The 69,293-nt window shown below is 37.0% G+C and overlaps 1 protein-coding gene and 1 long non-coding RNA gene across 4 annotated transcripts; both read left to right on the top strand.

Annotated features, from left to right (window-relative positions):
* The first annotated feature begins 17,831 nt into the window (after nt 1–17,831).
* LOC136373783 (uncharacterized) lies at nt 17,832–19,853 on the top strand. Its single transcript, XR_010745735.1, has 2 exons — nt 17,832–18,047; nt 18,593–19,853. It is a non-coding gene; the product is annotated as an uncharacterized lncRNA (long non-coding RNA).
* Nucleotides 19,854–33,654: 13,801 nt separating this feature from the next.
* On the top strand, nt 33,655–68,455 carry SPTLC1 (serine palmitoyltransferase long chain base subunit 1). 3 transcript variants are annotated; one of them, XM_066339683.1, is made up of 15 exons: nt 33,655–33,732; nt 35,382–35,489; nt 43,853–43,947; nt 48,542–48,635; nt 49,086–49,158; nt 53,520–53,652; nt 55,387–55,516; nt 57,310–57,399; nt 58,101–58,208; nt 59,589–59,684; nt 59,976–60,072; nt 61,531–61,585; nt 63,165–63,282; nt 64,132–64,205; nt 64,720–68,455. In XM_066339683.1, exons 1-15 carry the CDS (start codon nt 33,670–33,672, stop codon nt 64,811–64,813), a joined length of 1,428 nt encoding a protein of 475 aa, XP_066195780.1. In that variant the 5' UTR covers nt 33,655–33,669; the 3' UTR covers nt 64,814–68,455. The 3 variants fall into 3 exon arrangements, 2 of the variants coding, with proteins under 2 accessions (XP_066195780.1, XP_066195781.1); XR_010745890.1 differs by lacking the exons at nt 59,976–60,072; nt 64,720–68,455; XM_066339684.1 differs by lacking the exons at nt 53,520–53,652; nt 55,387–55,516; nt 57,310–57,399; ... (5 more) ...; nt 64,132–64,205; nt 64,720–68,455 and adding an exon at nt 50,522–50,690.
* Nucleotides 68,456–69,293: the final 838 nt, after the last annotated feature.

Here is a 69,293-nt window from a genome sequence, read left to right as displayed (position 1 = left end):
TCTAAGAACTAGCATAAACTGATGATTTAATGGACTATGAAGGAGGGGACAGGAAACAGCCCAAAGCTACAGAGCAAGTTCAGCAGGTAGCAAGAATTACCTCTTCTGTGTAGAGTTATTGAAAAATAAGGTTTGTGACAGCATGGAACATGCAGTGGAAACATTTTCCCATGTGGCTATTTCTCTGAAGCAGAGAAATTCTACAGACAGAAAATTGGGTAACGCTTTAAAGGAAGTGTAAAATGCAGATTTAAAAAGCATCTGACTTAAGGCATTGGTTTGTCTTTGGATGAACCACAAGGGTTCTGACCTCCTTTGTACTTCTTCATTAAAGAATCTGACCTAGTGTGAGGCAGGAAGCTTGGAAAAAAGAGGGGAACTTTGCATCTCAACATGAAAATATTTAGTTCCCTAACAAGTTATGGTATTGCCTCATGGTGTTAAAAACAACCAAAGTTGTCTATATAATGTTGTCCATATAATAATCCATAGAGAATGTGGAAGATTAAATTTAAAGAAAAAGGCTTAAACTATATTTTGCAGTTATGATAAAGAACATCCTGGAATCTTGTAACAGAAATTAAAATATAACTTTTAAATGAAAGAGATAAGAAATTTTGAAGGCATTACTCTGTTTCTGTGGTGTATACTAATACTAAGAGCACAAAATTTGGACTGGGAATTAGTCACTATTTTTTGCCCAAAGCTACCATCAAGGGGCTGCCTGGACCATCATTATATATGCCTTTTCAAAAGCATACACATTTCAAACATTCCACTAGACACTGAGACACTAACAGGGCGACAGGAAGGTTCTTGCCAAGCAACAGCTGGAAAAGATATGCCAGAAACAATGAATAACATGCTGAGAGAGCTACAGGAGCAGCAAATCACAGAAGCAGCCTGTTGGTTTGCATGGGAAAACAGTAGCAGTAGTAGGAGGAAAGCAACAGAATGAGATGTCTGCCCAAGCAAACCCCTTTACTTTCAGTTCTCTTTTTGATACAGATCACTCTCATCTCTGCTACCCAAATACCCTGTCCTAAATCATTCTGAGAACTGCAGTTTGTTGGCCTCAGGCACCTGAGTGATAAAAGCTACAAAATGGATTGTTACATTGTTTAGAATTATACAATCACAAGCCCCAGGGTTTTTTGCATTAGAGGTTTCCCGTTGGCAGTAAATCTCAAAATACTAAATAATAAGAGCGCACTGCTGATGCAGGAATTGAAAAAATTTGGGGTTGCTTCTCTAAGGCCTTTGACTTACTGACCTCAACATACTTATGTCTTACAGATACAAACCTGTGAGACATTACTCCAGTTTTCCTGGATTGTCAAACCAGTCACAAATTTCCAATTAACCTGCTGACCCAGCACTTGCAGATAGGTTTGAAATACTGATCAGATAGAGGCTTTGTCCAAGAAAACAAAGACTTATCTTGTGGGACCACATATAGTGTTAGTGCTAACACCGCATTCGTTATAGAGATAAATCAAAACTCTGGGCGGCACGGTGAGTTAGGAAGGCCTATTATCTAGCTATTGTATCTTAAACTGCACATCCTGGTTAATTTTTGTGGTACTTCCACATGACAAAATTGTTTCCTGCCAACAAATGTGGAGTAAGACTAGTCTATCCTAAATATTTAGCCACCAACAAAAGACAATATACTGACTTAGCCTGACAGTGGTTTGCTCAGCAGGTGTAAAATCCTCCTTTTTCCCTGACTCACCTGTAACTCATTTTTTTGATAATTTGATGGTTAACTGTTACCAGGTGATGCAGAAATGGGATTTTTTTTTTCCTCATAAGTACTTGCACATAACATGGCACCTTCATCCCCTATACAGTGTGAAGCAACAATTACAAAAAGGCCAGTATGTCTAGTTGACATATAGGAAAGTCATGAATTGCTTGTGTTTATCCTCAATTATATATAAGCACAATATAACACTATTCCCTGCTATGCAGGCCAGATAACAAGTCCCAGGAAAAGGGCATCTCTGTGTAAAACATCTCAGCTTTGACATAACAGACAAACCTCCCAGATACACAGCTTATAGGAATCTGTCAGAGGACCCTGTAGCAAAGCTTTTCTGTATTGACCAGGGCTCCAGGTCTCAGAAGTAAAGTCAACTTGCTTAAGAAAGTTAAAAGTCATTTACCATTACAGGGCAGAACTTCAGACACTTCTAAGAATGAAGTTGCTCTTTTTCTCTTCTTTTTTTTTTTTTTTTTTTTTTTTTTTTTTTTTTTTTTTTTTTTTTTCTTTTTTAATTAGCATTTAGTGATAGGATTTTTTCAGTGTGCTTTCAGTTTTTTCATCTATTTATGTACTGATATATGTACTGACGATAAGGAGTTTAACACTGAAATCCTAAAGATGATGCTCACACAGTTTCTGAGTTCAGTATTCTAGTTTAACACCTAGAAGGCACTTGTGAATGGGGCTAGGAAGATTACCAAGGTATTCTGCAAAACAGAATTCAGCTGACTAGTGACACAAATTGCTATGGACTCCTGGGACAGTTTATCCTTGAGAAAAATTATGGAGTTCACATGCTGTCTAGACAGACATTATTAAACTGTATTTGCAGTAGGCTCAGCTGCAGGCACAGAAACACCTCCTGTTCCTGATAGTCAACACTGTCCTCTGCCCTGCTGCTGGCTATGGTGACAGACACACTTCCTGGCAAAACCAAAGCCAGCATTTCCTGCCTCCCTGTCCCCTGGCATCTTCCTCCTGTCATTCTCCCCCAGTTTTGATGGTTGTGAAGTTTGTGAGACTGCTTCTAAAGCCACAACTGACAAAACCAAGGAACTGACTAAAGCTAATATTAGCTCTTAAATAAGCAAATAAAAACCAGTAGTTTTGCTCTGGGATCAGGTATCCATGGACCCATCACTTCTACAGTGAGGATGGCATATTCTTTACAGTCCTACCACTATTTCCAGCCTGACATGTATAAATTGCTGATGGCCTTAGCTTATTTTATGAACTAAGGAGAACAGGGAGAAGATACATATGTTTGCATTGCGTGGTCCTGCAGTGCTAGGATCAATAATCTTTGGGGAAGGCTTAAGGGAGGAAATCAACCACTGGAATTGAAGTTCCTTGTGATGGTGAGTCAGCATTCTTGAGCTTCGAGTAGCAGTGTGCATCTGGTTTGATTTCTTACATGTTTATTTTTCCTTTTCCGAACTAGTAATTCTGAAATACTGGAGTGTAGTTTTGTGGCAAGGGCTTGCCTAGAAGGCCAAGGAGACTTGCTAGGTAAATTGAATAGGAGTCTGTTGTTGGTTGTTTCTGCAAATACTTTATTTCCTATCATTTCAGAATAATTCCATCTTGGCACTGTGTAGATTTTGTCAGACTTTTCCATCCCTTTAGAATATGAGATCAAATTTTTCCTAAGCCACTTAGTTGTGGGTGTGTTCCAGTTTCAATACCTTCAATAACAGTTAAGTAATTATTCTTCCTCACTCTCATGGAATCCCTCATTCTCACCAGGAATCTTTTTTTCCTCATGATTAGTTTTACATTACAGACTTCAGTCACTTAAACATTTCTCAGGCATCTGTCCACCATAGGTAGGTCAGCAGAATTCCCATTTGGAGATATCATTACATTGTCTCTTGTTTCTGCAGGAGATGAACACTTGAGAGAGAAAAAAAGAAGGGAAAAAAGCCCGCCTTTTTTTCCCCCACTTGTTATAACATAACATTCTATTAATCATGAGAAGTGTATTCATGAAGTAATATATCCCTTGCTATAAAATCTGATCCTTTTAATATATTAAAGCATAATTTCTTTATTTTTTGTGAAGATCTGTCATCTACTTTTCGCACATGTAAAATATATAAAGAAGAAGGAAAAGAAATGCCAAATGCCAAAACACATGTCTATCAATAACAGAAGTTTGAGAAACTGTCTTGGTTTGAGAAGACAGGTATCTGCCAAGGAAAGCTGGAGTTTCTCTTGGAATGGAGAATGTAAACCACTACTACCACCTCCTTTTTTCTAACTATAATTTTTTTCAGTTAAAAGCTTTTAGGCAAAAGATTTTGGAAATAGAAATTTAAAATTAGTATATATAACAAAGCAAACAAACAAAAAATAAAAAAACAACAACTACAGTACTGATAACAAAAATAGTACCAAGAACTTCAAGGACTTTGTTTCACAAAAACCCAGGGCAGTTTGGTCTTGGTGCCTCTGCAGGATCCTCAGAGCACCAAGCTGGGAACAGTGGAAAAGTCCCGGGCTGGTAGCTGGGATGGCAGGGTGTCCCACAGGGCAGGGGGTGCAGGGTCATGCTGTAGCAGACGAGCAGCACTGATGGAACCATGATGGCAGGGCAGGGCTGGCCCAGCTCTCACAGGGCAGCAGAGAAGCTCAGAATTCCATAGCGAGCAGATGATGGCAGATTTTCCAGGACTGGACTCCTCCAGAGACAGTGAGGTCCCCCAGCAGGAGTACCAACCCAGCTGTGCTTTTTTTTCGAACACCAAAAACCAGAGTGCCCCACTGCCTGAAGCTCTGTCCTTTACCTGCCTCAAACCCCCACCCCCCTCTGAGCTTCAACCACCCCTTTGTTTTGTTAAATAGTCTTGAGTACGACATTTAGTCTCCTTGGTAACTTATGGGGAAAAAATTCTTTAGAGTAAAAAGGAACAAAACCTCCAACAGTAACTTACAAAAGCAGATGTAATTTTTATAGAAAGTCAAGTGACACCAGTAAGGAATTAAAGGCTCCAGATATTACCCTTAGGAGTGCACCTTAAAAACAAACATTTCCAAATGCATACTAAGCAATAACATCAGCTAATAATTTTCTGCAGGAAAAAAAATTTGAAAAGGAAAGTATTCACTAGCTAACCGTATTTTTATGATATCAAGCTGGTTACTTCTGTAAAACTCAATCTGCTTTGACAATGTCTCCAGATTTCCCTCTGCTGGGATAATGGGATCATTGCTCACCAGAAATAGAACACTGCAATCTGTTTGTGATACTTCTGTAGGAAGCACCCTTCGAAAGCTTATAAATGTGGAAAGTAGAGCTTCCCTTACGTATGTGCAGAGAACTGCAAATAATCAGACTGTTCAGGCATCAGAGTCCTGTCTCTGCAAACAGCTTAGATGGCATTAGTCACTTAAGTCATCCTGGGTGTACCTGGCTGTTTAGGAGTTGAGAGCAGATGTAACAGATGAGGTGCTGAGAGAGACACCTCAATGCTTCTACTTCGTCAAGAATTTTAGCTTTATGTATTTATGCAGGTTTAGCATCAGCCACATGCCCGGTAGAATGTTAAATCCTTGCTGTCATGACCTTAGCATCTAGTCTTCCCTGTCTCCTGACCTCACATTGGTAAATACTTGCTCTGAAGGCCTCTTATTCAAATCCATGCCACCAGAACTGGCATTAGTAGCTCTATCTTTCATTTCCATTAAAGCAATTCACTACTTGTACAAGAAGGTAACATTATGCATCAAAAGACTGATTGATCTTAAAAAAAATTAACAGGCTAGGTCCTGTTCTGCTTCTGGGGTTAAAGAAAGTAGAGTAAAAAGACATAGTGTACATCTTTGAAATATGCATTTGTTTGCTGTGCTGGCACACAGGGTAGTTGATGAATTGAGACCAGTGAGACTTCCAAAGTTTTTTGGCTCAGGATTGTAGAGGGTCTCATGCTTGAGGATATAACTGTGTGGGAGAAGGAGCAGCTAACAGAGTTTAGTACGGCTAGTTTGACAGCTCCCAGTGAGAACAAATCTCACTTAAAAATTCTTTATGCTGTCATGAGAGATCAAAATAAGTACACTTTAGACATAAGATGAGAAGTTGCTATGTTAAATAATAAATTAGGGTCTCTACATGTATTTTTCAAGTTACATAATATTTTGCTTCACTATAATTTGCAGTCTGTTACAGGCACATTTTTTTTACACCTAATCCAGCATTTTCTACAGAAAAAATATGTAGATCACTGACAATAGTCTTAATTCCAAAGAGATCAGCATTTTTAGCTTGACCTCACACATACACCAGCTAGAAGATTCCTTTACAGGTCTAGGTTCCCAATATGCATTGCTCTGCTGAATGCAAACTGCATTTGCATTGCTTGGAGACTATTTCAGTGTTCATGCATTTGGACAGTATCAAGCTTGTACAGCTAGATAGCAATTTGGTCCAGATATCACCTCATTACACAACATTTCTTTAGTTACTTACTGCAATAATTTTCCCATGTTTTTGGACTTACTTTCAGACAAATAACAGAGCTCACTTGGTTACAGTATTGTATATTTGTCTCTAGGATATGGATCTACTCATTCTTCCCTATATTGCAGCCTGTTACAAAACTATAAAACTCCAAATGACATATGTAGGAAACATTATTTACAGTTAATTTCTCTCTGCTTTAAGGATGCATTCATTTTTTGGCTTAGATTAATTTTTGGATTTTCTAGGAATCTAATTTGTCTGAACTGCCAGGGAGATTTCATCTTTCACGGAGCTAGGAGAGTGAAAACGAAACCAAAATTAGTTAAAAAACAGCTTCCCCCATTGACTGACTGTGGTATCCTTTCCAGCTTGTATATTAGATCTGTAGAGGGTGGACTTAATTTTTTCCATAGCAGTACTGATAATGCTGTACTTTGTATTTGGAGCTAGAAGGATGTTGATGACAGTGTTTTGGCCGCAAGGCTCCCGCAGCATCAAGGATGCTCTTGACTCAAAGCAAGAGTGAAGGCTGCCCTTCACTCAAGGATGTCCTTAAACAAGGACAAGGACCGCTGAGACAAACTGACCCAGAAATAATCCATAAACCATGTCATCTTTTCAGCAAGGAAAGATAAGAGACAGGAGTGGGAAGCATTTGTTCTTTGAATGTTTGTCCTCTGGACCAACTGCTATGTGTCCTGAGACCCTACTTTACTGGGCATAGCCTGCAGATGAGATGTAGACAATTTTTGTTCTCCTTTGCTACCATGCACAGCCTTCGATCAATCTTTATTAAACTGCCTTTGTCTTGATCCACAAGGCTTTTCCATCTGATTTTCTTCCCCACTATCCTGCTGAGGAGGAGGAGTGGTAGAGCAGCTTCCTAGGCACCTAACATCCAAGGTCAACCCACCACAGCTGGTCTAAAGGAAATTTATTCCAAGTGTTAAGGTTATATTAATTTATTGACTTACTCACTCTTTCATCATTCTTCTTGGGTCATTCAGAAGGTTTTGCATCTCAAGTGTCTTGCTCAGGAGAACTGAGTTTGCCCACCCTTTTAAATTCACACTAGTTACAGCGTTACCCAATATCGCTGGTTACACAACATCAACACCTACCCACCATAAACTCAGTTCATAGCAATCTTGGATAAAGGAACCAGACGCACCCACAAAATCCTCAGAACTGTGGTCTGTTCTGGATATAACCTGGTAATTTTACACTGATTTACAGTTCTGTGCTCAGACAGACTGAGAAATATATTCCCTGTTTCCCAAAAATTCATTCTCTACAGAAAAAGACTACATTTCAACAATACTTCTTTCAAATTGTGTTGCAGTGTTTATTGAAAAGAATTCATACCACACGTGTTAATCACACTAGGCAATTAATTTCTGGTTATAAGGCCTGATGTTTTACATTTTTGTAAATGCGGATGTTTTACATTTTTGTCATTGTAAACCATATATAGTGTGAGAAACAAAATCCCTGGTATGATTCCCACTTGCTTAAATGTCATTACAGGTCTAAGATGCACAGGATTTTTATGTATAGAAAACCTATTCTTCCCCATGTAAAACTATGTACAGAGAACTACCTCTACTCTTCCATCCTTTATCTGAGACTGCTTAATTTCAGAAGTATAGCTTACTAGAACTTGTAATAACAAATCACTCCTTGTAAAGAATCTTTTTGCTCCTGATCAGACTGGGGAAGGACAAAGAGCTATTTTTTCCCATGCAATGCTAAGAGATCTCCTGTAGCACAACATCAGTATGTGTGATCCTGAGAACTGCATCTGAAGAAAAAAACTCTTGGTCAAGGCTATAAAAATTCAGCATTGTGTAGTAATATTATATTTTTCTGAGTCATAATCTGAAAAAATCCAAAATGGAAGTCTAATTCAGTGGCATCAAAAGGAAAGATTATAACGATACTTAAAAAGTTACAACACACCATTGTAAATGTCCAGTTCTTCATGAAGATGCCCACACAGAAGAGTTGCCTGGTATTTGATGGAAAATGAGCATCTTGAGAGAGAATTAGAGTCTGCAGTTTGGGTTTTCTGGTTGGTTTTTTTTGCAAATGCATCTGAAATATACAATTTTTCCTACCTGTAGGACATGCATCAGGTTTAGCAAAAGATTGGTACTCCACATAACATGCAGCAGTACATAGAAAATCAGTGGTGCTGCACAAGCACTCTTTGAAGCTTTTGGACTGATAATTCTTATGATCAGCAGAGCTGTTATCTGAGCAACAATGGGAATGGCATGGCGCAGAGACAGAAGAGACCACCATTTCAGACAGGGATTCTCTTGCCACAAATAGATTCAGGAAAAGCATTTCTTACCTACTAGTTTCACTACTTAGTTACTTTAAAATGGTTTTCTTTCAAGGGCTTCCTATTTGCTCTTCCTATTTTCTATTCCTTAAGCTTCTTTCTAGTCTTCCTTCTGTGCACCTGTGAAACCACTAAAGAATGCAAGCATTAAAGTGCTTTCCAAACTGGGTAATGCCAGTTTTCAGAGCTTAGTGTCAAGTAAGGGAAAGATGGAGACAGTAAAGTACTCAGTAAAAACATACAGTATCAAAGAATATTCTGAGTTCGAAGGAACTCACAAGTCCCCCTGATATCCAGCCTAAATCTCCTCTGGCACAGCTTCAAGACATTTCCTCAAGCCCTGACATTGTTCTCCACAGAGGAAGAGATCAGTGCCTGCCCCTCCACCTACTCCCATGAGAATGTAGAAAACCACAATGAGGTCTCCCCTCAGTCTTCTCTTCTCCAGGCTGAACAAACCAAACGTGACCTCAGCCATTCCACATACAGCCTCCCCACTGAAGCCCTTCACCATCCTTGCAGCCCTCCTTTGCCCCTAAATACTTAATATTTCTTTATGTTTTGGCACCCAAAATTGCCAGAAAATAAAGCCCAACACTCAAGGTGAGGCAGCCCCAGTGCAGAGCAGAGTGGGACAATCCTCTCCCTTGCCTGGCTGGTCATGCTGTGCCTGATGCCCCCCAGGACAGGGTTGGCTCTCCTGGCTGCCAGGGCACTGCTGACACATGCTCAGCTTGCCCCTGACCAGGACTCCCAGGTCCCTTTCTGCAGCACTGCTCTCCATCATGTCATTCTCCTGTCTGCCAGTTCAACCAGGGTTGCCCCCTCCCAGCCCTCTGGTTTGTCAAGGTCTCTCTGCCTTCCATCTACAGACTTATCCCTCCAAGCCCACCTGTATTTTATGTATTAAGAAATATTACCTGAAAGCAAGGAGCACACAAAGTAACCCAACAGGTGCTACTGTCTTCATTCTCATTAAGAAAGTACGTTTGCAGATTTTAACAGACACCTGTTCCTGGATTATGTGACTAATGGGGAAAACCACCATGCGCTATGAATAATGAAGCAGGACAAATGCCACAAATGTGACAACTAAAATTGCTCTATGTAAAACACTGTGAGCTACAGAGCTTGGGAAGGCAGTAGAAATTGCCTGACTTTATTCTTGGAAAGCCAAAAGACACTTATAAAAAAGAGTAAGGTGCTGTAAAAAAATTCTAAATAAGTAAAATCAACCCACTTAGGTGTGCTGCAAAATAATGAAGACTGATGAGTGGAGGGTGACAAGTTGCAGGACACCCAGGCCTACACGTTGCAAAGTGGCCTTTGAGGGGAACAGCATGGTGGTTTGGAATGACTTGATGCTCCAAGGACAACAAATTTAGTGTATAATGCAGCTTCAAGATGTACATAAAATACTGGGAGTACAAGTTCTAAACTATGACAGACAGACACCCTGAAAGTCTATGTGAACTCGTGTGTGTTGAGATCTTTTTTGCAGGGAAAGGAAGAAATACGTAAATTTAAGGATCAATAATTTTTTTCTGACCAAATAAAGTCCTTAAGTAAAATCTCTTTTTAGAAGAAAGTAATTAGCATATTCTGTGATTAATTCTGTTGTTTTCCTTCATCAGGACATTGAGATGCTGCAGCTGAGGCAAAAAATAGGTCCTGTTACTTACCTCCTTTAAATATTTGTACTAGACAACTAAGGAAACTCTTCTCCTGGGACAAGAATTCTCTCACTTTCTCTTTCTTCTTTTCACAAATACCACAGTAAAAAGAATTAGTAAGAGACCAGATTCCAATCTATTAAAACATATTTTTTCTGGAATGGCTCCATTGTGGCTGACAAAATCCATCTGGGTTAACAGACTTATCACAAGATCACTAGCTGACTGCTGACCTCAGAGTTTTAGAGAAGATGGAGCCAGAAGCCAGTGGAGAGAGGTTTGTACACTGGCAACTAAGTAACTGGGGTTTAGCAGAACAGAAACATCTTGGGAGACTGCCAAAACTAACCAAACCAAAAACCAGGGAGAAATCTAGAGAAGAAAAATAGTTGCATCACATCTCTTACCTTCTGCCTTCCACTGTAATTTCTGGGCAATCTACATGACATTCTATAGCTCTGTTACAATTTAGGAAATTAGTTCACTGCTAAAATGCTGAGTCATCTTTGCTGAGACAAGACTGTAATATAATGGTGACATAATTTAGGAATATCTTGATTCAGCATTTTAATCCATCTTTTTATGTGGTTTGGCTAGAATAAATAAGGGATAGACAGGCAGCCTTGTTCCTTGCAGTATTTTATTACATGGATTATGCATTAAACGGTACTTACAGTACTGTGCCTGGTGGGAAAGGACATCTGTAGTTTAGCCAATAATCGTGACTTCATTCTATGTAGGAAAAGGGCTTGAGTCATCAGTAGAAGCTGAACACACAGTGTGAGATGGTTACATTTATTTTACCAGTTCCTGCCTCTACAGACTTACTAGTATTGAAGAGTTCTTACAGATTGCTACCAAAATTGACAGTATTCTGATGGAGTATTTTGTCAGTTCCGTTTAGCAATTACTTGTGAAAACTGAGATAGATAACAGACTTTCTGACAGTTTTAAGTCTTCATCTCAGAGAGACAAAGCTTAATTAAATGCTAATGGAAGACAAAATTAAATTTCAGCCAAATCTTCTTTCAGAACCAGCATAGGATGGAAGGCTGCCAAAAAAGCCCACATGTACTTGGAACTCTAGAAAGAAGAAGGGCCTCCAGGTCTGTAATGCAATAAAATCATACTTTTGATAGTTTCTCAAAGAAGTAGGCCAGAGAATACAAGCATGTTGTTTTTTGTATTTTTTTTTCCTGTAATAGCTGACAAACTACTAAAAAGCAGGATGTCAACTAAAAATCTACTCAGTTCTTAGTTCCTCTGGAACACATCAAGACTCTAGCATGTCTTCAAGCTTACTCTGTCCTTCAAAGAACAATTTCACATTAAAACCTGATTTTGGACAAAACACTTCTAAAAACAAACTTAAAAGCAAACAAATAAAAAACAAACATAAAATAACATTCCCTCCCTCCTCTAAAAAAGCCCAAATCAACAAACCAACAAAATCCCAATCAAAGCAACTAAAAACATCCCAGTGGTTGGAAACAGAATCATAATCCACGGCTTATCACAATCAGAACTAGACAATCACCTGTGATCTTTCTTGTGTTTTCTTATGTCAGTAGAACTTTCCCCATTGCTTAGTGGCAGCACCAGAACAGGTGGAAGAATGCTCTGAATTCAGTTTGTCATGATTATTTTGATCTTCCAATATCTACAGAAAAGGATTTGGTCCTATATCTCTTGCTACTTGATGATAATTTTCACCAGCAGCCATTACAATAAGAGGAAGCAGCACCAAAACCACATACCAGATTCACTGCTTTTGGGCTCAGATTCCTCTTCCCCACTGAGGCCTGCAATCTACATCCTGGCTTGGTGTGTACTTCAGGGTGTATTGCTGTGCTGCACTGCTGCACTTTTATCAGAGGAGGTAAATAGCATTAAGAAGATTTATTTTTTTCTTTGTCAATTCTAAACTTCAGGGCTAGGGAACAGTGAGCAGGAAGGTGGACCTCTTTATCAACAAGAGTTTCAGATGAACTGATCCTGTAGTTTGCCATAATTCCCAAATGCAACATTCAACCCTACCAGGCCAGTTTCCCAGTCTGTTTCAACATACCACTGAGTCACTGGCATTAGTGTGTTTCTCAAATGCACATTCTACTTTCACTTACTTGTGAAAGCATCCAGCTGAGGTGAGGTTTGGATTTTTTTCACTTACACAACATTCAGATAAAGAAGGCTCTGGATTTTCATGCTGATTACATATGTCTTATTTTAAATGCAATGAAAAGCTAAAGCATAGAGCCATGGATTCTCCAAAAAGCTAAAACATTTGAAATCTCTGGTTCAAGTGAGCTCAATGGTAAGAGATATTTCTTTTCTCCTTCCTGGGTTTGCATAAAGGAATTTCGACAATGAATCATCCACACTGCACAAATATAAACCATTTCATTAGGAAAGACATTAATGCCCATAAGGACTTTTTTTTTTTTTTTTTCATTTTCTTTTTTTCTTTTTTTTTTTTTAACCTTTATTTAGGGGTCTAAGCTCAAGTTTTTAGGCACTTTCCCAAAACTAACCTGTATAGACTTGCCCTTTCTCCAAGGTCTCTTCTGGAAGAAGTCAACTGGGTAAGACCAAGCAGAACTGACTCTGTGACACACAGACATCATAAGAGGTGTCTGAAACAAGACAGTTTTTTTCAACTTATGTTCTGGTTATGAATGAACCCCAAGAGACAGACTGCCTTTTATTTCATGCAATCACTTCCAGAAATCTAATGTATTTCTTCAAAAGCAGCGTTGCAAAATAATAAATATTGCAAATCACATGTCTTTAACAAGTGATAAAAAGAACAAAGAAGTTATATGGACAAATTAAACTGGAATCATTTGAAAGGAATTTCACAGTGCTTTTTAATCATCTTACTGGTTTAAAGATAACTCTTCCACTATCTTCAAAGGAAAAAGATCATGACATCTGAGGAGTTCATTAGCTCTGCAGAAAAGAACAAAATTACTTCAATACTATGCAATTGTTTAAGTCTAAGACACAGGGCAAAACAATGCCATAGATTCTATTTTCAGACAAAAATGTATAGAATTTAAACTCACATAAATAAGTGAATAAAAGTGAACAAACAATGAATTAAAAGAAGTGTGCTAGCAACATGATTGTTTGTAGTGTCAGAAAATGCTACTTATTTATTTCTTACTTACTTATTTACTTATTTCTGTCCTAGGACAGAAATATTTTAGAAACACTGTTGTTATTATTTGAAAAACATTGTGAAAATATACTGATACGTCACGTAAACGAAACTACAATTTTCTTTTCATAGGCTATGAATACTAAGAAAATTTGTAGGAAATACCTCATGTATGGGTATTTTTCTTCTCACATGATTATGGGAGGCTCATTTCAGCATTCTTGAACATCTACAAGGTAAAGAGAGAAAATTATCCTTATTCTGCTAGATTTTCTGTGCAAATATTAAAATTCTGCATTCAATATTAAATATTTATTCTGCTTCTTTAGCATGTGAGCACTTCTGAATCTTAAAATGTCTTATACCAGAGAAATAAAATTACATGCACTTCTCTGAAAGAGAAGTGAGTTTGAGACACTTAGAAGTATTCATTTGTGCTGAGAATCAAACTTCATTCTCCTGAGTTCCAGGCTAATGTGTTAATCACTGCACAGCAATGAAAAGCAGTATCACATACACAACGAACCTTCTTTTATAAAACATCAACATAAGGTTTAAAAAAAGTCATCAGTGCTGTAAGAAAGTACTGCACTAAATATACATATTTACTATGCTTGAAGTCTAAAGGCTGTTAGAGGAGAGCAAATATGGCTGGGATCCTTAAGTTCCTGCTGGACTCTTCCCTAGTTTAAAAAATGAACAGACATGACAATTTTCAACCAGCTTAAAAAAATTCTGCATAAATCATATTAACTAAAGTTTATCTATTTATCTATCTATTAATTTGAACATCTACAACATACTAGTTAATCTACTCCAATATTTATACATCATTATATCTCACTGCCGGTCTATCTTCTCAGTTTGGCACATTAACACTAGAAATACATCAAGATACCTTGGTTTGATTATTTAATATTAGCCACTGTCTGAAGGTACTCTTAAAGAGCACCCATGAAAAAAGGCAGAGTTATAATTTTTAAGTGCTGTTATTCAGAGGCTTAGAACATACCATTTCACATTGTGAAACCATATGTCCTAAGGCAGAAGCACAAAATCAAAAATACAACATATTCCTCGAAATTTCTGGCACACAGGAAAAGCAGGGGTTTATTAGAAAGAATCAGAAATACTTTGAGACTGTTTTCAGTTGGAACTAGGTCACTAGATGGTAGCTCTTGATTAACATTACAACATTTAAAATAGCCCCTACTATTTTTCCCCTCAATCTCGAAGATCATTCTGGAATAGCAGGAGTTGACACTACAGAAATCACACTTCCCTGCAATAAGCAGAAACTTCTGAAACTTAGTTACAGATCTATTCTTCCAAAATCTGTGGGTGTATGAGCTTGGCATTTCCATGCTAAACAGAAGGAAGACTACACTAAGGAGGATAGAAAATGTTGCAAATGGATTAGAAGGAAGAGAAGCAAGAACTCCAGCTAGCTTCAAAACTTACTGCATATGCTGGTCTACTCCCCATGATCCACTGTATCTCAGTGCTTAGCATCCCCCTGTTCAATAACTTACTTGTCTAGGCTGTAAATGTGAATATCTAGTCAGTTAATCTAGGCTGACTTTTTTTCAATCAAATTATAGAAGATTATTCTGATTCCTATCAACCTTAAAAAAATAGCTGTACCATGTCATCAGAAGTATCACATAAGGCTTAGCATATTAGCTTCTGCAAAGCTGCAGATATTGTGAAATTCAGTTGGACAGACGACGGCAGGAGCAAGAGGTGTTTTGCTTCCTTCTTTTCCAATGTGATATGAAAAATCAGAATTTCCCATTGTGTTTATGGCAATAAATAAAATTACAATTATAAAAACCAGTGATCAGAGGACACTTCTCTTTAGTCCTACTTTCTTACCATTAATGACAAAATGGGGAAGAAATGGTAGTTGCATATACCGTAATTATAAATAAGCCCAGTAATACACTGCCTACTGAGCACTCTAAATCTGACTTCATTAGTGCCCAAAGAAATACTACTTTGACTTACACCTAACACACTTTCATACTGTGATAAATATTTCAGGGCAACAGCTGGTCTCTGATCAGTTGGTTTCTGATATGTTTGCTACGCTTAGGACCAGCTTCTGCCTTCCTTCTAGTAGGGCGTGCAATTAACCTAATATGTTAAGTATATCTAGTATATCTAGTGTGCATGGCAATTAATCGAAGGGATAATACTTAAACCATAACATGTACAACCAGCTGAGAGTCCTAGCATAGCTAAGTTAGATGCAGTAGTAGACACAAATTCTGCTGAAGCTCCTCTCCTTACTGAATGTTTATAATGATGTCTTAAAGGAACAGAAGCAGCAGTTTATAATGATGCCTTAAAGGAATAGAAGTAGCCATGACCTTAGTTGTTGAGCTGGATTCTGCCAGCAGCTGTTGAAGAGTCCAGTTCTTCTCTCAGTGAACCCTAAGCGACATCATCAAGGTGACAGCAGCAAGGATTATGGTTGCAGTGCTGGCTGCAGAATACTCAGATCCCCATCACAGATGGAGAAATTGCTAAACAAGGACTGTGACATCTCCTAGAATATTTGAAATTCTAGGGAGATCTAGGGAAAGAAACCACGTGGAATGACAAAGTGAACATATTGTTTGATTGTTTAGGAAGAAGGCAAATGAGACATCACATCATTGCACTTCATATGACAAGATTGAGCCATATCTGATCATTCTCACATCTCATTTCTGAAATACTGAAGAGAGCTGGATTTCACCACTCTTCTCTTTCACTCATAGGAACCTTTAATCCTGCTTAAATGATATTAGGATATCATTAAACCCCAATATATGAAAAACAATTACTTAATTGCTATGTACAGTGCAGCAACAAGTGTTGCTCTTTGTGTGGTGTGGCTCAATTGTTAAGAACCACAAAAATTTCAAATTACATTTTAATCACCTCTGAGTAATGTGAAGCCAACAAGGCTTCCCTTTCTGGGAAGTAGAGAGATATATCTTCTGTTCCCCATCACCTCGTTCTCCAGTAGCAAGTGGATATCACAAACACAAAAATAGTGACAGCACAGCTGGGAGAATGGATGCAGTGCAGCAGCATTTTAGAACATCTGAGTTACATAAGCTTTTATGGTTGAAGTTTTCTGAGGACATGCATTTGAATTCCTCTTCCTAATCATGTTTTACACATCTCAGTTTAATTTGCTTTTCCATAGGGTCTTCAGTCAAAACACAGAACAAGCATACAGTAAGAATGTCCAGGAATATATTAATCCATTTTTTGAATATAACAAGATTAAGTAAAATGAATGCTTCTCTCAATCCCTTCACAGAAAGGAACTGTCACATTACTCAGAGGTGATTAAAATGTAATTTGAAATTTTTGTGGTTCTTAACAATTGAGCCACACCTCACAAAGAGCAACACAACTGTTGTATAGGCTAGATTCTCTGTACTTAGAATCTGTAAGTTAATCTTAAATGAAATCATAGGACACTTAAAACATTCTCTCCATCTGATAGAAATTTTTTTCAAATCTTCAGAGCTATAATACTGTCTTTTATCATCTGTACATGCATTCAAGTTGACAGAACACAACAAAGAAAATTTAGTAGAAAAATTTAACTGTTGAAATTCTTCAAGCATCCTGCAGTGATCACAGGGCATTGTATATATTGCATATTGCAGGCTGGGCTTCTAACTCAGCTAGGAAACTGCATGTAAAGAATATGTACTACCTAATATACAAGTATGTATTACCAGAATAATGTAAGGAATAAATCACTGTTGGCCCATGGATCTTGGTTGTCACACCAACCATGTCTGTGACCTTGTTCAGCAGCACTTTTTCTCCACCATGTACTAGTGAGGCAAGAAAAAGACATACATTGTTATAGAAAATATATAGCAGAATAGTATCTCAAAGCATATAAAAATTATTTATCAAATATCACTTTTGATATCTATTAACTGTCCTCAGTTGAAGGATGCAACACCTGTAGGAATACTTGCCTCACAGTACATCTTGGGTTTACACCTAATTTTATCAAAGAATTAGCACAACTATTGATTTTAACAGACTCAAAATTACCCTCTGAATATTACAGTTTTGTGGTGTATTTGGACAGACAACAGGGTTTCTGAGCTTTTCTTTTTGCTTTTGACAAGTCCTTGCTCCTCTCAAATGGTCAGAAAGCTTAAAAACTGTGAAAGCCCTGCCCCTCCCCACCATAGGTACTTCACAATACCTCAATAGCCAAAAGGTGTTTCCAAGTTGCTTCTAAATATACCTTCAAAGAATGTCCAAGCAAAGGAAAGGTGATTTAAGAGAGCGAAACATTTAAGAATTAGACACAAACTAATTTGATCTAATTATTTTCCGTCAGTTCATACAACATTTACCAGAGTAGTATACTTGAAACAGTATGAATTAATGTTTTGTTCCTTTCTGAATTTCAGGTTAACGTGAAGAGAATTGCAGGATTTCACTGAAGTCCTCAAACACACGCAACTTTCAACCATTATAGTTTCTGAAAGAAACTATTTATAATAATCAGAGAAGAATCTAAAGTAGCTTTCAGAAGACGATATTAATGTATGCATTTTACTAAGTTCTATTCACAGGATGCTGTTCCCAGCCTTTTGACATCTCAGGTGAGCATGCATTTATAGTGCAAATCTGCTCTCTAGTGGCAAAAATTATCATAGCAATTTCATAGAACTATTCTTAGTTAATCCTGAGGTAATTAAGTAAATTCATCGCTGTTTTGCAGAGTGGGTAATAAGAAAAAAAATATTGAAGAAATAAAATATTTGAGTGGCTGAACTTCAGAGTATGTCATTCGGTTCAGATCTGATAATTCTAGTTAATTTTTCTATCAGTACCAGATCAATCTCCTTTAATATAACTTAAAATACAATTAAGGTACAGTGGAAAATCATAAGAAGAAATATAACAAATTCTGAAAAAACCAAATAAGCTAATGTACTACTGCCATCAATGGTGAATGAGTTTAGCAGATTCGAATTAGCAATCTTGAAAGCTTGAAAGACAGGAATGTCAACTGCCAATGCACATGCAGGTTATTAGTTGTCAGTAACATTTCTTCCTCTTCAAACTAGGAAGTAACCATAGAAATAGGAGATAGCAATGTCATTAGATAATTTTAATAATTTCCTAATTACATCATTCCTTGCAGATGTTTCCAAGAGAGACCTCAGGAAAGACTGTGAATACAGTGAATTCAGAGCCTGCTCATTTCACTGTGAAGACTTTTACACCTTTTTATCAGTTCCTGACCTCATGACTATGTTTAGATTAGACTGGGTAGCACAACCTTTTCCATCTTGTCAGCTACTTCACTCTTCAGTTCAGTAATTCTCAAATAGATGTGTGCTTACTTATGAACACTGGTAGATTAAACTGCAGCAGCATAACTAAATTTGCCACAACTTCCACAGGTCAGTACCTGGCTGAAATAGATACATTTCAGTGAGGAATGAACTACTAGTTTCCAGGTAGTAAAGGCTACCCAACACTGGCCATTTTAATACACAGAAATTCAGCAGCAACTAGGCGTGCATTTTTGACTGGCACAAAAAAGATGTTGATGACCAGTTCTACTATAGCCATAGCCTCCAAGACACCTGACAGATATTGGCAGAATAAAATTGAGCATATCAGTAGAATAAAACTGAGTTTTATAAACAGTTAAGAGGATTTAAATGTCCTAAGAAGTATTTGGACTTTTCCTTTTATCAATGAAGTTGTATGATGTTTGGTGGATTTCTCAGATGTTCAGTAAAAGAAAAATAAAAAAGAGTGGAAAAAAAAAAGTAAGTCAATACAAAAAATGAGGTTGTGCTTCATAACAATCAGAGACTTCATAGAGCATGCTGACTTTCTTAATTGCCAGTCTTTATATTCAGGAAGGAAGACCTACAGTTTTTGGAAGTTTTCTTTTTAATCACTGAAGCAAAAGATTTATATCATCTGAAGTCCTGACTCCTGTTTTTGAAAAGAGAAACTAATTTCTCATTTATATGTAAATGCACAGATGCCTAACCTGTGCACCTGAATATCAAGAAGAGCTATAAATAACTGATCCTTTAGCATTTTCCCCCTGATATATTTCATCAGTACTTCAGTACAGCACTGTCAGTACTTCAGTATGGCACAATAGTTCTTTGCTACACCCTCCTTATAATTTAACTAGAGGAGACCCCCAAATAAAGCCAGCTGATTCCTGCCCAAAAAGATAGCAATCTAAGGTACCAATGTGTCAACTGCTGAACATAATTACGAGGGTGAGTGAGACAGACAGGCTGGTCTCTATAACCAAAATCATCACAGAGCAGCAGTTGCCTAACTACAAAAACATGCTATGCTGGCATGGTGCAGAAGATGCTCTCCCTGGAGACTTAGAGGGGGAAATAAAATTGTTTCATGTTTGCATAAAACTCCTTGTATTTTGCAGTACTTGCAGATTTCTGCTATGACAAGGCTGCTGTACAAAGTTAATCAAAGGTCTGGGTGAAGTAGACACAGGTATTTTGTTTTGTGTAAAGAAAAAACAGTAGCTGTGGAAAACTTGTTCCTGGGGAAGCAAGCTGTTAAACTGTGTAAGAACAGGACATCTTGCTGTTCTGTCCCAGAATTATCTTAGGTGGCCACTGTCCAAGCGTCTGATGCTATTTCCCACAATATTATATTACAGCATGAAAAAAAGTATCAGCAGCGCTAAATTTAAACCTATCTTGGCTCAAAGTCATACCATAATGTCAAAGGATACCAGTTAAACTTAGATACAGAAATATTTACATCAGGATGGATCTTAAATTCAAACATACAACATTTTAATGCATTTTGAGACTTGAAATTTTTTAAAATATCTGGAGAATATTTCCTACAGAATTACTGCTATAAAACAATTCAGAAAAGTTACCTTGAATTTTTTACCTTGAAGTTACCTTTGAATTTTCCCATTGGACTACCCAGGACAGTTAAGTGATAAAGCAACATATGTATCTGCAGTTCCATGGCTGACCTTTGTACCTACACATGGTGAGTGTACAAGGAAACCTCACGCTCTGCCCTCATAAGGAGGCAATATAGCTCATATCTCAGTTATACACATCACCTTTTGTAATTAACTAAGGATTTTCACTTCTACTCACACTCTCTGACAATGGGATATTACCACTTTATAATTTTGCTTTTGCACAGTTTTTTTAAAGTACTTGCACAACAATAAAAGATTTGCATTAAGCATAAAAGACTGTCCTTTGCTAACCTGTCCAAAGACACTGCTCTGCATATGTAGTATTCTGTAACTGTAAGATTAGTACTGATATAACTTGATGCTTTTAGGAAGCGTTGGTTCACACATACTTGCAGCACTTCTAAAGGACTTGAAAAAATAGTCACATCAGTTTTGCTCACAGCATAACTGAGTGCAGAAATTTCTCAAAACATCCTGGGCAATTTCAAAAAAGTTTTGCAGGAGGTCAAAGAGAAGTAAGCTAGAAGACATACATGCAAACCAAGATTTTCATGTAGGGGTCAATCTGTAGTAAGACATTTGTATTAAGCCTGAGAGGGTGAGTGGTGATCACAAAAAGTAGAAACATTGAACATTGAACAGTGGGGAAGTGAAGGAAGACCTCATGGTTAAGACACCGATCTTCACAGCAGGACAAGTCAGGAATGAATGACTAGCCACAGGAAGAACGTAGGACTGTGTGTCAGATACAGGAATAATATTTTTTCCAGTGTAATGGTGTAAGCATTCAAATTTTTCTGGCTTGATATTTTTTCCATAAATTAGTTGTCTTTTATTTTTAAACTGATAGAAAACTTGCTGAATAGCATAATATAATTGGAAGTTTGAGCAACAGTAAAGGATAATCCTTTGGGGGATTTCATTACTTTAGGACTTTCAGGTTTACTGACTTTTAAGAAAATATAAAGCATGTTTCATAAGAATGGAAAACTGTCTTGACTGTCTAACCCTCCAAAACAGGGCCCAGAATTATAATCTGGTTTTTCTTCTGGTCTCCACTCAATGTTAAAAATGAAATTTGAGAACTGTAATCTTTTCCTCACCAACTTAAATATTTACTAATCCCTTGACTTGGACATTTATCAATAGCTCTAAAAGCAAAAACATCCAACCTCTCCTGCTCCTGCAAAAACCACAAACTCATCCCTCAAAAAGCCCAGCAATGAAAACCAAGAAAACCTTTCATTTATATTAAATTTAAGTGCACTAAACAGCTAATAAATGTTTGAGGGCCAACTGCTGTATAATAAATAACAGGTAATGGATTATTCACTACATGCTAAGCTCGCCCCTTCAACAGTCTATTTCCCTACAATCCCAGCAAAAATATTTTCTGCAACGCCAGTGTGTCCTTCCATTTCAGCACCTTGCAATGCTCCTCAGAAATTACCTCTCTTCCACTCTTCCACTGCTTACATGTTCTCACTCAGCACCTATTCCCATGCTGTCTGGGATACTGCTAGGGCTTAAAAGAGCATGACCACATCAGCCATATGTTATTTGTACTTTCATCCTTCCCCCAGGCAGGAAATGTACTGTGAAGAGTTCTGTTTTCAAGGCTGTTTGCCTTTAGTGTTGGGGTGGGGTTTTTTGTGGCCCAGGTGGAAAATTATATTATCAGAGATTTGGTCCAAAAAGATAAATTTGTTCAGACTTATCCTGACAAACTGAGTCAGCAGTGTTCCCTTGGTGGCAGAGCATAGCTCAAGGGTCTTCTAGGTGGCACTGCAGTATTACCTTGTGAATGGAGATGGTCTTACCCTATCCACAAGACTGTCAGAGTCTGAGATAAATTTCCAGTAGCCGGAGTTTCAGGTGGAAACACACCAGTCAGGTGACACAATTACCTATGGACTTGGTGCAAGGCACCAAGCAGGGAAATGTTCAGTTTCTGAGCACTATTAAGGCTAAGATCTATGTATAGGGTGTATGATAGCCTAAATTTGTGGTGTATGCATATTTTTTCCGACATTAATACACTAAATCATAGATGCAGTCAAGAAAATAGGTCATGCATGCTGTTCTGAGTCTTCTCCTGCAATCTTTTGTGTTTTGTGGTATTTTGGTTGGTTAGTTGGTTTTTGTTTTGTTGGATTTCTTTAAACAGAGCAAGTCCATATAGTTCAGAGCTCTGGTATATTTTTCACATTTTTTTCTGATCTTTGTGATTATTTTGATTCGCCTTCTCTGAAATTGCTTTAACTAACTGAGCTTGAGCAGTTCCCAACTGCCACAATATTTTCATCAACAAAGCATATGAGATGGTTTTTATAATAGTAATAGTGAACCTTCTGATTTTTACTCAGAAGTAAAAAGATATTTGAAAAATCCTTATGAAAGATATGAGCTACACAATTATAATTAACATTTCAGTTTTGTCTTTACAGTACCTCGTTTGTTTCTTGACTTTTAGGTTAAATACCCCAGATTAATAGGAATACTCTTACTGATAAGAAATGCATTTCCTTAGCCTCCTAAAGGATAAACACCATAAAAATAGAAAAATATACATTTGAAAGAAGCTTTTAATCATAGACAGTGTGGTACAGATTTTCCAAATGGAAAACTAGCATAACAGTGTTACATGAAAATTACACAACTAAAAATAGACATTATATCAAGAATAAATAGTACACTTTATTCCAGTGAAATATCACCGTGCTCCAATCTAAAATTCCCCTGACAATCACTCTGATGCATTTTCCATATTGAGCAGAGTTGAAAGAAGTGTGTTAGTATTACTCTTACCTTTTATCCACTGATGTATTTTCTAGGTACTGGATCAAGACTGCTGCCCGAATTCCACACAAGTTCCATGTAATTTAAAAATAACTTATTTGCAATGGTTAATGATATCTGTAACTTTTACTTTCCTTCAATCTTGTTGCATGAACTCAACGTTCAAATGCCTTCAGTGCACTGCCCCTTGCTGGCAGCAGATGTCCCCTGGTGACCAACACTTTGCATTTGTTAAAAAGGCTAGCTGCGAAATGGCATGAACATTTTTCATCTGCTGAGCAGCATAATATTATTACTTCACTCATTTCCACAAAGGTCTGCGAATAGGCAAAATGTGTTCCTTCCATGTTTGTGCAAATGTAAGACTGAAGGATAAGGAGAAAACATCAAAATTCTGTGAATCTCAATTCAGGTTTCACTTTATGCTTTCAAACAAACAAACAAGCAAACAAAAATAAAAGGAAGAGGATTATTCTAAGGAAAATTTTCCAATTTGCCACAAAAATAATGAGTCAATCTTCTTCTCTGGGATTCCTTGCTTGGTATTTAAATATACTTCACCTCTGACACAGAACCTGAATTTTTGTAATTGGTCCCCTAAATATCTGTTCTCACATCCTGGTTTTGGCAGATTAGGGATCCAAAACAGAAAGCAAGTACAAAAATTGGAAAATGTCTTTTACTTGACCCTGCATTTTTGAGAGTAGCTAAATTTCCAAGCATGCACTACTTAAGTGTAAGTTTGCTGGTTCGGATACCAGGACACTATAGCTCTTCTAAGATAGTGGGAGCAAGAGCAATCTTCGTGAGTCAGTGATTGCAGACAACCAATCTTAGCTGCTGGAGTTACTTCAGTGAGGTTATAAAAGTCTACAGCACTCATCAAGAATTGCTTTGTTAGTGAGATCTCAGGATCTACCCAACAATGATACTCTTTCAAACCCTCCTATGTACATTTGCAGTCTCAGGGACAAAAATCCGGTGCAGAAGTTTTGCTCAAATTCCTCTATGAGTAAACATGTGTGGCTAAGGGCAGAGAACGGAGGAAGTCACAAGCCTTGTTTCTGTAGCTAGCCACATATGTCCGATTTTGGTTAAAATATTTAACAGGAAAATCACTTAGAAAATGTACTCTAATTTTGCAAATGGTTTTTAAGGTTTTTTTTCTCCATATGAAATAAAGAAATATGTCTGGGAATGTTGGTGCCACAATTCCATATTCTTATTGTCTCACTCACTTACTGATGAGATCCATATACAAAAAGCCTTGATATGTGAAATGACTGTAAAAACTCCTATTGCAAAAGCCACCCACTTCATGATAAGACTATTGACAATTAAACAATGTATTATTCTTCTTTCAACAACTGTGCTTAGAGCAGAAAGAAACACGGGTAATGTTACACCATCACAAAATTGAACACAGAATTTTCAGGCACTACTTAAATACCACAGAATTTAACAAGTGGCTTTCTTTTTTTTCCTGCACAACTACAAACAAATTTCAATGAGTCATACCAAGACTTTTTACCTACGAGGTACAAAGGAAACTAAGATTTGCTTAGATGTACCTCTAAATGTTATCATTTGTTTTCTGGTTTTGATGAAATGTAAATGTTTTATAATTGGAAGAATGCGGCAAGCCTAGGAGGACAGAAAGTGAAAGGACTACTTTACTTCGTGGTTTTGATAGCAATTAATAGAGGTGGTATTGTTGATATTGTTGATCAGCTTCTTTGTATGGAAATTTAACAAAAAATATATTTTCCAAGGGTGAATAATTTACCGGACTTTTCTCCAATTTTTTTTCCTCCTCCAAAGTATCAACTATTTGCATTTGGATTAGTCAGTGGTCTCTGTTATTGATAGCAGTTGAAGCTCTCATCTCACACTCTTTTCTACTTGTGAACTGCCCCAACAGTGAACATTCGTCCTTTCCTATCTTCTGGAAAAATAAATCCTTATATTTGGAGTTGTTCCATTTACTATGTGTAAGGAAAGACCAACTGATTATAAGCTGCTTTTTCATCTCACACATTAATTAAACTACTGTTGTCTCTTAAAATAATCTCAGAATCTAATTCAGCAGTATAGAAATAAAATGTGCAAAGAAGAATTAAGAACTAAAAACCAGCTTCCTTGTTCTCAAAACCAAAAAGGCACAAGCTACATGAACTCCAGCCCACTGGTCAGAAGACTGTGAAAAACGAGATTCACTTTTTGGTAGATTTTAAGAAATAGGTTTTAATAAAAAGATAAGACAATTAGGAGATAAGGAAAAAAAGCAAAATACGGCCAGCCGGGTGACTTGACATTTAGCCAAGTCCACAAATTGCTATTTCACAGGCTTTCTTTAAATACCCTTTCTGTTGTATCAGTCTGTTGAATATTCATATTTTTCCATTAACTAGTTTCCATATTCCAGGGACTGTTTTGCATGGCCCATCCTTGGGTCTGCCTTTTTAGAGCATGCGTGTTTCTTGGCTGTGTCTTCATTATCACATCCAGATTGGGCCTTGGTCCGTGCTTTCTTCAGATGGGAGATGCTGATAGTTGATGTATCAATAGCAGGGTCCCCCCCAACATGTTCACTGGATGTTATCCCAGCCAAACAGACAGTTCAAGCACACCACATCACTACTACCACTATGCCAAATCTTCTCCACTAACAGCAGAAAATAAAAACCTACATCCTTACCACAAAGCCATCAATCATATAGCACACATCCTGCAAAAAGCCAACTTCATAATAGCCATTCATAACAAGACCATTCTAACACATCAGCAGACCTATTTTTAATATGAATTTTAAAGTGAAACAGTGGTATAAATGGGAATTTTTATTAAAAATATCCTACCACTGGAACAACAAAATTGAAGCCATTTCCTTCAAGAGAAGGGAGTTGAAATCTATTCCAGTAATTCAGGAATAATTAGGAGAATATTCAGATGGAGCACAAGCTATGTTGTGACAATTTTTTCACTTGAAACTGCTTACTAGCTTCAGCTGCTGGCATATTTGCATACAGCAAACTATTTTCCATCAAAAATATCTTACAGAAGTGAAGCTGTAAACCTACTGTTTTGTGATGCACTGTGAAGTTCCAAAAAGCTTCAGAAAACCAAGCTATTCTTCTTTGATTTCAGCAGACTTAGATTTTCAGAGGTGTCAGAAAGGTAAGATTCTGTCTTATAAACACACCAACATTCACCCATTAACAAGGACTGCATTGTTGTTTTTCAATAACCTGTTCAAGTCTCTCTGAAAAGTATATTTCAATAATTACTCTATGTTTGGAAAGTGTGTGGAGGGGTTCTCAGACACTTTATTCCCCAACATTATCATTTTACCTAGTTTACTTTATCTTTTAGATGTTAACAGCTTACAATTACTTAGTTTTGTGAAATATCTGGAGTGATTATGGAGAACAGAGATTGTATTCCACTCATTTGCTATGAAACAGCAGTCGAATGCAAAACTATGCTTTTACTCAGACCTTACTCAGGTAAAATCCTACAGTTTAAAAGCCAGGTAAGAATTTCAGTGCTTGAAAGGGCATTGGTCTACCAATTAAAAAATGTTTTTAGCCACATCTGGTCTGAATTTGTAGAAGTTATGTGGCAACTCTCTGAGTAACAAATATATGCAAGCTGCTGCCTGTCAGACTAGACTACCTCTGCCAAGACACGCACACACATTTTACCTATAACCACAAAGAATTTCAACTAGTGCTCTGGTATGCATTACATGGATCTGCAAACAATACAGTGCTTTTCTGTGCTTCAGTAGATTGGCAAGAATGATGAGCTGGCAAAGGAATACTTTGTATTTTACAGGATGAAATCTCATTGCTTCTTTCACAGGCATTTTTACATGTGTATCTTCAGGGAAGCAAACTCCATAGTGAACACTGTGCATTAAAAAATTGAAGTTTCCATGACTTTTCAAACTTCCCTCTACTCTGATAACATTACCTGAATTATCCTATTTCTAAAATCACTTGTGTTAGTAAGAGTTTTACAACCACACACTGCATACAGCACCGTTACCATTAAAATGCTGAGCCACCTAAACAGCAAAGGAACTGAACTGAAGAAAACACAAAGACAAAAACTGTAACCATTTGTAGAAGGTGTCAGGGAATGCACTAGTAATCAATGCTTGCTTTAGTCAGCACAATGGTGTTACTGAGAGCACTTTATTCTGCCTACCTCAGTGGAAAAACCCAGTCATTACAGAGAAAAAGATTGTGTTATCATAGACAGCTTAATCTACTCTCAAAGCTTCTGGAAACGGTTTGTGAAGATTTACAGGTTGCTTAAATGCTTAACTTGAAACAAACATTTAGACTGAGGTGATTAAGACAGAATGAGATGGTAAAATGCTTCAATGCCCCACAGTGTTATATGGATGTAAGAAGCCACCAGATATTGAGCATACAATGAAAGCATGATCAAAAGCTGATTTTGCTTTCAGCAAAATCTGCAATTATCTGCCATCTTAGTATTTTTTTTCCTAAGGCTGACAAAAAAGAGTACAATTTCATCCTGGTCTTGATCTGAGTTCTGCAATACTGTAGGCCTCAAGAAGTTCAATGGCTCTTTTCTATTTTTCATCACAAAGATTTGTTGTCAACTAACTGTGGTAAAATGAGAAGGCTAAATCTGTTGTTAATATTTAAATATGATCAGCTAAATGCATAAATTTAATACGCATTCAAATTTAGGGATAGGAACAGTCTGAGCCAAACCAGTTCACTAAGACTGGTCCTGGAAGACAGGAATTGCATTTCTGTGTATCAAGAGGACAAAATTGCCACTTTAATCTCAAAACTTCAGCTTTAAATTCACACACTGTTCCCATGAGATTTGTTACATCTGAACCAAAACCTGATTTTGAGGAATACTTTACAGAGTCTAGTACAGGAAACAGCTTGTCTCTGATATGGATAGCACCTCTCACAGACTCTGTAAGATCTCTTGTAACTGTAGTAGGAGGTAGCCACTACCTATAACATTATGATAGTGTAGTTGACTATTCATCTTCCTATTTTTGCAGGCAAATTAAATCTACAATACACACAGTGCATTTTGAAAAAAAAAATTATCTTGCTTCAAAAGATACCTCTATCTGACAAGAACAACCAAATTCTTACTTAACCTCACTTTATTTTTAGTGTACACTTCTCTGATGCATCTAGTTGTGACTATGTGAAGACTGCATACTTCACATTTCCAGGTTTCTCAGTACAGAAATTTATAAGGCTCTATGCCTCCGAAAAACCTTCAAGTAATGCTACCGCTGTTTGTTGTTCCAGAAGAAGTCATTAGAGACTCCAGTTTTATACAAAGCAAGAAGTGGGTAGCAGTGCTGTAAAAGCAAAGGGGTTTGTACAAAGGGGTTTGTATATGAAGTGTGACCTTCATATAACCACACAGAAGCCAAAGGTCTATTTGGGTTCTATTAGCACATGGCCTTTACCTAGTCAGAGCATCAGCAGATGAAATACTCCTTTGAAATTTCTACATAAAAACTATAAGTATGAAAAACACTGATGACAAGAGTGTTTCTAAGACAGTTTGTATGAGACTGGAATCCAATTGTTCAGGTAAATAAATGTAATTGATGCAGGATTGAGACCCCTTTGCTCCTCTTCTAGTTTAATTTTTAAGAGAGGAGGCCTGCAGTACAATAGCTAAAGGAGATGTGGAATGTGAACCCTTGGAGCCAAATCTCCTGACCTTCTGTTGGACACCTTACTGACAGAACTGTGTTTTTATTTCTTATCATGCAGGTCTCAAGCTCTATCTTGCATACAGTGTATGTCTTTATGTGTTACCTAAAATTTATATCAGATCAATCCATTAGACCACTTCTTAGAATTAGCATATGAAAATTACTTTTCAGCTTAGAAAAACTCAGTGTCATGCAGACACATGACGTTTTTACTTATCACTCTGCATATTGAATCTAGTCAGTTTGGACATTTTGTATGCAATGAGATGACAGCATTTCAAAACATGCTGCATTATTTATTTTGGATTAATTACTATTGCTGTGGTGATCTTGACTTCATTATGGTCAACCGGTTTTAACTCCATCAAAAGTATTTTAAGTGCAAGTCTGCTCATAAAATCTGCTATGTTTCTAATTCAAATATGCTAAGAGAAACAGTAGTCAATTCAATATAAGCAAAAAGTGGAACAAGAAGAAGTGAACACAAATTTGAGATGTTCTATTAATACAATGCTTATAATTCTAAAATAAAAGGCACAATTAAACTGACACAATTTGGAATAAATGATGTGCTGTTTGGATGAAGGATTTGAAGTAGAGGGTGGACAGCAGTTCAGTTGCAAGTTGAGGTGAAGGAGAGAAACAAATGAGTCACACATCTACTTTGTGCTGCAGCAGAGACAACCAACCCAGGTAGAAGCTCTGGGCTGAAAATCCATAATCTGAATATGTCTGAAGTTTTGAATGAGATATATTGAGATTTAACCACACAGGATACAAAGCCTAATGCCATGACAGAAATATTGCAACACCACTGTTAACTGGTTCTCTGCAGGGCAAACATTCTCATTTAAATAGTATAGGTTCTGTCAGTGGTCCCCCACCGCTCTTACAAGTTCCTAAAACAAGGTATTTTTAGTTATCACAGGACAAGGCCTATCTGGTGTCAATTCCATTTTAAGATTATTAGTTCAGCCATGTATTGGAAATTAAAGTACTTAGTCTGGTGCTGCTAAGCCCATATGGGGAACAAGCATTAAAAAGAGGTGTAGACAGGAGGCAGACTGTTATGCCTCTATCCATCTGATAAATTAGCTTTTAATTCCAAAGGTCCACCTTTGGTTGAAAATACTTTAAAAAGAAGATTCTGGTCATTCTTACATGGTTGCAGTAGTCATTAAGTCCAAACAATTGAGGTTAAATTTGGTCCTCATGGTATGCCAGGAAAATATTACAGCAGTTCCACTTTATGCCACTTAGTCACTACAGTTGTTCAAGGTGCCATGGAAGAGTTAGGAATACCTAGAACGCACCACACTTTGACCACTAGGTACTCTTATTCTTTCACAAATCTTGTGTCAAAGCTTGAGATCTCCAGATGTTTCCCACGCAGACTTGAGACAGGTTTCTGCTAATTTAATAATTAATTCACAGTTAATTCACTACAGAACTAGGATTAAGCACATTTCTGAGACGCAACAGTGCACAGATTTAGATAACACTAAGTTTATCCCGTGCTCTGCTTGCCTTATGCACAATTACTTTTCCACGTATTGGGTAAACTACAGAACTTGATATTCCAGTTCTTCTTGGCACTTGTACATTACTCTTGCAATGGTTTTGGGCTTCCCGCTTGGAGTTGAGACACAATTTCTGGCTTAACAGATAGCTTTCAACTGACTTTGAAAGTTTTCTGTGCTTGCTGCCAGCATCATCTCAGTGGAGCATCAAGTTTCAAAGACAAAAAAAGACTAACTAGTATTATCCTGCTTCCCCTTGCCATTTTGGGTTTGCTTTCCCAATGCTTTTTTTTTTTTCTTCTTTTTTTTCTTTTTTTTTTTTTTTTTTTTCAGGATAGCCACAAAGCCAGCATGTTACAACTAGGCACACTAAAACCACAATAATCTAAACTAAGCTTTCATCACCTAGAATGTGTGAGAATAACTGCTAACACTCCCTTAATGCCCTTAATCTCCAACACCATCATCCCCCTTCTGTGTGTATGGTTTGAGGAGGCAGGGGAGGAGTAAATGAACCTCAGGAACTTTTTCCACAGTTCTTACATTTCTCTGCCTACCATACACATATCATCAACACAGCAAAACAACTAGGATGGCAGCAAGTACCACCATCCCTTCACAGCCATGTACCACTTCCCAATGCCATTCTCCTCAGCTGATATCATGTCAATAGAAGTTCTGACTACTTGCTTCATACTTGACAAAGTAAAATGAAGAAGCCAGAGGAATAACTAATCACAACAAGAGCAAAGAGGACAGAAAAGTAACCGGCACTGGCTACACCTATGATGTTCAGGAAAAAAATAAAATTCTTAGCCATACCAAGTCCTATTTTTCGATTTCTGAAGTGACTAGAGAACGATAGCAGATAGCTGGAATGCCAGTGTTGACCCAGGGGAACTGAGCTGGGGATTCAAAGCAGAGTGTGAGAAATGAGTGGGTTGGTAAGGAAGATCCAGAGTAAGAGTGGTTTAGAAATACTGTGCAAATGGAGAATGTGGGGGGAGTACAGAATTCAAAACATACAGACCAGGAATTCCTATAGGGCACTATCTCAATAACTTTCATCAGGTCTTTAATTTCAGAGATATTTTTCCTGTCCCCTTTCTTTCCAGTCATAAACTGCCATTGAGAAGGACTTATCCCTTTACCTCCTTCACTTTATTACTGTCAGAAGTAAAGCAGCCTTAAGCAATTAGCAGCAGTTGCCCTGTGTTGAAACAATGAAACTGCTGAGCAATAGGGATCAGTTTATTACTATGACAGACCCAGCACTACAATAATCCAGACCAGGAACTCTGAATCCACTGCCAGAAGAATTACTGGTTAGTATGTTATTAACTTCACTGCATTTCACGCTTGAAACAATTCATCTAGTGTTTCACAAAATTGATTTCTTTGTCTCCTAATCATACATACATATGTAAAATATTGAAATATTGAAACTCACAGTCTGATGAGAGCAGAGATGTGATTCAATCTGCTGCCCACCAAGGCAACGCATGTGGCCCACTCTTCTGGGGGCAATTTGAGAATGCATACCAGACACATTCTTTGAGGTTGGTAGTAGCAGCCATCTCCTAAGAGTCCAAGACTCCACCATGACACAATGCCCACAGAAGCACTTAACAGTGAAGACAAGAGTCTTCATGCAGCTAAAAGCCAAAATCTATATTTATTGTCTCTCTTGACTTTTCAGAGAGCCTCAAACCACATATTTCTCTAATTGTGCAGAGATTAGAATTTGACAAGTATATCATCATTAAGTTCAGAAACTCAGGGAGATTAACTACTATGCATTTCAATTAGCATGAAAGTGAAGTTCACTGATTTTAACTATCCACTACTGTAAAATTTTAAGCTATTGTTTGTATTTATAGTTAGCAACAGCCACAAGGTTTTTGCTAGCCACTGTTTCATCAACTGTTACCCCAGGTTTCTCTCAACCAGCCATGGTGAAGACTAGTGAGTGAAACCCCAAGAGGTGTGCTTCCCATTGTGTTGTCAAAGAAGACCATCAGAAACACTCCACAGTTGTGCAGCTCCAGGGAAACCACTCTCAAACACTGCATTTAACTCACTTCCCAAGCAGTCTTCTTTCCAGTCACCTCTCTTCTCCACTGACTTGTAGGAATAACTGACTTTTGCTCAGGTCCTGCACAGCTACACACAGCCACTCTGTCACCTCCCCACACCCAGGTGCATCTGTGGGGAAAGGCTTTCAACACTACTCTTTTTTATCATGGCATTTATCTCTCCCCAACAATCTTTGGTGTTTGGGGCTGCTCACTTTAGTAAGACTCTTAACTTAAAAATTTCTGCTCTTATTTGAATTTACCCATTATTTCCACTACACTCAGGTTTTACTTTTGTTGCTCCTTTCATTAGCCAAGTATCTGAGCAATTGTTCCTTCAAGCAATAAATTGACCAGTTACAGATACAGAGGTGTTAGATGTAACATGTGTGGATGAGGCACAAAAGCACAGTATCTGCACTTTGCCCCATTCCACCTAGGGGATCACAGGGCTGAAGAAGCCTGAGTGTGGAGGAGCAACACCAAGCTAACTGCAGCAAGTTCAACAAATGGGACCAGGTTTGAAATGTGGTGATGAAGTACACTTTAACACATCCATGTTTATCTTCTAAGGCAAGTCCAGTTTGTAGCTAATTTCATTTAGTCAACACTGAAGCGTGCATCTATGATGTAAACGTTTAAAGAGGTTGACACCAAGAGAATGGAGCCAGGCTGCCAGGGGCGCTGCACAATAGGACAAGAGGCGACGGGTGGAAACTGAAGCACGGAAGCTCCACCTGGACATGAAAACTTGACCGTGACTGCACACTGGAACAGGCTGCACAAAGAAGCTGTTCCTTATCGGAGAGATCCAAGAACTGTCTGGACACAACCCCATGCCACGTGCTCTAGGATGGCCCAGCCGGAGCAGGGAGGTTGCAGCAGACGACCTCCTGCCGTCCCTTCCAATCTGACCGATTCTGAGAGCCAGCGACTCCGTGGTCTTCCCGGCGCCGGCCCGCCCTCCGCCCCAGGCGCCAGACGGCGCAGCAGGCCGCGGGGCCGGCGGCGCGGGGCGCGCAGGGGCAGGCCGCGCCCGGAGCCCGGAGCCGCCGCCCGCCGCGGGCCCTGCAGGGGGCGCTCTGCGCGGGGCGCGCCCGCCCCGGCGCGCGTGGGCGGAGAGGCGGAAGCGGCGGCGCGGCCATGGCGGCGGCGGGCGTGGGGCAGCAGTGGGTGCTGGTGGAGATGGTCCAGGCCTTCTACGAGGTGCGGCGGGGCAGGCGGCCGAGCGTGGTGGGGCGGCGTGAGGGCGGCGAGGGGCTCAGGGAGCGGGGAGGTATCGCCGGAGCTGCCCCGAGGGCGGCGGGCGGTGCTGGGCGGTGAATCGGGAGCTGAGCTCAGGTCAGTGCTGCGGGGGTCGGGCTGCCCTCGCTGAGTCGTGAGTGTATGTGAGTGCACCGCGGCTGTATATTGAAAATATACACGCGCGTCCTATTTCTCCAGGTTTATAAAGAGACGTTTAAGGCGTGCAGCAAGAGCATTAAGCCGTAAGGTTCACAGTATTTTACTGGGGTCAAGGTTTGTAGCTTAAAAATGTCGTTTGCAAAGAAAGAAACGGCGTTTAAATGTTTAGGCTTGAATTCTCTCCTGGTGGAGATCAGCTGTGCATGTTTGTACCCAGACTTTGTTTCGTGATGTTAAAAAGGATGTCCTGATGATAGGCGGTGCTTTTGTGTCCTTTCCTTTGGCAAAGAGTAGTCACTTTTTAAGAATGTATGCAAGATTTGCAGTCCAAATATAAAAGTGCTTAGCTGATGAAGCAGGTACCACTGAGTCCAGGATAACTGTAGGCACCGAAAAGCACAGACCTCAGTGGGAGTATACTGTGTGTTCTTTAGATGTCATGTCATACATGTCGTGTATGTATTCTCAATATGTTTGGTAAACTGAAAAGTGCTCTGCAGTAGGTAACATTTGTTATTTGCAGTTTGATATGCCATAGGACTCTTTACTTTTAAAAAGCTTGCATTCAATTTACTTCAGTTCCTGGATGTGTGCAAAGTTCCACTTTAAGTTCCACCACCAAATATATTGATGTGTGGGAGCAATTCCCCTGACTTGAAGAGGGAGTGTGCTCATTTGTGTGCACTTTTAGTCTTTTAAAAATAATAGACAGGAGCTTTTCTGAAGTGGAATAACTAAGCTCAACATTATTGCTACATGTCCAGTGCTGATGCCATAACTTCACATCTTCTTCAAAGTAGCTGTGCTGCCAGGGCAAACTGATTTTTGTCCCCCCAAGCACCCAAAGAGGCTGACTTGGATCAACTCTGGTTTGCTTTGAGTATTCCTGCACTTGGTGTCCACACAAGAGAGTAAAGGACACGAGGACAGAACTAGTTGAGCTGACTCAGTTGGTTTATACCTGACCAAAGTGCCTGTAAAACTGACAGAAGCTAGGTGTAAGAACAGAATTGGCTTTCTTTGTAAATGGCTATCCCTGCTGGTGGAGTGTAAGTTACAAAAATAGAGTGGAAGTGACAGACCTTCAGGCTTTCAGGATACTTCTGCTTGGTTTTGTTGCTACCTTCACGGGTGCTGACTGGTGCAACCTGTATTACTTAACCACCTTTACTCTCAGTGTAGAAAATTATGTGTGGAATTGAAATCAATTATCAGTTTAGAACATGTTTATGAACCAAATCCATTCAAACTCAAGTTACCGGCTACAGGTAATAGCTTCAAATCATTCCACTTTCATATAGTTAAAATTTTTACTGATTTAGAAATATATCAGCTGATGATAAGCCTTGGGTTTTTTTCTGAGTGTGCTAGTGGGGATAGAATGGTTGTGTTGCATCACACTGCTTCAAATAGAATTCTCTTTAGACTAATTTTTGTACTTTTGTTTTCAGGCTCCTGCTTACCATCTTATTTTAGAAGGAATTCTAATACTATGGATAATCAGACTACTTTTCTCCAAGACGTATAAGCTTCAAGAACGATCTGATCTAACACTTAAGGTATAGTGAAAAAATATTTCTCTTTAGAGAAACAGTTCATAGCAATTGATGTATTTATTGGGTGTTGAACCACCGCTGCATTATAAATATTTCTGTGTTTTTTTCTTTAACCTCAAAGGGTGAGCTTACTCTGGACTCAGGAGCTGCTTATTGCTTAAATATGTCAGTGTGTGCTTTTAAAGTAGCACTGTGTTTGAGAGTCTGAGAAATAAAAAAATGGATATGGCTGTGACTGTTAAGCTATGAAAAGCTGTCATTAGCTCTACTCAGTGGAGGGCTTTACTTTAAAGATGAGAGCTACATTAAAAACGCCCATCAGGCAAAATGAACTGTAAGACTGTAGATGGTAGGAAAATGGTCAATCTGTATATGTGATGTCTATGAGTAATAACTCCCAAGAGTTTACAATGGGTTTCAGAAAAATTGTAGTTTAGAAACAGTTTTCTTCTCTTAAAATGTTGTCCTGAGAAAATAAAAAAGCCTTACTTGTGAAGACTGGAATTTGTTTCTGACTTCTGGCTGTAGACTATCAGAAATGATTAAAGTTTTTTTTGAAGATGTCCTGGACTAGTTTATTTGAGCTTCAGAGTAGTGATATCCCTTATTAATAGGATACTGAAATTTCTTCATGGTACTAAAGAAAGTTTGTGAAAGAGATTTATGGGCATTTGTAATAGGTATATGTAATTCCCATCTATGTCATGTGTTTGTATGCTTTTTGATCTTATTCTCATTAAGGATGCACAGTAAGGATGCATGCTTAGTGTAATCCATCAGTGAACAGGATGAAGGGACTGACTGTAGTGCAGGCACAAGTCTACAGTTGTGAGCATAACTGCAGGCAGTGTCCTCAATTGGGGAGCACTTACTGAAGGGCTTAGAGCATTCTAGAGAACACTTCAGCAGGTATTTATTCAGCCAGCCAGCATGGCTTCACAAAGGACAACCTTGCCTGACCAACCTAATAGCCTTCTGTGATGGAGTGATTCCACTGGTGGACAAGGGAAGGGCTGCAGGTGTTATTTACCTGGAGTTGTGTAAAGCCTTTGACATGGTCCCCCTCAACATCCTTCTCTCTAAACTGGAGAGAAATGTATGTGATGGGTGGACTGCTAGGTAGATAAGAAAGTGGTTGAATGGTCTCACCCAAAGGGTAGTAGCCATTGTCTCTGAGTCCCAGTGGACGTCAGTGACAGGTGGTGTCCTTCAAGAACTGGTACTGGAATCACTATCATTTAATACATCAATTAATATGGTAACTAATTTAATATCTTAATTAATGGCTTAGATAATAGGATCAAGTGCTCGGCAAATTTGCATATGACACCAAGCTGTCAGCTGTGGCTGACACACCTGAGGGAACAAGACAAAAAAATGGGTACATGGGAATCTCATGAGGTTTAACAAGGTCAAGTGCAAGATACTGCATTTGGGTCAGAGCAGCTCCTGGTATCAGCACAGGCTGGGGGATGAACAGGAGACCAGCCCTGTGAGAAGGACTTGGGGGTGCTGGTGGGTGAGAGGCGGGATATGACCCAGCCATGGGCACTCCCAGCCCAGAAAGCCAAACGTGTCCTGGGCTGCATCCAAAGCAGCGTGGGCAGCAGGGGAGGGAGGGGATTCTGCCCCTCTGCTCTGCTCTGGTGAGACCCCAGCTGGAACTGGGCGCCAGCATAGAGAACAACAAGGAACTGCTGGAGTGAGTCCAGAGGAGGCCACCAGGATGATCAGAGTGATGGAGCACCTCTGCTATGAGAAAAGGCTGAGAGAATTAATTTGGATTGATTGGCCTGGAAAAGAGAAGGCTTAGGGGTGACCTAAATGCAGCCTTCCTGCAAGGAAGATGGGGGGAGACTATTTACAAGAGTGTGTAGTGACAGGACAAGGGGGAATGGCTTCAAAGTGACAAGTTTAAATTAGATACTAGGAAAGATTTCTTTACATTGGGCATGGTGAGGCACTGGTACAGATTGCCCAAAGAGGTTTTGGATGCTGTATCCCTGGAAGTGTTTAAAGCTGGGTTACATGGGGCTCTGAGCCACCTGGTCTATAGTGGAAGCTGTCCCTGCCAGTAATGGGAATGGAATCACGTGGGCTTTAATGTCCCTTTCAACCCAAGTGCTTCTATGACTGGAGGCAGGAAGTGAGGAGTCAGGAATGGCCAGATCAGTTTTTTACTTGGAAGAGTCTGAATTAATCCTGGGATACTAGAAGTTTGCTGTCTTTGGTTAGAATACAGAGGAGGAATGAATGCAAAGTGAGCTCCAGTGTAGTGAAACACTGTTCTTATAATCTAGGAAGACATGCTGCAGCCTTAAAGTAGGCCCTGATTGTCCATCCAGAAACTAGTATAATTCATCTACTAGAGTTTTCCTGCATCAGATAGTTTTCATTTCTACTATTTTGAAGGATACATTTTTTTTTTTTCGTTCTCTCTGCAGTAAAAGCAGGAAAAGGCTCTTTGCAACTCGTGGATAACTGGTGACCCAAAAAAAGATTAAACCTGTCTTTTCCTTACAAAGTAAGAAATTCACTCATATATCTCTATATGCATCTTGGATTTTGTCATGTAGCTGCAGGTCATCATCTTAATTTGTGACTGACCATTTTGCTGAAGCTGAGGAAAGTATGCAGACAAACCTCCAACAATTCTGTGTGGGAAAGAAGATTGTTCTGTGTCTGTTTAACTGGGGCAGTGAACAACTGGGAGATTGCACATGTAGCCAGGCTGCTGCATTTCAGTGGAAGTGAGGGTTTAGAAGAGTGTCAGGAGGAAAAACATGTGGAAATATCTTAGGCTTAAATAACCTTACTTTTGCAGGATGTCACTGTCAAGACAGCAGTTAAGAGGCTTTCTGAAAAATAGAAGCATGCAAATATGTTTCATTGAGATTTTTACAAACTTTTATGAATTTGAAGGGTGAAAAGGAATGTGAATACTAGCGAAAATGCAAACAGGGATCAAGAATTACCTTGTATATAGACTAGATACATTGATTCACATTGTAGATTACAGAGCCAGAAAGTTACAGTGAGCCCTATTGCAGGAGAGGGTTTGACACCTTAAGACACTACTGACTTACTTATTACCTTTATCTTGGTGGCAAAAAATGTAGCACGGGTGAATACTTTTTGTTCTGATCCTATGTTCAAGTTGGCTAGCCATGAAGATGGTCCAAGTTAGAGTAACTGACTGTATCATTGACTTTTGAAGATGGAAGTAGTGGTTGCTGTAGAAAGAACTGTATTTGGAAGGGAATGTCTTGTCTACAGATAGTTCACTGAGAGTAAGCACAAACACAGCAGTGAAGTTAGTGTGAATACATCTTCTACAGTTGGAGGAATTATGCAAACCGATTCATCAGAGTCATGGAATGGTTCCGTTTCTCTTTCTACAGTGTAGGTAATTCTTTTGAAGCGACCTAATGTATTTTGTGTAAAGGGAATAACTGCAAACACAGAGAGATGTGCCTTCTCCTTAAACGTCATGAAAAATCTCCATCTAATTGGCACTAGTCTGTGTTGTGGATTTAACCCCAGTAGACCTGAGCATTGCACAGCTGCTCACAAAGCAAAGGAAGAGTAAATGTAAGAAAACTTTTGAGTGACTATAAAATTATTTAATAAGCAAAGTGGAAGAAGACAGAAAACAAGACAAATGATGTCTCATTCATCACCTTTCATGGATGGACCAGTATCAGAGAGTTCTTGAGAAAATGGTGACTAAATTCCTTAAAACCCCTCCTCCCCCTTTTATTGTCATGTGACATAATACAGTATGGAATTCATGTTTGGTTGGTTCAAGCCTGATTGTGTCATTTATCAATCTCTGGGGCATGCATTAGTCTATTCACTCTGGGAAGAGAGGGTGAAATAGATGGTGCTAGCACTGTACAAAGGCTGTTCAGCAAGAGATACAAGTTTAATGTTTTACCAGCACTGTTTTGGTCACAGCACTGTGTGAGCTGCTATGAAGAAAATTCCCACCATTGCAGCCAGACCCAGTACAGTCTGTTTCATGCAATACGGGATCCCATACAGCCAAGCTTCTGTGTCTGTGTTCATCTACGTGTAGAAACACGCCAGCTGTTCAGCAAGAATACTGCTGCTGGTTTACTTTCTGACCTGTTCTGGTTTGAGTCATGCTGTGGTGTCTAGTCTTTACCACACCAGAAAGAAATACTAGGTTGCTCAGGTACAGCCACTGGAGACAGGCCTGCTCAGGTGGTAGAGCACACACTACCTGCATGCCAGCCACTCATGCAATGATACTTGAAGTTTCTTTGTGAATTATTGTTGGAATGCTGCCAGAGCAGACTTGACTCCGTGTAATAAATATTAATGAAGAGTACAATTACTGCACAGCCGTCTTAGTGATACATTAGGACAAGTCAATCCTGAGGAACAAGAAACAGACAATATATTGTGCAACTCAGTGAACTTAGGAGTCATACTTCTGAAACTGTGAAGAAATCCACTCTGAAGGTGGATTATAGGTTCAGTCAAATGTATAGCAAGAGTACTACGAAATCCAGTGCAGAAATCACCTTTCAACTGGTGAAATCACCTTTCAGCTCTTATGCTTTGGTAATAGTGTTTGTAAGTATTCCTACTGCTTCTTTTAGAATATAGTATCTCCCAAATCATGACCTAGAAAGGTGGAGTGCTTCTCTGATATTTTAAGTTCCTGACATTTTGGTGTTTTAGGAAACACAAATAAGTGTGTGGCCATACAGGGTGCTAGACACAGATTATTATGGGTTTTCACACAAAGTAAAATCTGTAGCAAGCGAAAGTGACAATGAGGACTGGAGTGGGCTGTGGAAGTTTGCATGGCAGCATTTAGCTATATGTGAAAGGAAAGTGCTCTGCAGGTCCGTTTGCCTTTTACTCTGCAGTAAATGATAGCAATAATGAGCTTTTCTCTCAAAATCTCTGAAGTACTACTAAGAGTCACATCTTCCCATATTTTCTTTGATTTTAGAATTTCCACTGCAGTTGTAGCATGGGATGCATTTTATTTGAGTGATACTAATTAGGAAGCTAGAAAGTTCCTATTGGAGACAAATATTTAATGTGTGGCTGAGAAATGCATAGACCTCGCGAGCTCTGTTTTGCAGGAACAGCATTCACAGACTAATCAGTCATTGTTCTGTAGGGAATAGCAGAGGTAGTCTATTTTTGTAAAGGTTTTCAGTTATTCTGAGCCAAGACTTCTTATGTAGGTAAAATTTCTCTTATGTATGAGCATACATACATACTTTGAAAAAGAGACATTTCTAATTGGCATGCCCATTATTTGAGCCAGTTTGTCCCATTATGTTAAATGAGTCTAGAAATACTGTGAAATTAAAGATTTGAGTTTTAATAATCTTTTGATATTAATGTAGAATTTGCATGTATGACATAATTTCAAACACTAAGAGCTGTCTTCATTAACAAAATTGCCACCTTTTCTTAAGGACCTTGGTAAACAAGGCAACTTTCTTAATCATTTGGGTTGAATGTGTTTGCACCCAGGTATTTTCCTTACCCAAGGTATATAGTGATTAGAAAGTGAAATCCACAACAGAATACAACCACCCAAAACTATTTTATATGTATGTGAGAATATGTGTGTATTTAGATAACCAGATTTAAGATGTTTCTATGTATAAATATGCACAAACAAATTCAAGATTCCCTAACATGTAGGGGGTAGGGTTCAGAGAGCCAGAAAGCCTAAAGCTAAGCGTACAAAAATATATTTATTATAATTTACAAATTATAGTTATAAGCATTTTATCGCTTATATTTTCATGTTTATTATGTATTATTCATAAAATAAAATATATACACTTTATAATGTTACTTATTTTTTATTTATTGCTTATATAAATTAAAAGTAATTTTAAAAAGGCAAGAGGAAGAGTTGAGGGATGAGTTCACATACACTGCAGTCCAAGAAAGTGGAAACTGAAAGTTTTGAGTTCATTCTCTTCATCAAGTGGATGTTACAGTGTGTAACAGTGTGAGGACATTACAGTGTGAATTAAAAAGATAGTTTCTCTGGATATTTGGAAATTAGCTTTTTTAAAATTTATATTGATGTGAAATTTTATCACATGTTTAGGAGGTAAAAGATAAAAGTGTTCTGATGTTGGGTTACTGCATGTAAGTCTGCTTCTGCCCTGCCCTTTTGTTCTGAAGCAGATGGTTGTGTTTACCCTGAGTAGTCAGAAGGACAGGCCAGTGTACTGCAGTATTTGGTGAATGGAAGGAGGAAAGAGTTTGCATTGTCTCCTCTGCAGTGCTGGCTGGCTGATTTAGACTGAGATTGGTGCTCATTTTAATCGTCTATGTCTCCAATGCGCTTCTCTGCTAAGAACTCATGGAAGCAGTTGACATAAGATGTGAATGTGCAAATGTTTGTTTACATCCATGTAAAAGCAAAATGTTGTGTAATGGGTGAGGAGAATGATTGTGAGCTGGAATTAATGAAATGGTGTTGTTTGAAAGGGCAATTACACCTCTCCTGTATATTCTCAGTTGTATTATGAGAAAAATTAGGATGTTGCCGTGTCTCATCTGTGGCTTGTGACCTGTTAAGTTTGTGTGCAACAAAGATTTTAAAGGGAAGAGCAGAAACTTCTTAGGAATTAGTGTGAGGGGGATAGGAATACTAATTAGGAATTGTTTATTATCTTTGTGTTCATAGATCTTAACTGTAATTGGAATGTGCTAATTTACTGTAGTTACAGTGTCCATCTATACATACTTTTTTTCTTACTGGTAAACTCTTTGACAAAAGTATTTTGAGCTTGTGTCCTCAGTAGCTAACTGATTTGGTGATATTTTGCTACATTTAGCTAAAAAATTTAGACTAATGAAAAAGCTAGGTACATGCTTCCACAGTTTTAATTCTGCTTTCTTTGAAGAAAATTAATTTTATGTTGCCTGCTCTGCCTTAAAGCTTTTCAAGTGTTCTGTGTTCAAGTTTCAAACAGAAAAAACACCATGAATCTGACTGCTAAAGCATTCGATGTCAAATAAAGATTTTCTTATTTATCCTTCCATAACTGACAGGCTGCACCCACTTCTCACCTGATTTATTCTGTGGCCTAATTAATACAAAACCCAATAACCCTCCCATGCAAAAACCCCAAACCAAAATGAAACATGACACCAACCAACAACCCTGTGCTCCAAAATGAACGCAAAGCTCTTTATTCTAGATACACTATACATTAGGGACTGGGATCTTTCAAAAACTACTGTAGCAGCAGAGTGAAGGTTGCATGAGCATACGTCCTGCTTTGTGATTATCAGAACTCCTTTTTGAACTCTTATGGACAAGTGTAAGATACTACTGGGCAACTGCAACTCATGAGGGATGTGGTTTCCCAATAGCATCAGACAGTCTAGGCTGGGATTGGGACTCCTGTTGTGAGTTCTAGTTCAGATATATATCCCATCCTGCTTTTGCTGACTCAGTTTTCATCTGGATCTGAATAAGGCTTTTGTCTGTTTTGGAACTGCTTCTACCGCTATAAGGAGCAGGAATGTTTGGATAGGAGAGGACTGCACAGTAGCAGCTGCTAGCTTGCAGTGTGGTTGATCACCACCCTTAGTGTAAAATTACATGTTTGATTTTTTTATTTTCCATCCACATAGCAATATTATTTACTGGTATAGAGATGACCACTAGTGTTGTGAGACAAGGATGGAATTTTCTCTTGGGTTGTAGTTCCACTTTGAGATTAACCGGAATTTAAGTACTACTTTGAAGATGAATGTGCACTCAGTATTCCTCCATGGTTAGATGTAGGATATGTGGTTTAGTAGTTGTCGTTACCTTTTCTTGAGCACTGGACAGTTTTTCTTCAGTGTATCCTTCTCACATATTTGTTCCTTTGCAAAGTATTTTTATGCCAGTGTTATTGAAACAGCACTATTGAAGACTCAGGAATGTAAATTGAGGCAATCTGTATTAAATTTTTATGTAATTCATATTCAGTTACATAGTTGTCCTCTACATAAACTGTAGAGGTGAATTTTCATATAGCAGGTTGAATGGAACAGCATTGATTAAAATCTGGCAGGACGTCATGTTAGTATCTCATCTCTTGATTATTGCATAAGATCTTTAATACACAGACACATCTGGTCCATGTTTCTTTATATCTTATTGCCTTCCCAATTTCATAATTGCGAGCCTCTCATTTAAAGATCCTAAGATAATATCAATTTTTAAGTGTCTCAGAAAGGTGACATGTACTAGCATACATGATTTCTAATATGATAGTTATCAACTGTTTATTAGTGCATAATGCATTTTCTAGGGGAATTCCATTCTCAAACAGTATTTCTTTTCTTCTGATCAGGAAAAAGAAGAGTTGATTGAAGAATGGCAGCCAGAACCTCTTGTACCTTCTGTGCCAAGAGATCACCCAGCTCTCAATTACAACATTGTTTCAGGGTAAATGTAACCAAAATAAAGTTTGTTTACTTACTTCCACTCAAATACTTAATACCCATATTTTAAAGCATATTGCTCATTAAGCATTTCCATATCCTTAAAACCTTTCATAAATGAATTGCATTGCGTTTTTAGAGAGCAGGACTGAATTTGCCTCTGAAAAGGTCTTGGTTTTGTAACATTATCAAGACTATATTACTAAGAAAATCTTTCTTATTTTAAATGTTGTCCTTTTTTTTTTTTTTTTTTTTATTGGGGGTGGGAGAAGGAGTTGTATCTTTGCATTCATTGTGACTCTCTATTGTTTGGTATTAATTTGTTTCATATTTACTGAAAACATGGACTGAGACCTCCAAAAGTGGATACCACCTTCTTAGATCACCACTAATCACTTTAAAAGAAACATGCTTCGTGTGTAGCCACTTGGCAATTGCTGTGGTTTAACCCCAGCCAGCAGCCACAGCCTGTGCAGCCACTCACTCCCCCATCAGTGGGACTGGGTAGAGACTTTGGAGGGTCATAGTTGAGATGAAGAATTTTATAGGGAAAGCAAAAGCCATGCAAACAGGCAAAGCTAAGTGAGGAATTCATTCAGTGCTTCCCATGGGCAGGTAGGGCCCCATCACATATAACAGTTACTTGGGAGCATAAATGGCATACCTCCAAACATGCTCTCCTTCCTCTCCTTTCCCACACTTAATATCCTGAGCAAGCCATATGGTCTGGTCCCTTTGGTCAGTTTGGGTCACCTATCCTGGCTATGTCTCCTCCCAACCTCCCATGCACCTCTAACTTCGTTGCCAGTGTGGCAGTGTGAAAAGTAGAATAGGCCTTGGCTCTGTGTGAGCTCTACTCAGCAATAACAAAATCATCTCTATATTATCAACCTTGCGTTCAGCACAAATCCAAAACACAGCCCCATACCAGGCATTGTTAAGAAAATTGACTCTACCCCAAACCCAGCACACGCTTAATGAAAAGTTGTTTTCTTTGGACAATCAGAATTGGAAATGCTGGATGGTAAAGCTGTTTTGTGACGAAATTTATGGACCAGTGTTACTTTATTGTGTTATACAAGGCTTTTAAAATGTTTGATGACTTAGGCAAGAGACACACGATTTCAGAAAATTATTTGAGGCTTCTTTTTACAATCTTCAGGTTTCCATGTCAGTAACTTCTACTTTGGAGGCATTTGTAATACCCTTCTATTGGCACTAATAATTTGAAATAATTTAGTGACAGTACAATTGTTTACTGTCATAGTGAGGTGCATTTTGATGGTTCCACTACCACAGAAAAGTTTGCCATGTAAAAGTGATGCGTGTTCTAATTAGCTGTGATGCGAACAATTCTTACGGTATTCTTCAGAATTTTGAAGCAAGCAGTACTGTGGGGTTAAAGGAAGTGTTGGCTATTTAAAAAAAGCAGAACAAATATATATGTTTTAGAGTGACTCAGAAACTGTTTAAATTATTAGAACTTTCCAGTGCTAACAGCTAGGAAAGGTATTGTGACAGAATGTTAACGTGTTGTTGCTACTCAATAGCGCATCCTTCAATAGTGTAGCCACTCAATAGTGGCTGTGGGGAGGACTTGACATTTGTCTTAATGTATTTAAGCAGCCAACTGACTGCTTCCCCACAAGTTGCTCAACAACTCTCAGCTGTAACTTTGACTTTGTAAAATTAAAACATGTTTCAGAATTAATACAGGAAAAAAAAGTCTGCATCCTGATTTCAGCTCAAAAGCATTTTCCCCTTTTTAACCAGTATTTTAGAGAGACCCTATCTATTGAGGTGGTCTTTCTATTATTTTCGTGTCTTAATGTCTATCATGAGTCGTGATGTACAAAAATCTTACTCATAAACCAAATTTGGATTGGAAGGAACTTGTAAAGGTTAACTCATTTTTACTGTTGCCATTTGCACACCTTCCACTCTGCCATGTTGCTTGAAGCCCCATCCTGCCTGGTCTTCAACACATTTAGGGATGGAACATCCACAGCTTCTCTGGACAGCCTGTTCTAGTGCCCCACCACTCTTACTTGTCTTTATAATACTGGGTGTTTATCGTATAATGTGGGGATTGTAAAAGCTCAAAACCACTACAAAAAACCTAAATATTTCAGTAAAAATGTTGACTTTCTGTGTTTGTGAGGCAGATTTTCTCCTCCCTCGGTAAGCTGTGCTGTTTGTACCCTGTGTTCATACTCTTCTTTCTGCATAGTCAAGTAACATTGCCAAATGATAAGGAAAGCCAAAAACTCAGACATGTCCTAACCAAAAAAGTGACCCATCTTAAACCAACTTTGAAGAAGGTACCCACAACAGCTTTCACAGTTCAGAAATTAGTTACTTATTGTGGTAGCCTTTCTGAGAACTAATCTATTCAAGATAGCTTAGTTGTACAAGATTTTACTCAGAAAATGTGAATCTATTTCCTAAAACAGTACATCTGAAAATTGTTCATGCTAATTCTTGTTCTGCATTAAAATAAGTCACGTCATTAGTACTTTCTTAACTTTTTTTCTGTGACTGATTTTTTCAATATATGAAACACTTAAGTGAGAGGCCCAAGAATAGTGGGCATGCTATCAATCCTTAAAAGACAATTTCTGAAGGATTTGCTTGCAAGTTTTTTGAATATAGCTTGAAATTATATTTTTATTTACTGTTTAAGCTGGATCACTCTGTATGTCATAACTGTTGCTCCTAACCGTGATACCTAATTCACTGTTATAGCAGAGGAAGGGAAATACATGAAAAGATTAAAAAAATCAAAAGTTTCAGGGTTTTCTTTTTCCAAAGACTTACTGTTGTTGTAAGGCAGGCTTTACAGTGTGGTCAATATCCATGTTTTGGTTATAATTATTCACTGAAATAACCTTTTCCTTTTCTCATGTTTCTTTAGGAGTTTGGGTAGAATTCTGGTAGCAAAGGGTGGCCAAGTTTCTATGAAGGCTACAGCTTTATAAGGGCCAAGTTATTGGTGAACATTGATGTGTTTTCTAGGTTTGAGAGGTGAAGCTGTGAGGCAAATTGTTGTAAATTTACCTGATTTGATAGTATGCTGGGAATATACTGAATCCCATGTTAGTGACAAAATATATGTATACAGGACTGCTCTGGTGAATATCTATGGAACTAGGTAATTATTTCACTTAGTAGGACATCCAGACTTTGGTACTGATGTAGGCACTGATGTAGGCACTTAGGCTCTGATGAGCTAGACAGTGGAACAAATCCAGGTGTATTTTTAATGGCGGTCAGTTCCCCAAGACAGTTTGCTGCACATTTCTATAATGCTACTACTGTGCAGAAGATGCACTACAGTAATGCAGGACACCTCCTTTTTGGTGGCAGATTCGACATTCAAAAGATGCACATGCGCTGTGTTAGTAGAAAGCTTTCCAAAGCCGTTTAGTAAACTTTTGCAGTTGCTTAGTTGAAGCCCCGTGTGTTCCATTTTCTCAAGTGGACAGATACAACATGAAATCATGGAGTTTTTTTAAGTGGAGTTCAGGCAGTTGAGTTTTTCTTAACTTGCAGTAAATAGCTTGGACTTAAAAGTTATTTGCTTTGCAGGCCAAATGTACCCACTAAAATATCTTTGGCCACCAGGTTTAGAACCGCTGTGCACAGGCATTTGTTGTTTGAGCAGCCGTGTTTAATTTTGATCAAGAAAATTGCCCACTGCTAGTTTTCCACATGGGAAATTACTGTCTGAGGAATAGCACAGAATCTCAACTGTAGTATTTGACAGCAGGTACAGAAATGGGCAGACACAAGGTTTTGTATTTGGCTTAGATTTGAGACTTATTAACTCCAAGTGATTAATGGAAATTTTTGAACTTGTTGTATTGATGTGCATAATTGCCAAAACTGGTCTGCTTATAGAACACAGTATACAGACAGGATGCTTTAATTTAAAGGTGTAATATTGCCCTTTGCTTCATGTATATTATGATGTTAGTAATTTGCTAGTAATGTGTGTTTTCAGACTTTTTCTGTTTACTGATTACATAAATTATTTAAGCCATTACAGATTAAACTGAATAGGAAACTTGAGGTAATAGTAATCAGTAACTAATACAGTAGTTTTGTCCACTTACAGCTACTATTTGTATTTCAATAGCCGTATCAGTACAAGATAGGTATTTTGGGGTTGCTTTATGACAGAAACATTGATTTTGAATTAGTTTCTCGCTTGGAAGTAAGAGCAAAGAGGTATGATTTTCATTTTTAGTATTTCTTCTTGAAAATAGATATCACTTTGCATTTAAATGAGAAGTTTCATTTATCTCTTCAGAGATCATCTTTCTATGAATTAAGTTTTCAAGAAGAAATCATTAAATATCTCAAGAAACTATTAACAATTTCTTTATCAAATTTCAGGAATATAGGTTTTGTTGAAGATATTTGTGACTTGACATTGAATTTAAATACTGATTGGCAGCTGCAACAGAATAAGTAGAAAGAGGGAATCTTGAAAAACCTTAGTGCCTTCTATTGTTGAAAAACAGAACTCCTGTATTACATGTTTATGAAAATGACAACTATTCATTCATAACAATAGGTCTGTAATTTTTTTTCAGTCCTCCCACCCATATAATCACTGTTAATGGCAAGGAATGTATAAACTTTGCATCATTTAACTTCCTTGGACTTTTGAATAATGAAAAAGTTAAGGTGAGTTCTTCCAGTTACTCTATTTGTGTGATTATTCTTCTTTTACTTTGTATGTTACCTCAGGATAAAGAGTACAGAAAGCATGAACTTCTTGAATAACATACTGCTAAAGCAGGAAGTAAGATTCTAAATCTCATAATGTTTTGCTATTCAAGTTTGTATTTTTACTGAAGTTTAATCTGGTGTACTTACTGCATACCTAGTTGATTTTCAAGTTAAATTAGTGCTTCATGCTCATTAGAATAGAATAGGTGATGCTTAAACACTTGTCTAAAATAGTTTTGAGGTGAAATTGGTTATAGAATTCAGTATACTGAATTCAGTATGCTTCTGTGAAGCAGGTCATGTTGCATGATAGAAAAAGTCATCTGTGTACATTGTAAAATTGTCAGTGTGAAGTGTATAGGAAAGCTAATATAGGAATATTTCATGTGATTCTTTCTATTAAAGAGTGCAGCCCAGGCTTCTCTGAAGAAATACGGTGTTGGCACTTGTGGACCCAGAGGATTCTATGGTACTTTTGGTGAGTAACTTTCTTTGATCTGCCTTTAAAGGTGTTCAGAATAGTTTAGTAAACCAGCCAAAATAGTCCAATAAGCTAAAAGTTATTTCTGTTGCTCTGAAGAACAGTTATCCTCTAATGCACGTTTTACAGTAGCTGTTGAGGATTGGTAGCGGAGATTCTTCTTGGCTTTGTTTCTTATTATTTTATCTGTTTTCTTACCTTTTCTAATGCTGATCTTTGAGGACAATTGCAAAGTTTATATATAATCTCTTGTAGTTCTGGTAACCATAACAGAAAGAGAAAATTAACCTATTAGAATTTAATAATGCACAGTGACTGGAAGTGTAAATAGAAGTGCGAATTAAACTTTCTACTGGCACCACAAGGGGGCAGTCTGATTTTTGTGACTAATGTGACTACTTCTGTGACTACTAATGCTGTAACCAGAATAAAGTTTTTCCACTACTGTTAACTTTAATGTTGTAATTGAGAGATTTTATGACCTGAGCAGGTGTTTCTAAGGTAAAAGGTTTCTTTCATTCTTTTTTAAGAAGTAGTAAGTTGCTAAATACTGGGCTCTGGATATAGTTCTTTATAGGCATTTATATTTTGAAATATTGCATGTAAACCAAAGAGTTATACATGAGTAGCTGCACAGTTACAGGCGAAAACTATCAACTCATTTTGTGAACTTTCTAGTCTCTCCCTAGAGATGATGGAATTCTGAGGGCATCTATACTCTAATTATTTCACGGAGTTAGCTTCTTGCAGACTTGACTTGAAATCAAGACAAACTTGAGCTTTTCTTGGTTAATCAAACTAATTGAAGTGATCAACTTGTTTCTATACCTAATTTGGTTTGATAGAAGTCTGTCAGAACAGGGTTGAGTCTTGATATCAATCTTAGAAATTGTTCATTAGTTTAGAACCATAATTTGTTTCTAAGGAATGTACTGGTGGCCTACTGAATTAGTAGAGAGCGAGCTTACAGGAAACTAGCTTCCTTCAGTAATCACAGTTCAGCAGTAATCTGTTGGAATTCATATAGGCTTTTCCCTTCCCTCCAAAACAGTGAAGTGCTCAAAAAACCCTTGTGGAATAATAACATTTTGAATCTAAGCTGATTTTAAATTTTGTGAAGTCTTTCACTTCATTTATTTCTAGTAATTGTTTGAAATAGCTTAAGTTCAAGGTTTTTTGTTTGTTTTTTTTTTTTTTGATAAGTGAGAGATTCTTTGGATTGTTTCTTGCTCTCTTTGCTGCCCTAATCCTAAAATATAAACTACAGCTTTTGCTATTCATTGGCTCCTGATTTTTTTTGATAAGCACTCCATTTCACAGAGCAAGGAATCTGATCTGTGGCATTGCTATTTGACATTAGTAGAGAAGATATGATATTATATTCATCCATTTGAGGTATCATCTTTTACACATATAGTAATGGAGGCTTCATTTTAAATGGTAAGCAGACTCCTGCTCTACTTGTTCAGTCTGAAATTGTCTTCCCTTGTCTGAAATTTTCACCTAACTTTAAACATTTAAGTGTGGCAGGATTATGAATCTGTTAGAAGAAACACTTCTGGTGTCACTGTGTGCCTTAAACTTTTCCCACAATTTTTCATGTACTGTAAAAAATTTACTATTTAGTAAGTGGGTCGTGTTCTGTGCAGAACTGTACACTGTTTCCTCTTTCATTCCTATGTAGAATTTAACTGATGGTTGTTGATTGTTTCTGCTCAGATTTATCCCCTCTTAGGAACTGATATTTCATATCAATATTAGAGATCTCTATTTGAAATGTAGATATTGTACTATAATTTAATTTGAATTGTGATTTGGTTCTTCCTATCTGTGCCACTTTGAAGGTAATGAATAGATTTAGTGAGTCTCTTTAAAGATATTTTAACTTTGTGTTGTATACCTGAATATTTGTGGATATTTTCTCCATAATTCTCATTTCTTTTGTTTTTGACTTCCACGTGAACATATAATAGGCACTACACAGGCAGTTCATAACAGTTATTAACAGTATTAGCTTTATTAACATTTCATTATTGCATAGAAAGCTGTTCCAGTGTTGTCTTGCTCTGTGCAAATGTACTTCAGGTGGTGTTTGCAGTTTTCCGTTAGGCTGGGCTAATCCAGGTGGTCTAACCAGACTAATGCAAATCGTTGCAATAAACGAAAGTCATATAGTATTAGGATTTTACTGCAATGAAACCATAATATTGCCTTAGCACTTTTTAACCTCACTGTTAAACAAAGCATTCATACCTTTATATGTAATGATATACCAAGTGTCTGTCATTTTGAACTTACATGTTCTTCCCCTTGGCAAAATTTACTTGGGCTTGCAGAACATTTTTCTGTAGCACAAATCTGAATATATTCATTAGCTGCCTTTGCTGACATTACTTGTTTTGCCCACTGTTTTTTACCTAGACCTTATTTACTGTAATGGTGGTTGTTTCTGAATGAGGTTCAAAGAGAAGAATGCAAATTCTGCTTTTGAACAGTGATGGTCTTGTCATCTTTTTCAGTTAAGTTGTATAAATGGTCACTCAAAACTTTTTTCCTCATTAGGTATCAATTGCTGACCACTCAAAAATAGTAGTTCAGTTCTTATTTCCCCTCATTTGTTATTATCTACTGATGAGGCTTCAAAAAGAAGCATTTTTGACTAAACGTTGTTTATATTGCATGTTTTAAATGCTGTGTGGCCAATCAGTGTTTTAAAATTTTGGTATTGCTAATCTTTACTGGGCTTTTCAACAGTTCAGTAAATCAAAGGTCATCTCGCCTTTTTGGAAGCCTGATCGAATATTGTTAATTGATTCTGAAATCCCTGTAGCAATGACACAATAGAAAGACACAAAGATTGTGGAAATTGACTATTTACAATCTCAGTCAGAAAGTAGATTAAATAATTCCAGTCAGTATCCTTCTGTCTGAAGTCTTTGGAGAGGAAAGAGTATTCTAGATATCCCTGAACATTTGGTTTATATGTTTCAACTGGATCAAAATAATAGGATGCAAAAGAAAACTTCCAAATCATGAGTGATTTACTGTTTGTTTTCATTTAAAAGCAGTGGGAAAACCAATTTCTTTCTGATCTAATTTTTGATGCCAGGTAAACATCAGGAAAAGACTGTTGAAGATTTCTGTTTTGCATGCTATGGATAAAACTGCTCTTTACTGTGATTGGGAGGCTGTTGTTTGAATAAATACCCTTTGCTTTTATTAATAAATACATCAGATGGCTGTATGCTTTTGGGGAAGGCTTTTGCTGGATATGTTTAGTATGGCAAAGCTGGGATTTTTACACACCTTTTCTGTCAGTGTCTGGTCAGAAAGAGCAACAGTGACATAACCATGCCCTACATTCTATTGGAAGAGTCTACGTGTAACTGATGGTGCTTTATTTGATTTTAGTTTCAGTGTATTTCCAGTAATTGCAGAAAGGTAACTCTTGGCCAGTGGTGGTCTTTCAAGTCACACAGGAATAATCTCTATTTGCATTTTAATCTTACTTATTTCCAGTTGATAAAAGGCATAATTATCTGTCTATTGCTAGTAGAAGCAGATAGTGGCAAGAGTTAGACAATCAAAGTAACAGTTTGTCTGATACAGGTTGTTTTGCTTAGGCAGAATACTTAATGCTGCAGTTGCCTTTCTGCAGCAGCAATCCACTCACCATGTGGTATTACAGTTTTTAATATTTTGACTTTTGACATGGCTCACTTTGACCAAATCGATTTGGGAAATGCTGTGTGTGTGATTGAGTCAATGTATGTTCGGGGTGAATAATCTCTGGCTTGGAGATGTGACCTTTTCAATGGGCTAAAGTGTGTTCGGGAGATTGCAACTTGTAGTCTGACAAGAGCAGCTACAATGATAGCTGTGCTTATGTAGTGGAAGCATCAGCTTGGAAGAACTGCCAGTCTGCCAACAGGACCTCATTAGTTGCTACAAATTACGAAATTTGTTTTCTGACTGTAGTAACTGTGCTCTGTAGTTGCAGTCCAAGGATATGGCATCATTTGTGGTCTAATCACAAGTAGATTTTAACAGCTTTGGTGTAGGAACATTAGAGAGACATGTTGCATAAATACTTTCAGATCTGTCAAAACTTGTGATTAATAACAGTTAATTTTATTTTTATGCTACTTATGTTATTAATGTTAATCTATGTTACTTATCATTTTAAGTGAAGCTGGATTGGTTGGAACTGGATTTTGGGAAGTAACTTGTTTTAATACTCTTCCTACAAATAAATTTTCTTGTTTACTTCAATTAGATGATTTCTAAGAGTAATGATAGACTTTTTGATACAAAAAAAGGTAGCTATCTAATATATTTTTGATTTTTCTCTCAAATAGATGTGCACTTAGAATTAGAAGAACGGCTAGCAAAATTCATGAGGACAGAGGAAGCTATTATATACTCATATGGATTTGCAACAATTGCAAGTGCTATCCCTGCATATTCAAAGAGGGGGGACATTGTATTTGTGTAAGTATTGTTTTTTAATGGTTTTCTTCCTGTTTTTAATGATTGCTAAATCATGTAAGTTGAACAGTTGTTGAATATAAATAATATATTGTTGAACATTTAAAAATATTGCTGGTTTTGATCAAGTATTATGCAGTACAAAATTAAAATGTTTTTTCTTTGCCAAATATTACAAATCAGTTACGTTTTCATCGAGAAAGCTCAGAGGTGGGCACTCAGCTGCAAAACAAGCAAAATTACTTGTATATTCAAATTCTAATGTAATTTTAACAACTGATTTTCTTCTTAAATGATACAGTTATACTTACTTTTCTCCTGTTTACTGCCAGCTTTTCACCTTTCTTCGAGGAGAGTTGTTCTGTTCCCCTCATGCCTATTTGCAATGAATTATTTGGATAAATATTGGTGCATATTAAAGTAACAGAAGAATAGCTATGCAGAATCAAATAAATGGTTTGATTTTTCTGATGGCAGGCCCAGTATCTGGAACCTAAGACTAGCCAGTCATGATTTGTCAAGGGAAGTTCAAGAACTGAGAGAAACAATGTAACAATAATCATTTTACTGTGCCAAAAAAGAGGGCTGGGATTTAGTACGAGTTGATGGATTTTTCTTGTCTTCTAATTCTTTCAGTACCTTAGATCTTTAATGTCCTCAGTGTTTCTATTACATGCAAATGGTTAACATGAACATTTTATGAAAAATATTATATATGAATATGAAAAAATACTTGTTCCAAGTATAATACCTACCAGTTTCTACTGATGCATTTGATTTTTAGATAGGGATTTTCCACTGAGAGTATGGAGTGAGTGTCAATGTGGAGCTCAGCTGCCTGCTGTGGTTAAATTACAACACAGTGGTACTTTTGATGTTTGTCTGCCAAAATCTGTCTTTAGTGCTCTCTTTTCTGAGTGTAAGGCTTGCAGCCTATTTGACCTCTTTACAGAAGTTCTTTCATAATTTAGTCATATTTTTGATTGTCTTCTGCATCAGCATTTTTCATGCAAATGACTAGGATTGTGCACACACTACTCAAGGATGCCAGTGTACCCTGAGTTTAGTTATCTCATACTGTTTTAGCTTCTCATTGGCAAAAGATTGCAGTGTATTTAAAAGCAGCTTGTTTGAAATTACTGCATTTAGCATATGCAGGTTTGGTTTAGTTGCCACTTTCACAAGATCAGTTGACCTGAGCAGCTGTGAAATGGCATCCCCTATCATAATTGGAAATTTGCTGTTCCAACACTTAAAAATGGAGGATAGTTCTTTGGACGTGCAGATATTATTTCTTAAAGGATTTTAAAATGGAGTGTTTGAGTATTTGGAGGACTGCAGTAAATGTCACAGGCATATATTTGTGTTTTGCTTCTAAGACCCAGAACAAATTAAGTGAGAGGTTTCTGGGATGATTACTGTGGTATTCTACCTGGTCTGTGGAGTGCTGTGCTCAAACTGATGTCATGTGCAAACAAGAGGATCAGTGTAGATTGGGAAAACAAACCAAAACAAACCTGCTGGCTTGTTTTTAGTGTTGGTAATACATATAAAGTTGAGAAGCTTTGAAATGAGTTTTCAAAATGTAAATAAAATATACAGTGCTTTAAAACATCTGTTTTTGTCTACACATAAATACAAATATCTGCTCAAAAGAAAGATAAATCCTAATAGCCAGCTTTCTTTGAACAATTGCACTGTGTTTAACAAACTTAGCAGCGTTTGCTATACTTACAGAGATGAAGCTGCCTGCTTTGCTATTCAGAAGGGTTTACAAGCATCTCGTAGTAACATCAAGTTATTTAAGCATAATGATATGGCTGACCTTGAGCGACTGTTGAAAGAACAAGAGACTGAAGATCAAAAGGTACTACTTCTTTGAAGAAATATTTGTAGTCTTTTGTGCCAGTTCCCCCACATTGAGTCGTGTAATTGAATGGGTGCAGTGCAGTTACTTGCTTTTCATAGCTCTCTATTGAGCAGTCAATGTTGCTTATTTAATTAAGATTTTTTTTTTAAAGTATTTATTTGCATTTGTCTTCTTAACCCTTAGAACTGAGCTCAAAGGCATTAGTAGCAGGGGAATGTCTTTTACAGACAGCTCACTGACGTGTTTTTCTTTAAAAACTGTTACAGAGGTTTTGGTTTTTTTTTTTTATCTTTGAGAAATTTATGTAACTGTATTTACCTAATACATCATGCAAGTCAACTATCATTTTCACTATAAAATAGCCACAGTATAAAATCAGCAGAAAAATGGCTAGTCCTTTATAGAATCAATATGGTTGATTTTTTTCTCACTCTTCCCTTATCATGGAATCAACTCTGAAGATGTTCTCTCTCTTGAAAAATTTGAATCAGTCTGATGGCTTGCTTCTCATTCTGACAGTAATGTGAAAGGATGTCCAAAGGCAGTTAGATCAGGATCGGAAAGTACAAATAACTTGATTAAATGAGTTTTAAAAGAATTAACTGAATAGCTATCATGGTTGTATGGTTTGTTCACAGAATGCTGGCAAGTCACAGACAATTGAAAGAAAGCTGATTTTGTGATGAGTCTTAAAAAAAGTAAAGTAGATAAACTGTCAGTCAGCTTAACAGCAGTGTAAATCAGTAATGGATCTGATTAAAAGCAGATATATAGATAACATATTAGTTAACATACCTTCATGGACAATACATTTTGTCAGATAATCTTTATATGACTTTTTATTTGTGGTTTTCAGACTAATTTGTAGAACACATTTGGTTTGTTGAAGCAGAGTGCTTTGAATTAGCTACATGGTTAAAGTTTCTTACTGTAATTAGCTGAATGTGAACATAAAATTGGTGGGTAAGAGCTTAATACAGACCATGTGTGTATAACTAAGACATACTGACTAGAAAAGGGTAGGTAATATCATTAGAGTTGATAAAGCCTGTAGAGCCTACTGTGACTAGTTTAGTACCTACCACACAGAAAAGTTAAATGGATATTTCTAAATCGGAAAATGAAAGAAGTGTGACTAAATACCCTTGTTCAGAAAATATCAATAAGATTCAAAGTAAATAACAGAAGAATGGCATTTTAAAACCACAAACCTGAAATAATACAAATTGAAATTTATCAGAAACAAGTGAAAGATATTTTAATGTTCTGTATGGTATACAGAGATCAGATAATTACTTTGTAACATGAATGTTATGAAAACTTTTGCATTGTGTTTTACAAAGGCAGTTCTTGTAAGAAGTTCTTGCTGCATTGTGAATCCTGGTGCTCGAAACACTTGTTGAAAAGTCTTCTAAATGCTTATACTAATGATGAGTATAATAGCGATCAAGATTTGTAGTATTTGTTCTTAGTTGCTTTGGTTGGCTTTTATTCATAAAGTTCAAATGGACTGGTTATGTTTTGTTGCAAAACAAGGCCTCTTAAATCATGTGTAGAAGTCAAAAGCTTTGAAATTATTACAAAATAAATAAAATAAAACGCAGAAGGTACTCCAGTGAGGCGTTTCAACTTTTGTTACAGATGAAAAATATGAAGTTTAAACTTAAGTAACAGCTTATTTTAAAAAGAGTCCATTCCCTTCAGAAAAATCTTCCCTATCAAAAAAATACTTAGAGCTTTACTTGTTTAGTGACAGTTGGTATAAACTAAATCCATATCTTTCTCTGAAGAATCCTCGCAAGGCCCGTGTAACTCGAAGGTTTATTGTAGTAGAAGGATTGTATATGAACACAGGAGACATTTGCCCTCTTCCAGAGCTGGTAAGTGGTTTTAGTTTGCCTTTTGAACTGCATGTGAAAGTATGTGGCTAATGAAATAATAGTGTTGTGTAAATAAGCCTACATAGAAAAGTTCTGCAGGCAGTTTTTTTGTCTACTTTCCTGCTTTCTCACATGTTCATTACATGATGATTCCAAACCTTAACCTTGTTATGAAACTTCTGATTAGGATTCTGAAGCTGTTGAGACTAAAAAATAGTGTTCAGTTGTCTTAATTTTTATCCTGTAAAATATACTGTAAAATACTCAGCTATGTGGTATGATACTAGTTTGTTAAACTAAGTTATATCTAAAAAAAAGGAAAAAAAAAGTTTCAAAGAAACCTTAACAGGAATGTCAGAAATAGTGACTCAAAGGAAAATATTTGCTATTCAGCATAAAATGGCTTTTTATGCAGTCTCTGTTCTTGTAGATGATGGAAGAAATTATGTGAAAATACATTGTCTGGAAAGTACCTTTAAAAAAAAACCCACATTTTTTATATATGAAAATTTATGACATTTGTTTCAGTATTATATGGTGGAATGATTTTGAAGACTTTTAAAATGTGTTGATGACAGAACTATAAAACTCACTTTTATACAGTATTCAGAATGTTGTTCTTGTCATTCTTTACCTTATCTCCCCCATGCATTTTGTCACCAAACTCTGACTTGTATTTTATAAAATTTTCTTTGTTTTAGATAAAATTGAAGTATAAATACAAAGTTAGAATATTTTTGGAGGAGAGCCTTTCCTTTGGAGTCCTTGGAGAACATGGAAGAGGAATTACTGAGCACTTTGGAATAAATGTGTGTACTTTTTTGTTGTGAGTGAGAGATTTGTACAGAACCAAGTTGTGCAATTGTTTCCTGATACCTGTGGCATTTAACAGATAGTTTTGTAGTGTACAATAGACATTTAAATATAGGGGATTTTAAAATATATATGTATTTCTAAATATACTATTTTCTTAGCCATCCTAGAGCTTTCAGGTCTTGGCAGTCTTTCATGTGCTTACTTGAAATAGTTTTACTTATCTTTAGTGAGAAAGATAACAGAAGAATTTTTACAATGCATGATTCTATCTTTTTTTGGATGCCCAGTGTGATAATGCTGTCTTTTGCAGCTGCATACACTTAAAAGTGTCACTCTGACACAAAAATATTTGAGGTCTTGGAGTAAATAAGAAAAATCTTAGCAGTATGTGGCTGTCATGTTTTGCTTTATTGCCTTTTACTCCAGTGGGGGAAAAAGAAGATAAAACTTCTGATGGTTCTGTCAAAGGTGTTATTGTAGTACTTTACTAGCAGATTAAGCTAAACTATTTCCAAGGGGCTACTTTTCGTGGTGTTTATGCAGCTGAGGAGTACTTTGGAAATCCAAAATGGTATCGTTGCAGCTGCTTGCTATCACAGTCCCCTGGGCTGAGGGGAAAGAAGTGCTTTTTGTTGGCTAGTATTCCAGTGTGGAGCATCTTTCAGTGCATTCTGACAATATCTGAATTCAGTTTGGAAGTGAAATAACAAATTCAGAGAATTCATTCTGTCTTCCGCTTTATCCTATTATTTTCACTTAATACCAAACATGGAAAAGAGAAAATTAATTTAGAAAAGGTCACACTGTTACTGTGATATATGCCAACTGCTATCTGATTAGCTGACTTCTTTGTTAACTTCCTTTCCAATTAACTGACTTTTACATTAAATGAAATTACAGACAAAATGTTTTGTAGCCTGGCAAAAGAAAATATTTGCAACTAGCAAGTGAAATGAGACTATTGTGTCTCGAATGTTCAGACTATTTTAATTAGGTCTATGCCTAAATTTTAATCACATTCTACCTCCTACTGACTACAGTGGGGCTACTTAAACTCTTAAAGGGCACTGCTACACTGAGTGCATTGTGGAGTTGTCACCAGCATCTAAATAATTTTTTATCTGTTTGTGTTCTTCACATTGCAATGCCTGGAAGGGAGAGATCATGCGATTTATTTACAGATCCATAAATATCTATTCCTGTATTGCTTAAAATTGTTATTTCAGTTGTATTCTCATTTTATTACGTCATAATTTGGTGAATATTCTCTAGTATTCATGGTAGTGTGAAACAAGATGTATCTTTAATAGATCAACTTATAATCCTGATGCAATCCAAAGCATCTTTTAATAAGTTTTTAATTTAACTGACAGATTGATGATATAGATCTTATTAGTGCAAACATGGAAAATTCACTGGCTTCTATTGGTGGATTTTGCTGTGGAAGATCTTTTATTATTGACCATCAGGTAAGACAGATCTCTTTTTAAGTAGTCTGGCACTATTAGTTACTTATATGTGAGAATTAATTATTAATATCAATTTGCAAGTATGATATAGTTGATTGTGCAGTATTTGATTCTACACAGAACTGTCTGGTTCCTGTGAAAGACTCTAGATGAATCAGAGACCTGCTTTTAAATCCTTAGATGTACCTGTGGGTGTGGAGGAGAGGTTTTAATATGTACCTATATTAATGAATTCACTTTTAAAACATTGTCTACATTACTACAGAATTTTTTTTTCCTTTTCTCCCATAGCGATTGTCTGGTCAAGGCTATTGCTTTTCTGCGTCCCTGCCTCCTTTGTTAGCTGCTGCTGCTATTGAGGCTCTGAATATTATGGAAGATAATCCAGGTACTTAATTCAGGAAAATGTTATCCTTTAGTATTTCTTCACTCTAAACTAATAACTGGGGCTTCTCTCTACTTTGATTCTTCACCTTTTTACTCTGATGTCCTCTTTATTTTTTTGCTAGTTAATTTTACATGCTTTTTTTTTTCATGGTATTTCCCATTCTGCTTTTCTTCTTCAGTGTTTCCATCCCTGTCCATCTTCCAGCTGAAAATAAGCAAGTTATTTGAGGCTAAGACGGACAAAGATGGTTTTTAAAAAGCAAATAAGAATTTTTTATTCTTCCATTTAGATCTGAGATATGCTTCTTCCTTAAAATTGTATTCCTTCAGCACATATGAAGGAAGAGAAAGTTAAATAGAAATGGTAATATATTTCCTCAGGACAGAGCAACCCTCTCCTTTCCACTTGCACTATATAATTAGGGGCTTTTTTCCTAGTTAAGCATTCAGGTGAGAATCTCAGGAATGATCAGGGAGAACACTGCCTGTGCTTTGCAGGATCACAAACAGGGCATTTTTATAAAGTTGGCAGACAGAAGTTTCTGCTGTAGGAGTCATCTAGAAAAGCCCTTAAAGATCATCTAGTTCCAGTACCTGCCAATGGCAAGGGCACGTAGACCAGGAGCTCCATCCAACCATCCAACATTGAAAAATCTTTTTGCTGACCAAGAATCGAGCCCAAACCACAGCAGCGCCAAATCCCAGCCACTAGAACACCTGGGAAAGAATTATTTTTTTTTTTTTAGGAAGTGGAAGAGCTGAGTGGCACAGGAGGACAAAATTGGCCAAATTGTGAAATTGTGTAAAATTGGTTTTATCCTTCATTTGCATCAACAGATTGGAGGACATCTGAAAAGATGCAGTATTTAATTTGTGACAAATAAATAAAAATTACTAGGTAGCCCATGCCCAGTTGTCTGAAGTGAAATAAAATCAAGAAAAAATTAAGGGTAAGTTACAGGACTCTTAGGTGCAGTGTAGGATTAGCCTTCACCAAGGAAAAGAGCCATGATTTGCAAATCCAGGAGTCTGTTTTCTCTTTAAGAAACTGCAGTGAACTTGTGAACGGAGTCTGCAATGAGCAGAGTCTGCATGGCAATAGATATTTATGGATATTTATAAATTGGACCTGCCATTTCAGTCCCATTACAAAGTGTTTATGTCATCCCTTCCATATGGTCATGAACGGCAGCAGCTCCATATGCAGCTGGAGTAATGAGATAAATGGAAGTAGTGCATTTGTCAAGATTGAAGAGCTTGTCATTTCCTGGCAGAAATAGGAATCGGGAACATTAAGAGTAGTAGTAAAGACACTTATTAGTTCTATGGATATACGTTAGTTTGAGTCCAAATGCTATATTTGAAATCTTGGGGAAATGTAAAGTAGAAGCAGGAAATCTAAGCCTTTTTCTGTTTTGTTTTTGGATTTTTTTGTGTTTTTGTTGTTTTTTGTGTATAGACATTTTTCAGACTCTCCGGACTAAATGTGAATGGATTCACAAAGCTTTACAGGGGTAAGTGTGGGGTTTGGGGCTTTTTGGCTTTTATTTGGCTATGCCTTTATAATGCCAACTTTAAAGGCACTCTTCTTGCCCAAATCTTTTTCTGGTTTTACAGTTACTCAATTATGTATGTATTAAAGGAGAAAACTTAGTCTTTCCTAACTGTCTCTGTTATACTACTAAAAAGAGTTCAAGTTTTTTAAATCCTTTACAAGTTTTGAAATGAGATTATTTCCTAAGGCTGTTGAGGATGTCTGCAATTTCTTACACATTAAAATCTTTAGGAGAGTGTGATAGATCTCAATGACACAAAGTGTTAATCAACATTTTGGAAATTGTCTAAATAAAAACATTTGGTATGAAGCTTAGCAGATACTCTTTCAAAGAATGCACCTTTTTAATCACCTTTAATACAATATTCCTATGTATTTGACTTGAATGTTAAAATAGTAATAAAATACCTGTTTTTCTGGAGGCATAAAGAAAATTGCTAGAATTTATCTGAAAAATAAGGTTTAAAATTTTCAAACACTATGCTGTTTTAAAAGATGGCAATACTGACTAACTGCTTTTTTATCTGTCAGGTTTTGATATTTAAAAGATGCAGAAATAGCTGTGATATTCAACAGCCATTTAATGTGCAGTAATTGTGCAGTTGTATTTTACAATTCTTCTCCCTCAGTTTTGTGTTGCATTATACAGAAATTAATAACTTCTAAAGACACTGCTATACAAATCTCTAATGCATGCTTAATATAGTGTCAATATGACCCTGATCTTCTTAAGATGTGTATTAGGCAAGCTTATCTAAGTTTAGAAATCAAAATTAGACCTGATAATTGCTATGCATTTATGTGACCTGTTAATTTTGGGGACCAGAGGTCTTGCTTGGAAATTAAATACAGATTTTTGGATGGGAATAACTCAGTCCTAAATGTGTGTGATGTGTCAGGACAATGACAGTCAGATGTCAGTCATTCTGTTAAATTCTAGCCAGTTAAAGCGAGTTAACAACTGTTTCAACATACAGACGAGGGAACAAAAACATTACTTAACATATAATATACTACATATATTCATATAACTAATTTTAGAGGAGTTTCTGACTAAGTGACAGATGATGCTGTAAAGAGTTTCTATGGGAAATAATTTAAAATCGTAAATCTTGCCAAATCTTATAAGACCCCCCCCTGCAAAACTGTTGTTCTTTCTTATCCCGTAAGTGATAAAAAGGTGACTTGACTCAGCTGGCTGGGTTTTTATCAGCAACTTACAGGCCTAACACAGACACTTCTCTTACATCTTCATAAGAATTCTTTTAAAATTTCTGAACTATAAATCCTTTTTGCAAAAGGATGAGTAACTATTGTTGTACAAACTTCCTGAAACTCCTTAGAAATTACATTTGCTTGATAATTTTATCTTTATGTAAAAAAGCTGAAATGCACATATGTTTTGCCTGCATTAGTATCAGTAAAGTGAAATACTCATCTTTTCTCACTTACCACCTAGAAAGGAAGAACACTTGTTGTCTAGAATTTCAACATGTCTTCAAGTGGGATGTACCTCAAAGGTTTTTTATTTGTTTTAGGATTTCAGGTTTAAAAGTAGTGGGAGAATCTTTTTCTCCAGCATTGCACTTACAGTTGGAGGAAAGCTGTGGATCTCGAGAAAATGATGTGAAGTTACTCAAAAGAGTTGTGGATTATGTAAGTGTCCCCAGAGTCATTAAAATATATCAGTGCCCTTGAATATTAATAATGAAGGAAGGGTAGGGAGGCTTGTTAGGTAACTTGTTAAAATATCTTGCAGGAATGCTGCAAGAAACTTAGTTTCTTTGCTGATTATGCATCTCTATTAAAGATCATCTTCTAACCATTTCTTGCTGCCTATAGTTAGTTCTGTAGTTCTGGATTTAAAAAATACACATTCTACTATTTACTTCAGGAAATAGCTATTTCCTGTTACCTATTTTAATGCTCAAATCTGCATATAAAACTGTTGCTTAGAGAACTTTTATAATGTTAATAAGGAGAGCATTCTGGAGGTGCATTTTAACCATTTAAGGTCAATCCTTGCTTCTTTGAGTCTGTGAATTTGCTTTTTTTATGTGTGAACAGTTTCATATTCTGTGTGTAGTATTTTTCCGTTCTTCAGTCTTCATTGGTTCTTTTTGTCCAACATGAAGATGTGAGGGTTGATGGAAAGCTTTATATATCAGGTGGCAGGTAAACAAGACTATGCAACAAAAAGAAATTCTGAAGTTAATTTCCTTGAAAATATGCTTAAATATGATTTTATTGCCTGATAAATATTGTTGGTTTGCCTGATTACATGGAGGTGAAAACTAAAGACACTACACTCTAAGCTGTTTTATGTCGTAAAGCTGTATTGAAATTAGAAGTGATTTTGCACAATCTTTGCAAACCTCCATTTAGGAGAAAACTTGCATTTATCTTGAGACTAGATAAATAAAAGTTAGTTATACGTATTTAGTGATCAAAAGGATATGCAATCAGAAATTCCTAGGTTGACTGCTGTATTTTCTTTATTTGTAGTGCATGAATAGTGGTATTGCGTTAACACAGGCTCGCTATCTGGAGAAAGAAGAAAAATGTCTTCCTCCACCCAGGTTAGCAGAAAGTTAATGTATTACTTGATTTTTTTTGGGCTATGGCTCTCCCTCTCTTTTCCATGTAATGATGGAAATTTGTCAACAAATACAATTTGTTCAGTAGACTGGATTGAATAGTTGGTTCTTGGAAAAAGTGGGAGAGGCTCCATTTTTGAGGTATATTTTCAGTGATGTTCCAGGTTGCTAGTACCATGAAATAACTGTATCAAAACTGCCTGTATCCTGAAGATCAGCATGTAGCCTGTTAGTGGGCACATTTCCATGAGCTACACCTCTGTTGGTAAAAAAGATAACATATTTCTGCAGTGTATATGGTGGGGTAGCAGAGCAGGGGCAAAAAGTAGTTTCACTACATGTGTTTAGTCATTTGTCTTGTTTCTGGTTGAATTTGAATTTATAATAATTTCCCTACAGATAGTGATCTTAATGTGTTGAAATTAGTACATAACAATTCTAAAGCTGAAGGCTAGGAGTAAAGTTTACTGTGTATGTTCTGGTTTTCTTTTTCTAGTATTCGAGTAGTGATAACAGTGGAACAAACAGAACAAGAACTGGACAAAGCTGCATCACTTCTCAAGGAAGCTGCACAGTCTGTGTTGAATTAGATGCTGGTTTTGGATTCCTTTTTCCCCACATTATCAGGAGAAGTGTTTTACACTGTATAGTGACTTCCAGATTCTTCCACATTGAAACCTGACTAACAAAATTGTTCTAGAGTGCTATAAATGCAGTGAGGGGAAGAGTGCAGAATTTTCAAGTTGGTGAATGGCGCAGTGTTGTTCCAATTCAAACTCTGCCATTTACTAGCATTACTTAAAATGGGGATATTACTATTGCATTCATGACTCTCTCATAAGTTAGTGTAAAAAGTTTCAAATTTATTTCCTCAAACCCTTAAACATTCTCAGAAATACATATAAGCATTGTGTTTCACCCCATGTGAAATGTGGTGTTTTCTCTCCATTTTCTCAGAACATGGGAACTTCAAATAAATTTCAAGGAATTATCCCTCCACACCTTGCAAATGAAAGTACACTGTTCCTAATACTGCCAAAAGGATAACACATTAAGATATAATTTTGTACTATATTATGTCATTTATTATTGGATTATAGGAGGGGGAACCTTCAATTCTTTTTCTTTATATATCTTTCTCTAACTAGTTTTGGCAACCAGGTTTTAAGAAAGCCTGGCCAGACAGTAAATTCATATCAAATATTACTTGCTTTTTGCATTCCATATGTAATTATATGCATGTTTGATATTACGGGTGAGGTTTTTCATATTGTTAACTTTAAAATATCTAAGTTCAAACATTTGAATTGATGGAACTGATGTAATTCCAGTGTAGTATGTTCAGATAAGGGAGCTTTGTACCAGTCTTGAAGAGGAATAATAGGCAACATGGAAAATGAACCAAGGTTTTGAAACAGCAACTAAATACTAGCTTAGTCAAACTACTTTTAAGCACAAAAAATATATGTGCTTAGTTTTATCTGTAAACATCTATACCTTAGAAGGGGAAGCTCACAGGTAGCTACTAAGGGTTTAGATGATACAAATACTACTGAAATACAACTCAATCTGTGCATATGTAAATCCAAGTAACATGAAAGTAATATTTGGAGGCTGTGCTGTCAGGATTTTAAGTACACACAGATGGACATTACATATATGGACACTTTACTTCAATCAGGAAACTGGTGAGGAACTATGTACCTTTTTATAAAAGAAAAAGTACAGCTTTTTATTTCACAATTTTGCTTTAAGAATGCCTATCTAAAAATTTTGCATTCTGCCTAGTATGTGTTGAGTTGTTTTGTACTTATGTGCCTTTTTGGTTGCTACTACAAGGATTACAGGACTATTTTTGAGAAACATAATTGTTAAATATAAAGTTAATCATGTTTGACTCAGATTTTTACTTACACAATTGGATTTTGTAGCATGGTTACAGAATATTGTTAAATATTCTACATTGGGTGAGCGTAGTCTATGTTGCCTTCAGTCCATAGAGACTATTTCTGTGTGTGGCTTTCAAAACTTTTCATCTGTGTACATTCAGATAGAACATCTAAAGTTGTCTTGGGGCAGTTCTGTGATTGTTGCTCAACCTTTTGAAATAGCCATATCATTATCTGTGCAATGTAATAAAACTTCTATCCCAATGTGAAAGAATATCCCTATTACACTGATATTTATGTTTTCTTTGTTAACTGTGAGTAAAAGCCAACAGTCTAAGAGAGAAAAAAATGTGCAGAATGAAACTGACTCCCATTTGACAGACTGGAACTGAAGTGCAGACTAGTAATCTAGAAGACCCTCACAGGCTGCAAGAAATGGAAATTAAATGTTGCTGCTCTACTTCGAGCTTTTGAGCCATTTTTGGCTGCATAATTGAAACCTGCAAATTCAAGTGAAGTCAAGCCTTTGATGTATTAACTTGGAACAAATGAGGTACTTTGATTCCACTGCAGCATATTAAATGGATTTGGAGTTAAGATAAAACTGGGAAGGTAAGCAAATAACCATTGGCATTGAAATCCTAGGTTGCAGAATCTATATTTAATTCTCTCATTTTATTTTAGGTTATCTGCAAATGGGGTGGAATTTTTGTTGTGTTTAGAGAACTGCAAATAATTTTTAGATACATGGATTTGTGTTGTTATTTCTGTTATTGGTTTGTTGGGTATTTTTGGTTTTAAATGAAGTGATGACAACTAAAGTAGCAAGAAGCAGAGTGGAATTTCTATCAGTTTCAAACCTAACTGGTTCTGACAAAATAAAAGTTCAAAAATGTTGCTAAAAGATGCCAGATTCATTTGCCAAACACATGCCCACCATTAAAACATTGGTAAAACTGCCTTTGTCCTTTGTTACTGCTTACCAGTAAATAGGAAAGCATTATTTAGATCACGGTAAAGTGAATACCTTGGTTGATAGCAGCGAAAGTGCTCTTGTAATATGTGTTTTACTGACAGGTTATATGCATGATCTCTTTGAGAAATTAAGACACTTAAGAGATGCAACTGGTGGAGAGGGATATCCTTGGTCAGTTCAAGCATGTCTGTCTCCTCTTCATTTTGACTTTTTTTGATAAATGTCTGTCATGGCAAGCAGGTGAAGAAATAGGTGGCTCTGAGGAAAAATGTTGATTTGGGTTAGGAAGACAGCAGGTGGTTCTGATTAAGCTTCTGACATTTGAAAAATCAGAAGCCTGTTAAGGTGCTTAACTGCTCAATGCTCTTGGCTGATAAATATATGAACAAATCTGTATTAGTTGCTTTGTAGTTACATTTGGGTGAATTCTTATTTTTTCATCCATTTCTTCAGATGTGGGCATGAGACTGGAGTTCAGTGTAAAGCTGTTAAGTAGGATACTGTGACATGAATCAAACACAAGGACCTTATCCCAAATTTTGAAGTCTTTTTTGAAAATAAATTTTGTTTCAAATAATTTATGTATTTAGTTTTGCCACATACTTGGAACAGAGTTTCAGCTAAGGGGATAAGAAATCCAGTATTTTAAATTGTGATCAAAAATAGGCGTTTTTTTTACATTTACTGTTAATATCTGGTAGTTGAGAAGGAGAGCATTTTGACTGTAAGAAGTTGGCCATTTATTGAAATTGTCTTGATTAAACTGATTTTTTACAATATATGAGGACTGGGATGGACTGGAAAGAATTAATACTTTTAAAATATTTTATTTTGAAGAAACACGTCTACATGATATATATATTCCTATTTTTAACAAAGAGATTTATTTTCTTTGAATATTTAAGAATAATTAAATAATTGCTATTTGTGTAGTTTCATGTTTTTATACAAAAAACTACAGATGCCTTTTCTGTTTATTATAGTAATCAGTACTTTTGGATGGGAGGTGAAATGCATAAGGAGAGTATTAAGAAGAAAGGGACCTATGGCTGAATAACTTTGATTTTGGTCTTTTTTCACTTTTGAAATATGAACCCAGTCAATGCACAGAGTGGTGTACTGTCTCCTTTCTGTCACTCCATCTGGACTTCATTATTTTAAACAGAGTTGTGGAGTGTTGGCATTCACTGATCTATGAAGTTGCTACCGCAAAAGTGTCTTGCATCCTAAGATGACTAAAGAAGTGCACATGTAAATGTACAGAGCTGTAAATGCTGCCTAAACAGAGGAAATATTTACAACTAACACAAAGCATTTGTACATTAAACTGTTTCAGTGTCCTAATAAAAGGAAATGTCTGGATAACATTTCTTCTTGTGTTTTTATGTTCTTTGGCAGTTTAATGGTAATAGGGTAATGGACTTATTCTGTCTTGCTGTTGATAGATTTTCCAGATTTTGGTTTCCGGTCCATTGTGTACTAGGTAATTGCAAAATACGCATAGTAGAAGTCACAGAAGCTACTAAATCTGCTGAAGAGTACCTATCAGTGAAGGACAGTTTCTACATGTCCAATTTCTAATACTCTGGTAGCATACACTTGCTGAAAACCACTATTATAGGAAGCTAGACACTGGGGCAGTTACAGTTTTGTTGGGACTCAGAATAGAATTTCTGGTGTATCAACAAACTTGAGTCCAGATGACATGTCCCCCAGCTTTGAGACACATTTACAGAATAAAATACTGCAATTTTGCCTACCATATTTCATGGATAAGATTTCTCTATCTTCCTCTTCTATTAGAGGTGTTGCCACTTAGTATGCTGTTTGTGTAATTAGGTTGGATCTTGCAGCAGAGGATTCAGAGCTGGCAAAAACCAGCCTGGTGTATTGGAGTCAAAGGAGTAGCTTAACTAGAATTGGAAATATCTATCAGTTTAATCCAGTGTTTAACTTACATTTTAGGTAGGCCAAAATAAGTGATTGTCTCATTCTAATCAGCATTTTTCAGACTGTACTCCTGTTCTGGTATCCACAATTCAAGAAAGACAAAGACAGATTAAAGAAAGGTCCAAAGGGGGACCATGAAGATGACCAAGGGCCTGGAGAACATGCCCTGTGAAGAAAGAAAAACTTAAGGACAATTTTCCAGTTCTTATATGGTGTCTACAAAGATGGCAGAAGCTCTATTCATATTAAGCCACA

This window comes from Sylvia atricapilla, chromosome Z (genome assembly GCF_009819655.1).
Source record: "Sylvia atricapilla isolate bSylAtr1 chromosome Z, bSylAtr1.pri, whole genome shotgun sequence".
In the NCBI taxonomy this organism is placed as follows: domain Eukaryota; kingdom Metazoa; phylum Chordata; class Aves; order Passeriformes; family Sylviidae; genus Sylvia; species Sylvia atricapilla.
The sequence above is the reverse complement of the archived record's forward strand: the minus strand, read 5'-3'. Positions and strand labels throughout refer to the sequence as shown.

Excerpts from the sequence above, each read along its gene's own strand:
- SPTLC1 (XM_066339683.1), top strand. The coding sequence starts at position 33,670 with ATGGCGGCGGCGGGCGTGGGGCAGCAGTGGGTGCTGGTGGAGATGGTC. Across the intron at positions 35,490-43,852 it reads GATCTGATCTAACACTTAAG|GAAAAAGAAGAGTTGATTGA; the intron begins GTATAGTGAAAA and ends TCTTCTGATCAG. Across the intron at positions 59,685-59,975 it reads CTTTTATTATTGACCATCAG|CGATTGTCTGGTCAAGGCTA; the intron begins GTAAGACAGATC and ends TTTCTCCCATAG.